Below are 72,089 nucleotides of genomic sequence, written 5' to 3' on the forward strand. Positions count from 1 at the left end.
TTTTCAAATTATTCTCCTTTCTTTAAAGGCCTGGAATCAATAAGCACCCACAGTCTTGCAGAGGTGCTCTATGTGGCCGTTGAGGCATACCCTCATCTCTGCCTTAGCCTTCCTCTCCTACCTGTGCAGAGTCTTAAGGTCAACCAGTGGTGAGAGCATAAGCCCTTCTTACATCATTCTAAGCACACGCAGAGCCTAGAGTGAATGCTCAGACCTAAGAATTTGCGTATCCCACAAGCTCCCCAGGAAGCTGCTGGAGCTTTTCACACTCTCTGTGGATACCTCATTACCCTGCTTTTCCTTCGAAGCTTCTTGATTTGCTTAAAAGTTTATTTGTTTTCCAATGCTTCAGGCACCATTTAAAGAAAACAATTTCTGACATACACCATTGGATAGGTAAAGGGATTTTTACACTTGAATATTCCTAGTTGATAACTTTTGAAAGAGTAAGTGTTATGAAACCTTCATTTTGTTAAAAGAAGTTTATTTTACCTCGTTTACCAAGAAAAATGTGTACAAGATTTATCACAATGTCAAGGTGATGATAAGATCAAATATATACCACCTTGGGGAATCCAATGGAAAAGCAAGATATAGGTAAAATGTTTTTAATTGATGACTGGAAGAGAGTAGGTATGCGGATACTTAGAACATAGAATGTGAGGATTGAGCATAAAATAGTGGATTGATACATGACAAAAATGTGCAGTGTATGTATAAAATATATCATTATATAGTTAGGATAATTTATTACATATTATTATTAAAATTTGGATAAATGTGTATCTGTATATTAGTATAGAAATTAAGATAAAATTACAGCAATGTAAACATTAAAAATGTACATTCAAAAACACCAGCTTTGCCTTAAGAAATAAAGAATGCTGTATTCCACTTATGATTGTGACTGCACTTAACTGTCCTTTTAAGCATGAAGAAAATTTATTACAATCAGTTATTTATCATTATAACAGGAAAAAACAAATTCTTTATACAGAACATACAGAACAACTGATTTTCAATAGTCAATTAAAAGTAAAATATCTTCTAATACTGGCATTTATCAGTATTTTGTGTCTAATTCAAAGAAAAAATCGAACATTAAGTAATAACATGAAATAGAGATATGTATGTAATTTCAAATATTTTAGCTAATAATACTATTTTTACAGGTATTTGCTTTTTAATTGTTTTTGAAGTAGGAAAAAATAGCTTGTATACATATTCAACTAATAGAAATCATACCAAAACAAAAATTACTTAAAATTTTGGAACCAGTTGAGAAACTACAAGTTTTCAAAAACAGGAAATCAGGATTATATAACATTTTAATGTGATCTACTCTTGGAAAACATAGTTAAACAAACCGTATATCTGTACAGGAAATACTCCAGCATAAATTTGTAATACATAGTGGTGAAGGCTTACATCTGCAGATTGTTCTCCTGCAATGCCCCACTGTTACAGTGGCTTACTGCATTGCATCAAGACTGCCTTTCTGTTTGGAACACCCTCTCAGTACAAACAAGGCTCTAAGTTCAGATTTTGTTTTCCCTTGGTATTAGAATATGGGAATTTAAGAGTCCTGGGAAATACTGTTTTAACCTTTAAAAGTAAATGTATCACATTCTTTAATTAGGATCTATGTTTGAGTATGTTTTTCAAAATCTTTAAATATGACCCTGTTATCTTACAAATTTCTCGATCTACAAATTTCAGGAAAATCCAGGTGTGAAATATGATGTCCTTCAAGATACTATTTCACAAAAAGACAAATAATATATCAATATTAAGAACTTCTTAGTCAAAAAACACTTACAGCAGGGGCAAATGTTCTAATTTATGGTTTCGTTTAAAGAGAATACAAACTCGAATTCAAAAGTGTGCTCTACTCTCAGCCCTTCCTAGTCAGTATTTAACTCATCTGTATGGAATAGTCAGATGTAGACTGTACACTGTAAAGAATGCTAACTAGGAATCAGGGAAGCTTAAATCTAATGTCCAATTAGTTGCACACTAATTTTTAACTTGAGTGGATTCAAAGACTCAATGTGTGCCTCACTCTTCTTACCAAAAAAACAAATCAGATGATGGAATAAGAAAACTCAAGCTCTTTAAAACTTTAAAGTGATAAAGATCGATAGATATATATATATTATACATATAATACATACACATTCTCAAACACATATATATATATTATACACACACACACACACACACACACACACACACACACACACACACACACACAGATATATTAGCTATGGAAAACACAGATCGACTCTCTCTACAAACAAAGTGGCAGACATGTTTACCTCCATTTCAAAAGATTCAGGTTCCCCAAATTTGGGGTTCTTTTCTTAGAGTGTATCTCACTGTGTGTTCCTGTTACTCGAAGGGAACCGAGGCTTGGGGAAATGGCACATGTGCAGACACTCTGTTGTCGTTAATACTCTGTCTTTCTTCTCTGATCCAGCATTCCCCTATTTTCTACCAGTGTCCATGACACTGTAGCATGCTAAGCAGTTCACTTGCAAATTGGGTAAACACTTCACAATTTTTGACACCTACACTTTATTTAGCATATATTTTACTATGTATCACATATATACAACACATACATCAGTGTATACGTAAAAGTGAGATTAATTAGCCAGCAAGTATACTTTAATTGTTCACCAAATATTTATTGTTTCTAGGGTATGGGCAAGGTCAGGATACAGCAGTCAACAAGGGAGAAACACGTGGTTCGTGACTTAATGGAACTGACAAATAACGAACACAGAGTTAAGTACCTGACGTTGCCAGACACGACTTAAATTGTGTTAAAACAATTGTTTAACACAACTATTCCGCATATTTCTAGTAAATTTGAATCCACCTTTTGAGTCCAAATTAATGTGGTTTAACTACTTACAAGTGGGAGGATTTATTTTCTCAATGTCTAGTAAATATAAATAAGAGGTGAAAAATCTCTCCTTGGAAAACGGTAAGTAACTGATTAAAGAAGCTGAAGATGATGGAAACAGATGAAGAGATATACCATATTCATGGACTGTAAGAATTAATATTTTTAAATGACCATCATATGCAAGAATACCTTCAGATTTAGTGTAACATCTATCAAATTACCAAGAGCAATATTCAGAACAAATAATTCTAAAATTTATATGGAAACAAAAGACCCTCAATAGACAAAACAGCCTTGAGAAAGAAGAAAAAATATGACGGTATCATGCACTCTGATTTCAAACTAAATCACAAAGCTATAGTTAACAAAACAGTATGGCACTGGCACAAACACCAATGCAGAGATCAATAGAACAGTACCCAAAGCCCAGATATAGGTACAGACTTTCGTGGGCAATAAATCTACAACAAAGTAGGCAAGAATATACAATGAGGAAAGAATAGCCTCTTCAATCAATGGTGCTGGGAACTTTGAGAAAACTGGACAGCTACATGCAAAAGAACCAAATTGGATTTTCTCACTCCGTTAAGAAAAATAAATTAAAAATGGATCAAAAACTGAAATGTAAGACCTGAAACCATACAACTTCTAGAAATAAACACAGGCGGTGAGCTCTTTTAGTTTCTTCTTAGTAATATTGTTGAGATATATTTACTTAGGCAAGGGAAACAATTTTAAAATTAAAAAATGGGACTGCATCAATGTTTCTGCACTGCAAAGGAAATGATCAGCCAAAAATTCCAGTTTCAGTTTCTTTAAAGTGGATTCTTAGAAAGAACTCTGAATGCAGAGAGTATTTTGATTATTACCATTTACCAAGTTACATAATTTCGCAAATTACTTCTCCTTGGCAGCCCATTCCTTTCAGCACTTTGAGTATGTTATCTCTCTGCCTTGGGTCTCCACCACTGCTGATGAGAAACCACCTGTTCATCTTATTTGCATCCCTTATGTATGATGAGTCGCTCCACTCTAGTTTCATTCAAGACTGTTTCTTGACTATTTCATGCAGAAATTTGAGTTTGGCATATGTGGAGTTCACTGAACTTCTTGGATGTGTAGACTAATACTTTTTAGTAAATTTGAGAATTGTTCAGCCATTAGTTTTTCAAATTATTCTCCTTTCTTTAAAAGCCTGGAATCAGTAAGCACCCACAGTCTTGCAGAGGTGCTCTATGTGGCCGTTGAGGCATACCCTCATCTCTGCCTTAGCCTTCCTCTCCTACCTGTGCAGAGTCTTAAGGTCAACCAGTGGTGAGAGCATAAGCCCTTCTTACATCATTCTAAGCACAAGCAGAGCCTGGGTTGAATGCTCAGACCTAAGAATTTGCGTATACCACAAGCTCCCCAGGAAGCTGCTGGAGCTTTTCACACTGTCTGTGGATACCTCATTACCCTGCTTTTCCTTCGAAGCTTCCTGTTTTGCTTAAAAGTTTATTTGTTTTCCAATGCTTCAGGCACCATTTAAAGAAAACAATTTCTGACATACACCAGTGGATAGTTAAAGGGATTTTTACACTTGAATATTCCTAGTTGATAACTCTTGAAAGAGTAACTGTTATGAAACCTTCATTTTGTTAAAAGAAATTTATTTTACCTCGTTTACCAAGTAAAAATGTGTACACCATTTATCACAATGTCAAGGTGATGATAAAATCAAATAAATTCCACCTTGTGGAATCCAATGGAAAACAAGTTATAGGTAAAAAGTTTTTAATTGATGACTGGAAGAGAGTAGGTATGCGGATACTTAGAACATAGAATGTGAGGATTGAGCATAAAATAGTGGATTGATACATGACAAAAATGTGCAGTGTATGTATAAAATATATCATTATATAGTTAGGATAATTTATTACATATTATTATTGAAATTTGGATAAATGTGTATCTGTATATTAGTATAGAAATTAATATAAAATTACAGCAATGTAAACATTAAAAATGTACATTCAAAACACCAGCTTTGCCTTAAGAAATAAAGAATGCTGTATTCCACTTATGATTGTGACTGCACTTAACTGTCCTTTTAAGCATGAAAAAAATTTATTACAATCAGTTATTTATCATTATAACAGGAAAAAACAAATTCTTTATACAGAACATACAGAACAACTGATTTTCAATAGTCAATTAAATGTAAAATATCTTCTAATAATGGCATTTATCAGTATTTTGTGTTTAATTCAATGAAAAAATCGAACATTAAGTAATAACATGAAATAGAGATATGTATGTAATTTCAAATATTTTAGCTAATAATACTATTTTTACAGGTATTTGCTTTTTAATTGTTTTTGAAGTAGGAAAAGAATAGATTCTATACATATTCAACTAATAGAAATCATACCAAAACAAAAATTACTTAAAATTTTGGAACCAGTTTAGAAACTACAAGTTTTCAAAAACAGGAAATCAGGATTATATAACATTTTAATGTGATCTACTCTTGGAAAACATAGTTAAACAAGCCGTATATCTGTACAGGAAATACTCCAGCATAAAGTTGTAATACATTGTGGTGAAGGCTTACATCTGCAGATTTTTCTCCTGCAATGCCCCACTGTTACTGTGGCTTACTGCATTGCATCAAGACTGCCTTTCTGTTTGGAAGACCCTCTCAGTACAAACTAGACTCTAAGTTCAGACTTTATTTTCCCTTGGTATTAGAATATGGGAATTTAAGAGTCCTGGGAAATACTGTTTTAGCCTTTAAAAGTAAATGTATCACATTATTTAATTAGGATCTATGTTTGAGTATGTTTTTCAAAATCTTAACATATGACCCAGTTATCTTACAAATTTCTCGAGCTACAAATTTTCAGGAAAATCCAGGTGTGTAATATGATGTCTTTCAAGATACTATTTCACAAAAAGACAAATAATATATCAATATTAAGAACTTCTTAGTCAAAAAACACTTACAGCAGGGGCAAATGGTCTAATTTATGGTTTCTTTTAAAGAGAATACAAACTCGAATTCAAAAGTGTGCTCTAGTCTCAGCCTTTCCTAATCACTATTTTACTCATCTGTATGAAATAGTCAGATGTAGACTGTACACTGTAAAGAACGCTAACTAGGAATCAGGGAAGCTTAAATCTAATGTCAAATTAGTTGCACACTAATTTTTAACTTGAGTGGATTCAAAGACTCAATGTGTGCCTCACTCTTCTTACCAAAAAAAGAAATCAGATGATCGAATAAGAACACTCAAGCTCTTTAAAACTTTAAAGTGATAAAGATAGATAAATAGATAGATATTATACATATAATACAAACACACTCACAAACACATATATATATATTATACACACACACACACACACACACAAACACACACAGATATATTAGCTATGGAAAACACAGATCGACTCTCTCTACAAACAAAGTGGCAGGTATGTTTACCTCCTTTTCAAAAGATTCAGGTTCCCCAAATTTGGGGTTCTTTTCTTAGAGTGTATCTCACTGTGTGTTCCTGATACTCGTAGGGAACCGAGGCTTGGGGAAATGGCACATGTGCAGACACTCTGTTGTCGGTCATACTCTGTCTTTCTTCTCTGATCCAGCATTCCCCTATTTTCTACCAGTGTCCATGACACTGTAGCAGGCTAAGCTGTTCACTTGCAAATTGGGTAAACACTTCACAATTTTTGACAACTACACTTTATCATATATTTTACTATGTATCACATATATACATCACATACATCAGTGTATATGTAAAAGTGAGATTAATTAGCCCAGCAAGTATACTTTATTTGTTCACCAAATATTTATTGTTTCTAGGGTAAGGGCAAGGTCAGGATACAGCAGTCAACAAGGGAGAAACACGTGGTTCGTGACTTAACGGAACTGACAAATAACGAACACAGAATTAAGTACCTGACGTTGCCAGACACGACTTAAATTGTGTTAAAACAATTGTTTAACACAACTATTCCGCATGTTTCTAGTAAATTTGAATCCATCTTTAGAGTCCAAATTAATGTGGTTTAACTACTTACAAGTGGGAGGAATTATTTTCTCAATGTCTAGTAAATATAAATAAGAGGTGAAAAATCTCTCCTTGGAAAACGGTAAGTAACTGATTAAAGAAACTGAAGATGATGGAAACAGATGAAGAGATGTACCTAATTCATGGAGTGTAAATATTAATATTTTTAAATGACCATCATATGCAAGAATACCTACATATTTAGTGTAATATCTATCAAATTACCAAGAGCATTATTCAGAACAAATAATTCTAAAATTTATATGGAAACAAAAGACCCTCAATAGCCAAAACAGTCTTGAGAGAGAAGAAAAAATAAGACGGTATCATGCACTCTGATTTCAAACTAAATCACATAGCTATAGTTAACCAAACAGTATGGCACTGGCACAAACACCAATGCAGAGATGAATAAAACTGTACCCAAAGCCCAGAAATATGTACAGACTTTCGTGGGCAATAAATCTACAACAATTTAGGCAAGAATATACAATGAGGAAAGAATAGCCTCTTCAATCAATGGTGCTGGGAACTTTGAGAAAACTGGACAGCTACATGCAAAAGAACCAAATTGGATTTTCTCACTCCGTTAAGAAAAATAAATTAAAAATGGATCAAAAACTGAAATGTAAGACCTGAAACCATACAACTTCTAGAAGTAAACATAGGCGGTGAGCTCTTTTAGTTTGTTCTTAGTAATATTTTTGAGATATGTTTACTTAGGCAAGGGAAACATATTAAAAATTAAAAAATGGGACTGCAACAATGTTTCTGCACTGCAAAGGAAATGATCAGCCAAAAATTCCAGTTTCAGTTTCTTTAAAGTGGATTCTTAGAAAGAACTCTGAATGCAGACAGTATTTTGATTCTTACCATTTACCAAGTTACATAATTTCGCAAATTACTTCTCTTCGGCAGGCCATTCCTTTCAGCACTTTGAATATGTTATCTCTCTGCCTTGGGTCTCCACCACTGCTGATGAGAAACCACCTGTTCATCTTATTGAGCATCCCTTATGTATGATGAGTCGCTCCACTCTAGTTTCATTCAAGACTGTTTCTTGACTATTTCATGCAGAAATTTGAGTTTTGCATATGTGGAGTTCACTGAACTTCTTGGATGTGTAGACTAATACTTTTTAGTAAATTTGAGAATTGTTGAGCCATTAGTTTTTCAAATTATTCTCCTTTCTTTAAAGGCCTGGAATCAATAAGCACCCACAGTCTTGCAGAGGTGCTCTATGTGGCCGTTGAGGCATACCCTCATCTCTGCCTTAGCCTTCCTCTCCTACCTGTGCAGAGTCTTAAGGTCAACCAGTGGTGAGAGCATAAGCCCTACTTACATTATTCTAAGCACACGCAGAGCCTGGAGTGAATGCTCAGACCTAAGAATTTGCGTATCCAACAAGCTCCCCAGGAAGCTGCTGGAGCTTTTCACACTGTCTGTGGATACCACATTACCCTGCTTTTCCTTCGAAGCTTCTTGATTTGCTTAAAAGTTTATTTGTTATCCAATGCTTCAGGCACCATTTAAAGAAAACAATTTCTGACATACACCAGTGGATAGGTAAAGGGATTTTTACACTTGAATATTCCTAGTTGATAACTTTTGAAAGAGTAACTGTTATGAAACCTTCATTTTGTTAAAAGAAATTTATTTTACCTCGTTTACCAAGTAAAAATGTGTACACCATTTATCAGAATGTCAAGGTGATGATAAGATCAAATATATTCCACCTTGGGGAATCCAATGGAAAAGCAAGATATAGGTAAAAAGTTTTTAATTGTTGACTGGAAGAGTGTAGGTATGCGGATACTTAGAACATAGAATGTGAGGATTGAGCATAAAATAGTGGAGTGATACATGACAAAAATGTGCAGTGTATGTATACAATATATCATTATATAGTTAGGATAATTTATTACATATTATTATTGAAATTTGGATAAATGTGTATCTGTATATTAATATACAAATTAAGATAAAATTACAGCAATGTAAACATTAAAAATGTACATTCAAAAACACCAGCTTTGCCTTAAGAAATAAAGAATGCTGTATTCCACTTATGATTGTGACTGCACTTAACTGTCCTTTTAAGCATGAAGAAAATTTATTACAATCAGTTATTTATCATTATAACAGGAAAAAACAAATTCTATATACAGAACATACAGAACAACTGATTTTCAATAGTCATTTAAAAGTTAAATATCTTCTAATAATGGCATTTATCAGTATTTTGTGTCTAATTCAAAGAAAAAATCGAACATTAAGTAATAACATGAAATAGAGATATGTATGTAATTTCAAATATTTTAGCTAATAATACTATTTTTACAGGTATTTGTTTTTAGTTGTTTTTGAAGAAGGAAAAGAATAGCTACTATACATATTCAAATAATAGAAATCATACCAAAACAAAAAATATTTAAAATTTTGGAACCAGTTGAGAAACTACAAGTTTTCAAAAACAGGAAATCAGGATTATATAACATTTTTATGTGATCTACTCTTGGAAAACATAGTTAAATAAGCCGTATATCTGTACAGGAAATACTGCAGGATAAAGTTTTAATACATTGTGGTGAAGGCTTACATCTGCAGATTTTTCTCCTGCAATGCCCCACTGTTACTGTGGCTTACTGCATTGCATCAAGACTGCCTTTCTGTTTGGAAGACCCTCTCAGTACAAACTAGACTCTAAGTTCAGACTTTATTTTCCCTTGGTATTAGAATATGGGAATTTAAGAGTCCTGGGAAATACTGTTTTAGCCTTTAAAAGTAAATGTATCACATTGTTTAATTAGGATCTATGTTTGAGTATGTTTTTCAAAATCTTAACATATGACCCAGTTATCTTACAAATTTCTCGAGCTACAAATTTTCAGGAAAATCCAGGTGTGTAATATGATGTCTTTCAAGATACTATTTCACAAAAAGACAAATAATATATCAATATTAAGAACTTCTTAGTCAAAAAACACTTACAGCAGGGGCAAATGTTCTAATTTATGGTTTCTTTTAAAGAGAATACAAACTCGAATTCAAAAGTGTGCTCTAGTCTCAGCCCTTCCTAGTCAGTATTATTCTTATCTGTATGGAATAGTCAGATGTAGACTGTACACTGTAAAGAACGCTAACTAGGAATCAGGGAAGCTTAAATCTAATGTCAAATTAGTTGCACACTAATTTTTAACTTGAGTGGATTCAAAGACTCAATGTGTGCCTCACTCTTCTTACCAAAAAAAGAAATCAGAAGATGGAATAAGAAAACTCAAGCTCTTTAAACTTTAAAGTGATAAAGATAGATATATAGATAGATATTATACATATAATACAAACACACTCACAAACACATATATATATATTATATACACACAGACACACACACACACACACACACACAGAAATATTAGCTATGGAATACACAGATCGACTCTCTCTACAAACAAAGTGGCAGGCATATTTACCTCCTTTTCAAAAGATTCAGGTTCCCCAAATTTGGGGTTCTTTTCTTAGAGTGTATCTCACTGTGTGTTTAAGTGTCACCTGGCTCTGTTCCTGTTACTCGAAGGGAACCGTGGCTTGGGGAAATAGCACATGTGCAGACACTCTGTTGTCGGTAATACTCTGTCTTTCTTCTCTGATCCAGCATTCCCCTATTTTGTACCAGTGTCCATTACACTTTAACAGGCTAACCTGTTCACTTGCAAATTGGGTAAACACTTCACAATTTTTGACACCTACACTTTATTTAGCATATATTTTACTATGTATCACATATAAACAACACATACATCAGTGTATATGTAAAAGTGAGATTAATTAGCCCAGCAACTATACTTTATTTGTTCACCAAATATTTATTGTTTCTAGGGTAAGGGCAAGGTCAGGATACAGCAGTCAACAAGGGAGAAACACGTGGTTCGTGACTTAATGGAACTGACAAATAACGAACACAGAGTTAAGTACCTGACGTTGCCAGACACGACTTAAATTGTGTTAAAACAATTGTTTAACACAACTATTCCGCATATTTCTAGTAAATTTGAATCCATCTTTAGAGTCCAAATTAATGTGGGTTAACTACTTACAAGTGGGAGGATTTATTTTCTCAATGTCTAGTAAATATAAATAAGAGGTGAAAAATCTCTCCTTGGAAAACGGTTAGTAACTGATTAAAGAAACTGAAGATGATGGAAACAGATGAAGAGATATACCATATTCATGGACTGTAAGAATTAATATTTTTAAATGACCATCATATGCAAGAATACCTAGAGATTTAGTGTAATATCTATCAAATTACCAAGAGCAATATTCAGAACAAATAATTCTAAAATTTATATGGAAACAAAAGACCCTCAATAGCCAAAACAGTCTTGAGAAAGAAGAAAAAATATGACGGTATCATGCACTCTGATTTCAAACTAAATCACAAAGCTATAGTTAACAAAACAGTATGGCACTGGCACAAACACCAATGCAGAGATCAATAGAACAGTACCCAAAGCCCAGAAATAGGTACAGACTTTCGTGGGCAATAAATCTACAACAAAGTAGGCAAGAATATACAATGAGGAAAGAATAGCCTCTTCAATCAATGGTGCTGGGAACTTTGAGAAAACTGGACAGCTACATGCAAAAGAACCAAATTGGATTTTCTCACTCCGTTAAGAAAAATAATTTAAAAATGGATCAAAAACTGAAATGTAAGACCTGAAACCATACAACTTCTAGAAGTAAACATAGGCGGTGAGCTCTTTTAGTTTCTTCTTAGTAATATTTTTGAGATATGTTTACTTAGGCAAGGGAAACAAATTAAAAATTAAAAAGTGGGACTGCATCAATGTTTCTGCACTGCAAAGTAAATGATCAGCCAAAAATTCCAGTTTCAGTTTCTTTAAAGTGGATTCTTAGAAAGAACTCTGAATGCAGACAGTATTTTGATTCTTACCATTTACCAAGTTACATAATTTGGCAAATTGCTTCTCGTTGGCAGCCCATTCCTTTCAGCACTTTGAATATGTTATCTCTCTGCCTTGGGTCTCCACCACTGCTGATGAGAAACCACCTGTTCATCTTATTGAGCATCCCTTATGTATGATGAGTCGCTGCACTCTAGTTTCATTCAAAACTGTTTCTTGAATATTTCATGCAGAATTTTGAGTTTTGCATATGTGGAGTTCACTGATCTTCTTGGATGTGTAGACTAATACTTTTTAGTAAATTTGAGAATTGTTGAGCCATTAGTTTTTCAAATTATTCTCCTTTCTTTAAAGGCCTGGAATCAGTAAGCACCCACAGTCTTGCAGAGGTGCTCTATGTGGCCGTTGAGGCATACCCTCATCTCTGCCTTAGCCTTCCTCTCCTACCTGTGCAGAGTCTTAAGGTCAACCAGTGGTGAGAGCATAAGCCCTACTTACATCATTCTAAGCACACGCAGTACCTGGAGTGAATGCTCAGACCTAAGAATTTGCGTATTCCACAAGCTCCCCAGGAAGCTGCTGGAGCTTTTCACACTGTCTGTGGATACCTCATTACCCTGCTTTTCCTTCGAAGCTTCTTGATTTGCTTAAAAGTTTATTTGTTATCCAATGCTTCAGGCACCATTTAAAGAAAACAATTTCTGACATACACCAGTGGATAGGTAAAGGGATTTTTACACTTGAATATTCCTAGTTGATAATTTTTGAAAGAGTAACTGTTATGAAACCTTCATTTTGTTAAAAGAAATTTATTTTACCTCGTTTACCAAGTAAAAATGTGTACACCATTTATCACAATGTCAAGGTGATGATCAGATCAAATATATTCCACCTTGGGGAATCCAATGGAAAAGCAAGATATAGGTAAAAAGTTTTTAATTGTTGACTGGAAGAGTGTAGGTATGCGGATACTTAGAACATAGAATGTGAGGATTGAGCATAAAATAGTGGAGTGATACATGACAAAAATATGCAGTGTATGTATACAATATATCATTATATAGTTAGGATAATTTATTACATATTATTATTGAAATTTGGATAAATGTGTATCTGTATATTAATATACAAATTAAGATAAAATTACAGCAATGTAAACATTAAAAATGTACATTCAAAAACACCAGCTTTGCCTTAAGAAATAAAGAATGCTGTATTCCACTTATGATTGTGACTGCACTTAACTGTCCTTTTAAGCATGAAGAAAATTTATTACAATCAGTTATTTATCATTATAACAGGAAAAAACAAATTCTTTATACAGAACATACAGAACAACTGATTTTCAATAGTCAATTAAAAGTAAAATATCTTCTAATAATGGCATTTATCAGTATTTTGTGTCTAATTCAAAGAAAAAATCGAACATTAAGTAATAACATGAAATAGAGATATGTATGTAATTTCAAATATTTTAGCTGATAATACTATTTTTACAGGTATTTGCTTTTTAGTTGTTTTTGAAGAAGGAAAAGAATAGCTACTATACATATTCAAATAATAGAAATCATACCAAAACAAAAAATATTTAAAATTTTGGAACCAGTTGAGAAACTACAAGTTTTCAAAAACAGGAAATCAGGATTATATAACATTTTAATGTGATCTACTCTTGGAAAACATAGTTAAACAAGCCGTATATCTGTACAGGAAATACTCCAGCATAAAGTTGTAATACATTGTGGTGAAGGCTTACATCTGCAGATTTTTCTCCTGCAATGCCCCACTGTTACTGTGGCTTACTGCATTGCATCAAGACTGCCTTTCTGTTTGGAAGACCCTCTCAGTACAAACAAGACTGTAAGTTCAGACTTTATTTTCCCTTGGTATTAGAATATGGGAATTTAAGAGTCCTGGGAAATACTGTTTTAGCGTTTAAAAGTAAATGTATCACATTCTTTAATTAGGATCTATGTTTGAGTATGTTTTTCAAAATCTTAACATATGACACAGTTATCTTACAAATTTCTCGAGCTACAAATTTTCAGGAAAATCCAGGTGTGTAATATGATGTCTTTCAAGATACTATTTCACAAAAGGACAAATAATATATCAATATTAAGAACTTCTTAGTCAAAAAACACTTACAGCAGGGGCAAATGGTCTAATTTATGGTTTCTTTTAAAGAGAATACAAACTCGAATTCAAAAGTGTGCTCTAGTCTCAGCCCTTCCTAGTCAGTATTATTCTCATCTGTATGGAATAGTCAGATGTAGACTGTACACTGTAAAGAACGCTAACTAGGAATCAGGGAAGCTTAAATCTAATGTCAAATTAGTTTCACACTAATTTTTAACTTGAGTGGATTCAAAGACTCAATGTGTGCCTCACTCTTCTTACCAAAAAAAGAAATCAGAAGATGGAATAAGAAAACTCAAGCTCTTTAAAACTTTAAAGTGATAAAGATAGATATATAGTTAGATATTATACATATAATACAAACACACTCACAAACACATATATATATATTATACACACACACACACACACACACACACACAAACACACACAGATATATTAGCTATGGAAAACACAGATCGACTCTCCCTACAAACAAAGAGGCAGTCATGTTTACCTCCTTTTCAAAAGATTCAGGTTCCCCAAATTTGGGGTTCTTTTCTTAGAGTGTATCTCACTGTGTGTTCCTGATACTCGAAGGGAACCGAGGCTTGTGGAAATGGCACATGTGCAGAAACTCTGTTGTCGGTAATACTCTGTCTTTCATCTCTGATCCAGCATTCCCCTATTTTCCACCAGTGTCCATAACACTGTAGCAGGCTAAACTGTTCACTTGCAAATTGGGTAAACACTTCACAATTTTTGACACCTACAATTTATTTAGCATATCTTTCACTATGTATCACATATATACATCACATACATCAGTGTATATGTAAAAGTGAGATTAATTAGCCCAGCAACTATACTTTATTTGTTCACCAAATATTTATGGTTTCTAGGGTAAGGGCAAGGTCAGGATACAGCAGTCAACAAGGGAGAAAGACGTGGTTCGTGACTTAACGGAACTGACAAATAACGAACACAGAGTTAAGTACCTGACGTTGCCAGACACGACTTAAATTGTGTTAAAACAATTGTTTAACACAACTATTCCGCATATTTCTAGTAAATTTGAATCCATCTTTAGAGTCCAAATTAATGTGGTTTAACTACTTACAAGTGGGAGGAATTATTTTCTCAATGTCTAGTAAATATAAATAAGAGGTGAAAAATCTCTCCTTGGAAAACGGTAAGTAACTGATTAAAGAAACTGAAGATGATGGAAACAGATAAAGAGATGTACCTAATTCATGGAGTGTAAATATTAATATTTTTAAATGACCATCATATGCAAGAATACCTAGAGATTTAGTGTAATATCTATCAAATTACCAAGAGCATTATTCAGAACAAATAATTCTAAAATTTATATGGAAACAAAAGACCCTCAATAGCCAAAACAGTCTTGAGAGAGAAGAAAAAATATGACGGTATCATGCACTCTGATTTCAAACTAAATCACATAGCTATAGTTAACCAAACAGTATGGCACTGGCACAAACACCAATGCAGAGATCAATAGAACAGTACTCAAAGCCCAGAAATAGGTACAGACTTTCGTGGGCAATAAATCTACAACAAAGTAGGCAAGAATATACAATGAGGAAAGAATAGCCTCTTCAATCAATGGTGCTGGGAACTTTGAGAAAACTGGACAGCTACATGCAAAAGAACCAAATTGGATTTTCTCACTCCGTTAAGAAAAATAAATTAAAAATGGATCAAAAACTGAAATGTAAGACCTGAAACCATACAACTTCTAGAAGTAAACACAGGCGGTGAGCTCTTTTAGTTTCTTCTTAGTAATATTGTTGAGATATATTTACTTAGGCAAGGGAAACAATTTTAAAATTAAAAAATGGGACTGCATCAATGTTTCTGCACTGCAAAGGAAATGATCAGCCAAAAATTCCAGTTTCAGTTTCTTTAAAGTGGATTCTTAGAAAGAACTCTGAATGCAGAGAGTATTTTGATTCTTACCATTTACCAAGTTACATAATTTGGCAAATTACTTCTCCTTGGCAGCCCATTCCTTTCAGCACTTTGAGTATGTTATCTCTCTGCCTTGGGTCTCCACCACTGCTGATGAGAAACCACCTGTTCATCTTATTTGCATCCCTTATGTATGATGAGTCGCTCCACTCTAGTTTCATTCAAGACTGTTTCTTGACTATTTCATGCAGAAATTTGAGTTTGGCATATGTGGAGTTCACTGAACTTCTTGGATGTGTAGACTAATACTTTTTAGTAAATTTGAGAATTGTTCAGCCATTAGTTTTTCAAATTATTCTCCTTTCTTTAAAAGCCTGGAATCAGTAAGCACCCACAGTCTTGCAGAGGTGCTCTATGTGGCCGTTGAGGCATACCCTCATCTCTGCCTTAGCCTTCCTCTCCTACCTGTGCAGAGTCTTAAGGTCAACCAGTGGTGAGAGCATAAGCCCTTCTTACATCATTCTAAGCACAAGCAGAGCCTGGGTTGAATGCTCAGACCTAAGAATTTGCGTATACCACAAGCTCCCCAGGAAGCTGCTGGAGCTTTTCACACTGTCTGTGGATACCTCATTACCCTGCTTTTCCTTCGAAGCTTCCTGTTTTGCTTAAAAGTTTATTTGTTTTCCAATGCTTCAGGCACCATTTAAAGAAAACAATTTCTGACATACACCAGTGGATAGTTAAAGGGATTTTTACACTTGAATATTCCTAGTTGATAACTCTTGAAAGAGTAACTGTTATGAAACCTTCATTTTGTTAAAAGAAATTTATTTTACCTCGTTTACCAAGTAAAAATGTGTACACCATTTATCACAATGTCAAGGTGATGATAAAATCAAATAAATTCCACCTTGTGGAATCCAATGGAAAACAAGTTGTAGGTAAAAAGTTTTTAATTGATGACTGGAAGAGAGTAGGTATGCGGATACTTAGAACATAGAATGTGAGGATTGAGCATAAAATAGTGGATTGATACATGACAAAAATGTGCAGTGTATGTATAAAATATATCATTATATAGTTAGGATAATTTATTACATATTATTATTGAAATTTGGATAAATGTGTATCTGTATATTAGTATAGAAATTAATATAAAATTACAGCAATGTAAACATTAAAAATGTACATTCAAAACACCAGCTTTGCCTTAAGAAATAAAGAATGCTGTATTCCACTTATGATTGTGACTGCACTTAACTGTCCTTTTAAGCATGAAGAAAATTTATTACAATCAGTTATTTATCATTATAACAGGAAAAAACAAATTCTTTATACAGAACATACAGAACAACTGATTTTCAATAGTCAATTAAAAGTAAAATATCTTGTAATAATGGCATTTATCAGTATTTTGTGTCTAATTCAAAGAAAAAATCGAACATTAAGTAATAACATGAAATAGAGATATGTATGTAATTTCAAATATTTTAGCTAATAATACTATTTTTACAGGTATTTGCTTTTTAATTGTTTTTGAAGTAGGAAAAGAATAGATTCTATACATATTCAACTAATAGAAATCATACCAAAACAAAAATTACTTAAAATTTTGGAACCAGTTTAGAAACTACAAGTTTTCAAAAACAGGAAATCAGGATTATATAACATTTTAATGTGATCTACTCTTGGAAAACATAGTTAAACAAGCCGTATATCTGTACAGGAAATACTCCAGCATAAAGTTGTAATACATTGTGGTGAAGGCTTACATCTGCAGATTTTTCTCCTGCAATGCCCCACTGTTACTGTGGCTTACTGCATTGCATCAAGACTGCCTTTCTGTTTGGAAGACCCTCTCAGTACAAACTAGACTCTAAGTTCAGACTTTATTTTCCCTTGGTATTAGAATATGGGAATTTAAGAGTCCTGGGAAATACTGTTTTAGCCTTTAAAAGTAAATGTATCACATTATTTAATTAGGATCTATGTTTGAGTATGTTTTTCAAAATCTTAACATATGACCCAGTTATCTTACAAATTTCTCGAGCTACAAATTTTCAGGAAAATCCAGGTGTGTAATATGATGTCTTTCAAGATACTATTTCACAAAAAGACAAATAATATATCAATATTAAGAACTTCTTATTCAAAAAACACTTACAGCAGGGGCAAATGGTCTAATTTATGGTTTCTTTTAAAGAGAATACAAACTCGAATTCAAAAGTGTGCTCTAGTCTCAGCCCTTCCTAGTCAGTATTATTCTTATCTGTATGGAATAGTCAGATGTAGACTGTACACTGTAAAGAACGCTAACTAGGAATCAGGGAAGCTTAAATCTAATGTCAAATTAGTTGCACACTAATTTTTAACTAGAGTGGATTCAAAGACTCAATGTGTGCCTCACTCTTCTTACCAAAAAAAGAAATCAGAAGATGGAATAAGAAAACTCAAGCTCTTTAAACTTTAAAGTGATAAAGATAGATATATAGATAGATATTATACATATAATACAAACACACTCACAAACACATATATATATATTATATACACACAGACACACACACACACACACACACACAGAAATATTAGCTATGGAATACACAGATCGACTCTCTCTACAAACAAAGTGGCAGGCATATTTACCTCCTTTTCAAAAGATTCAGGTTCCCCAAATTTGGGGTTCTTTTCTTAGAGTGTATCTCACTGTGTGTTTAAGTGTCACCTGGCTCTGTTCCTGTTACTCGAAGGGAACCGTGGCTTGGGGAAATAGCACATGTGCAGACACTCTGTTGTCGGTAATACTCTGTCTTTCTTCTCTGATCCAGCATTCCCCTATTTTGTACCAGTGTCCATTACACTTTAACAGGCTAACCTGTTCACTTGCAAATTGGGTAAACACTTCACAATTTTTGACACCTACACTTTATTTAGCATATATTTTACTATGTATCACATATAAACAACACATACATCAGTGTATATGTAAAAGTGAGATTAATTAGCCCAGCAACTATACTTTATTTGTTCACCAAATATTTATTGTTTCTAGGGTAAGGGCAAGGTCAGGATACAGCAGTCAACAAGGGAGAAACACGTGGTTCGTGACTTAATGGAACTGACAAATAACGAACACAGAGTTAAGTACCTGACGTTGCCAGACACGACTTAAATTGTGTTAAAACAATTGTTTAACACAACTATTCCGCATATTTCTAGTAAATTTGAATCCACCTTTAGAGTCCAAATTAATGTGGTTTAACTACTTACAAGTGGGAGGATTTATTTTCTCAATGTCTAGTAAATATAAATAAGAGGTGAAAAATCTCTCCTTGGAAAACGGTAAGTAACTGATTAAAGAAACTGAAGATGATGGAAACAGATGAAGAGATATACCATATTCATGGACTGTAAGAATTAATATTTTTAAATGACCATCATATGCAAGAATACCTTCAGATTTAGTGTAATATCTATCAAATTACCAAGAGCAATATACAGAACAAATAATTCTAAAATTTATATGGAAACAAAAGCCCCTCAATAGCCAAAACAGTCTTGAGAAAGAAGAAAAAATATGACGGTATCATGCACTCTGATTTCAAACTAAACCACAAAGCTATAGTTAACAAAACAGTATGGCACTGGCACAAACACCAATGCAGAGATCAATAGAACAGTACCCAAAGTCCAGATATAGGTACAGACTTTCGTGGGCAATAAGTCTACAACAAAGTAGGCAAGAATATACAATGAGGAAAGAATAGCCTCTTCAATCAATGGTGCTGGGAACTTTGAGAAAACTGGACAGCAACATGCAAAAGAACCAAATTGGATTTTCTCACTCCGTTAAGAAAAATAAATTAAAAATGGATCAAAAACTGAAATGTAAGACCTGAAACCATACAACTTCTAGAAGTAAACACAGGCGGTGAGCTCTTTTAGTTTCTTCTTAGTAATATTTTTGAGATATATTTACTTAGGCAAGGGAAACCATTTAAAAATTAAAAAATGGGACTGCATCAATGTTTCTGCACTGCAAAGGAAATGATCAGCCAAAAATTCCAGTTTCAGTTTCTTTAAAGTGGATTCTTAGAAAGAACTCTGAATGCAAAGAGTATTTTGATTCTTACCATTTACCAAGTTACATAATTTGGCAAATTACTACTCGTTGGCAGCGCATTCCTTTCAGCACTTTGAATATGTTATCTCTCTGCCTTGGGTCTCCACCACTGCTGATGAGAAACCACCTGTCCATCTTATTGAGCATCCCTTATGTATGATGAGTCGCTCCACTCTAGTTTCATTCAAGACTGTTTCTTGACTATTTCATGCAGAAATTTGAGTTTGGCATATGTGGAGTTCACTGAACTTCTTGGATGTGTAGACTAATACTTTTTAGTAAATTTGAGAATTGTTCAGCCATTAGTTTTTCAAATTATTCTCCTTTCTTTAAAGGCCTGGAATCAATAAGCACCCACAGTCTTGCAGAGGTGCTCTATGTGGCCGTTGAGGCATACCCTCATCTCTGCCTTAGCCTTCCTCTCCTACCTGTGCAGAGTCTTAAGGTCAACCAGTGGTGAGAGCATAAGCCCTTCTTACATCATTCTAAGAACACGCAGAGCCTGTGGTGAATGCTCAGACCTAAGAATTTGCGTATCCCACAAGCTCCCCAGGTAGCTGCTGGAGCTTTTCACACTGTCTGTGGATACCTCATTACTCTGCTTTTCCTTCGAAGCTTCTTGATTTGCTTAAAAGTTTATTTGTTATCCAATGCTTCAGGCACCATTTAAAGAAAACAATTTCTGACAGACACCAGTGGATAGATAAAGGGATTTTTACACTTGAATATTCCTAGTTGATAACTTTTGAAAGAGTAACTGTTATGAAACCTTCATTTTGTTAAAAGAAATTTATTTTACCTCGTTTACCTAGTAAAAATGTGTACAACATTTATCACAATGTCAAGGTGATTATAAGATCAAATATATTCCACCTTGGGGAATCCAATGGAAAAACAAGATATAAGTAAAAATTTTTAATTGATGACTGGAAGAGTGTAGGTATGCGGATACTTAGAACATAGAATGTGAGGATTGAGCATAAAATAGTGGAGTGATACATGACAAAAATGTGCAGTGTATGTATACAATATATCATTATATAATTAGGATAATTTATTACATATTATTATTGAAATTTGGATAAATGTGTATCTGTATATTAATATACAAATTAAGATAAAATTACAGCAATGTAAACATTAAAAATGTACATTCAAAAACACCAGCTTTGCCTTAAGAAATAAAGAATGCTGTATTCCACTTATGATTGTGACTGCACTTAACTGTCCTTTTAAGCATGGAGAAAATTTATTACAATCAGTTATTTATCATTATAACAGGAAAAAACAAATTCTATATACAGAACATACAGAACAACTGATTTTCAATAGTCAATTAAAAGTAAAATATCTTCTAATAATGGCATTTATCAGTATTTTGTGTCTAATTCAAAGAAAAAATCGAACATTAAGTAATAACATGAAATAGAGATATGTATGTAATTTCAAATATTTTAGCTAATAATACTATTTTTACAGGTATTTGCTTTTTAGTTGTTTTTGAAGAAGGGAAAGAATAGCTACTATACATATTCAACTAATAGAAATCATACCAAAACAAAAAATATTTAAAATTTTGGAACCAGTTGAGAAACTACAAGATTTCACAAACAGGAAATCAGGATTATATAACATTTTAATGTGATCTACTCTTGGAAAACATAGTTAAACAAGCCGTATATCTGTACAGGAAATACTCCAGCATAAAGTTGTAATACATTGTGGTGAAGGCTTACATCTGCAGATTTTTCTCCTGCAATGCCCCACTGTTACTGTGGCTTACTGCATTGCATCAAGACTGCCTTTCTGTTTGGAAGACCCTCTCAGTACAAACTAGACTCTAAGTTCAGACTTTATTTTCCCTTGGTATTAGAATATGGGAATTTAAGAGTCCTGGGAAATACTGTTTTAGCCTTTAAAAGTAAATGTATCACATTATTTAATTAGGATCTATGTTTGAGTATGTTTTTCAAAATCTTAACATATGACCCAGTTATCTTACAAATTTCTCGAGCTACAAATTTTCAGGAAAATCCAGGTGTGTAATATGATGTCTTTCAAGATACTATTTCACAAAAAGACAAATAATATATCAATATTAAGAACTTCTTATTCAAAAAACACTTACAGCAGGGGCAAATGGTCTAATTTATGGTTTCTTTTAAAGAGAATACAAACTCGAATTCAAAAGTGTGCTCTAGTCTCAGCCCTTCCTAGTCAGTATTATTCTTATCTGTATGGAATAGTCAGATGTAGACTGTACACTGTAAAGAACGCTAACTAGGAATCAGGGAAGCTTAAATCTAATGTCAAATTAGTTGCACACTAATTTTTAACTAGAGTGGATTCAAAGACTCAATGTGTGCCTCACTCTTCTTACCAAAAAAAGAAATCAGAAGATGGAATAAGAAAACTCAAGCTCTTTAAACTTTAAAGTGATAAAGATAGATATATAGATAGATATTATACATATAATACAAACACACTCACAAACACATATATATATATTATATACACACAGACACACACACACACACACACACACAGAAATATTAGCTATGGAATACACAGATCGACTCTCTCTACAAACAAAGTGGCAGGCATATTTACCTCCTTTTCAAAAGATTCAGGTTCCCCAAATTTGGGGTTCTTTTCTTAGAGTGTATCTCACTGTGTGTTTAAGTGTCACCTGGCTCTGTTCCTGTTACTCGAAGGGAACCGTGGCTTGGGGAAATAGCACATGTGCAGACACTCTGTTGTCGGTAATACTCTGTCTTTCTTCTCTGATCCAGCATTCCCCTATTTTGTACCAGTGTCCATTACACTTTAACAGGCTAACCTGTTCACTTGCAAATTGGGTAAACACTTCACAATTTTTGACACCTACACTTTATTTAGCATATATTTTACTATGTATCACATATAAACAACACATACATCAGTGTATATGTAAAAGTGAGATTAATTAGCCCAGCAACTATACTTTATTTGTTCACCAAATATTTATTGTTTCTAGGGTAAGGGCAAGGTCAGGATACAGCAGTCAACAAGGGAGAAACACGTGGTTCGTGACTTAATGGAACTGACAAATAACGAACACAGAGTTAAGTACCTGACGTTGCCAGACACGACTTAAATTGTGTTAAAACAATTGTTTAACACAACTATTCCGCATATTTCTAGTAAATTTGAATCCACCTTTAGAGTCCAAATTAATGTGGTTTAACTACTTACAAGTGGGAGGATTTATTTTCTCAATGTCTAGTAAATATAAATAAGAGGTGAAAAATCTCTCCTTGGAAAACGGTAAGTAACTGATTAAAGAAACTGAAGATGATGGAAACAGATGAAGAGATATACCATATTCATGGACTGTAAGAATTAATATTTTTAAATGACCATCATATGCAAGAATACCTTCAGATTTAGTGTAATATCTATCAAATTACCAAGAGCAATATACAGAACAAATAATTCTAAAATTTATATGGAAACAAAAGCCCCTCAATAGCCAAAACAGTCTTGAGAAAGAAGAAAAAATATGACGGTATCATGCACTCTGATTTCAAACTAAACCACAAAGCTATAGTTAACAAAACAGTATGGCACTGGCACAAACACCAATGCAGAGATCAATAGAACAGTACCCAAAGTCCAGATATAGGTACAGACTTTCGTGGGCAATAAGTCTACAACAAAGTAGGCAAGAATATACAATGAGGAAAGAATAGCCTCTTCAATCAATGGTGCTGGGAACTTTGAGAAAACTGGACAGCAACATGCAAAAGAACCAAATTGGATTTTCTCACTCCGTTAAGAAAAATAAATTAAAAATGGATCAAAAACTGAAATGTAAGACCTGAAACCATACAACTTCTAGAAGTAAACACAGGCGGTGAGCTCTTTTAGTTTCTTCTTAGTAATATTTTTGAGATATATTTACTTAGGCAAGGGAAACCATTTAAAAATTAAAAAATGGGACTGCATCAATGTTTCTGCACTGCAAAGGAAATGATCAGCCAAAAATTCCAGTTTCAGTTTCTTTAAAGTGGATTCTTAGAAAGAACTCTGAATGCAAAGAGTATTTTGATTCTTACCATTTACCAAGTTACATAATTTGGCAAATTACTACTCGTTGGCAGCGCATTCCTTTCAGCACTTTGAATATGTTATCTCTCTGCCTTGGGTCTCCACCACTGCTGATGAGAAACCACCTGTCCATCTTATTGAGCATCCCTTATGTATGATGAGTCGCTCCACTCTAGTTTCATTCAAGACTGTTTCTTGACTATTTCATGCAGAAATTTGAGTTTGGCATATGTGGAGTTCACTGAACTTCTTGGATGTGTAGACTAATAATTTTTAGTAAATTTGAGAATTGTTCAGCCATTAGTTTTTCAAATTATTCTCCTTTCTTTAAAGGCCTGGAATCAATAAGCACCCACAGTCTTGCAGAGGTGCTCTATGTGGCCGTTGAGGCATACCCTCATCTCTGCCTTAGCCTTCCTCTCCTACCTGTGCAGAGTCTTAAGGTCAACCAGTGGTGAGAGCATAAGCCCTTCTTACATCATTCTAAGAACACGCAGAGCCTGTGGTGAATGCTCAGACCTAAGAATTTGCGTATCCCACAAGCTCCCCAGGTAGCTGCTGGAGCTTTTCACACTGTCTGTGGATACCTCATTACTCTGCTTTTCCTTCGAAGCTTCTTGATTTGCTTAAAAGTTTATTTGTTATCCAATGCTTCAGGCACCATTTAAAGAAAACAATTTCTGACAGACACCAGTGGATAGATAAAGGGATTTTTACACTTGAATATTCCTAGTTGATAACTTTTGAAAGAGTAACTGTTATGAAACCTTCATTTTGTTAAAAGAAATTTATTTTACCTCGTTTACCTAGTAAAAATGTGTACAACATTTATCACAATGTCAAGGTGATTATAAGATCAAATATATTCCACCTTGGGGAATCCAATGGAAAAACAAGATATAAGTAAAAATTTTTAATTGATGACTGGAAGAGTGTAGGTATGCGGATACTTAGAACATAGAATGTGAGGATTGAGCATAAAATAGTGGAGTGATACATGACAAAAATGTGCAGTGTATGTATACAATATATCATTATATAATTAGGATAATTTATTACATATTATTATTGAAATTTGGATAAATGTGTATCTGTATATTAATATACAAATTAAGATAAAATTACAGCAATGTAAACATTAAAAATGTACATTCAAAAACACCAGCTTTGCCTTAAGAAATAAAGAATGCTGTATTCCACTTATGATTGTGACTGCACTTAACTGTCCTTTTAAGCATGGAGAAAATTTATTACAATCAGTTATTTATCATTATAACAGGAAAAAACAAATTCTATATACAGAACATACAGAACAACTGATTTTCAATAGTCAATTAAAAGTAAAATATCTTCTAATAATGGCATTTATCAGTATTTTGTGTCTAATTCAAAGAAAAAATCGAACATTAAGTAATAACATGAAATAGAGATATGTATGTAATTTCAAATATTTTAGCTAATAATACTATTTTTACAGGTATTTGCTTTTTAGTTGTTTTTGAAGAAGGGAAAGAATAGCTACTATACATATTCAACTAATAGAAATCATACCAAAACAAAAAATATTTAAAATTTTGGAACCAGTTGAGAAACTACAAGATTTCACAAACAGGAAATCAGGATTATATAACATTTTAATGTGATCTACTCTTGGAAAACATAGTTAAACAAGCCGTATATCTGTACAGGAAATACTCCAGCATAAAGTTGTAATACATTGTGGTGAAGGCTTACATCTGCAGATTTTTCTCCTGCAATGCCCCACTGTTACTGTGGCTTACTGCATTGCATCAAGACTGCCTTTCTGTTTGGAAGACCCTCTCAGTACAAACTAGACTCTAAGTTCAGACTTTATTTTCCCTTGGTATTAGAATATGGGAATTTAAGAGTCCTGGGAAATACTGTTTTAGCCTTTAAAAGTAAATGTATCACATTATTTAATTAGGATCTATGTTTGAGTATGTTTTTCAAAATCTTAACATATGACCCAGTTATCTTACAAATTTCTCGAGCTACAAATTTTCAGGAAAATCCAGGTGTGTAATATGATGTCTTTCAAGATACTATTTCACAAAAAGACAAATAATATATCAATATTAAGAACTTCTTATTCAAAAAACACTTACAGCAGGGGCAAATGGTCTAATTTATGGTTTCTTTTAAAGAGAATACAAACTCGAATTCAAAAGTGTGCTCTAGTCTCAGCCCTTCCTAGTCAGTATTATTCTTATCTGTATGGAATAGTCAGATGTAGACTGTACACTGTAAAGAACGCTAACTAGGAATCAGGGAAGCTTAAATCTAATGTCAAATTAGTTGCACACTAATTTTTAACTAGAGTGGATTCAAAGACTCAATGTGTGCCTCACTCTTCTTACCAAAAAAAGAAATCAGAAGATGGAATAAGAAAACTCAAGCTCTTTAAACTTTAAAGTGATAAAGATAGATATATAGATAGATATTATACATATAATACAAACACACTCACAAACACATATATATATATTATATACACACAGACACACACACACACACACACACACAGAAATATTAGCTATGGAATACACAGATCGACTCTCTCTACAAACAAAGTGGCAGGCATATTTACCTCCTTTTCAAAAGATTCAGGTTCCCCAAATTTGGGGTTCTTTTCTTAGAGTGTATCTCACTGTGTGTTTAAGTGTCACCTGGCTCTGTTCCTGTTACTCGAAGGGAACCGAGGCTTGGTGAAAAGGCACATGTGCAGACACTCTGTTGTCGGTAATATTCTGTCTGTCCTCTCTGATCCAGCATTCTCGTATTTTGTACCAGTGTCCATGACACTGTAGCAGGCTAAGTTGTTCACTTGCAATTTGGGTAAACACTTCACAATTTTTGACACCTACACTTTATTTAGCATATATTTTACTATGTATCACATATATACAACACATACATCAGTGTATATGTAAAAGTGAGATTAATTAGCACAGCAAGTATACTTTATTTGTTCACCAAATATTTATTGTTTCTAGGGTAAGGGCAAGGTCAGGATACAGCAGTCAACAAGGGAGAAACACGTGGTTCGTGACTTAATGGAACTGACAAATAACGAACACAGAGTTAAGTACCTGACGTTTCCAGACACGACTTAAATTGTGTTAAAACAATTGTTTAACACAACTATTCCGCATATTTCTAGTAAATTTGAATCCATCTTTAGAGGCCAAATTAATGTGGGTTAACTACTTACAAGTGGGAGGATTTATTTTCTCAATGTCTAGTAAATATAAATAAGAGGTGAAAAATCTCTCCTTGGAAAACGGTAAGTAACTGATTAAAGAAACTGAAGATGATGGAAACAGATGAAGAGATATACCATATTTATGGACTGTAAGAATTAATATTTTTAAATGACCATCATATGCAAGAATACCTAGAGATTTAGTGTAATATCTATCAAATTACCAAGAGCAATATTCAGAACAAATAATTCTAAAATTTATATGGAAACAAAAGACCCTCAATAGCCAAAACAGTCTTGAGAAAGAAGAAAAAATATGACGGTATCATGCACTCTGATTTCAAACTAAATCACAAAGCTATAGTTAACAAAACAGTATGGCACTGGCACAAACACCAATGCAGAGATCAATAGAACAGTACCCAAAGCCCAGAAATAGGTACAGACTTTCGTGGGCAATAAATCTACAACAAAGTAGGCAAGAATATACAATGAGGAAAGAATAGCCTCTTCAATCAATGGTGCTGGGGACTTTGAGAAAACTGGACAGCAACATGCAAAAGAACCAAATTGGATTTTCTCACTCCGTTAAGAAAAATAATTTAAAAATGGATCAAAAACTGAAATGTAAGACCTGAAACCATACAACTTCTAGAAGTAAACATAGGCGGTGAGCTCTTTTAGTTTGTTCTTAGTAATATTTTTGAGATATGTTTACTTAGGCAAGGGAAACAAATTAAAAATTAAAAAATGGGACTGCATCAATGTTTCTGCACTGCAAAGGAAATGATCAGCCAAAAATTCCAGTTTCAGTTTCTTTAAAGTGGATTCTTAGAAAGAACTCTGAATGCAGACAGTATTTTGATTCTTACCATTTACCAAGTTACATAATTTGGCAAATTGCTTCTCGTTGGCTGCCCATTCCTTTCAGCACTTTGAATATGTTATCTCTCTGCCTTGGGTCTCCACCACTGCTGATGAGAAACCACCTGTTCATCTTATTGAGCATCCCTTATGTATGATGAGTCGCTACCCTGTAGTTTCAGTCTAGACAGTTTCTTGACTATTTCATGCAGAAATTTGAGTTTTGCATATGTGGAGTTCACTGAACTTCTTGGATGTGTAGACTAATACTTTTTAGTAAATTTGAGAATTGTTCAGCCATTAGTTTTTCAAATTATTCTCCTTTCTTGAAAGGCCTGGTATCAATAAGCACCCACAGTCTTGCAGAGGTGCTCTATGTGGCCGTTGAGGCATACCCTCATCTCTGCCTTAGCCTTCCTCTCCTACCTGTGCAGAGTCTTAAGGTCAACCAGTGGTGAGAGCATAAGCCCTTCTTACATCATTCTAAGCACACGCAGAGCCTGGGGTGAATGCTCAGACCTAAGAATTTGCGTATCCCACAAGCTCCCCAGGAAGCTGCTGGAGCTTTTCACACTGTCTGTGGATACCTCATTACCCTGCTTTTCCTTCGAAGCTTCTTGTTTTGCTTAAAAGTTTATTTGTTATCCAATGCTTCAGGCACCATTTAAAGAAAACAATTTCTGACATACACCACTGGATAGGTAAAGGGATTTTTACACTTGAATATTCCTGGTTGATAACTTTTGAAAGAGTAACTGTTATGAAACCTTCATTTTGTTAAAAGAAATTTATTTTACCTCGTTTACCAAGTAAAAATGTGTACAACATTTATCACAATGTCAAGGTGATGATAAGATCAAATATATTCCACCTAGGGGAATCCAATTGTAAAGCAAGATATAGGTAAAAAGTTTTTAATTGATGACTGGAAGAGAGTAGGTATGCAGATACTTAGAACATAGAATGTGAGGATTGAGCATAAAATAGTGGATTGATACATGACAAAAATGTGCAGTGTATGTATACAATATATCATTATATAGTTAGGATAATTTATTACACATTATTATTGAAATTTGGATAAATGTGTATCTGTATATTAATATACAAATTAAGATAAAATTACAGCAATGTAAACATTAAAAATGTACATTCAAAAACACCAGCTTTGCCTTAAGAAATAAAGAATGCTGTATTCCACTTATGATTGTGACTGCACTTAACTGTCCTTTTAAGCATGAAGAAAATTTATTACAATCAATTATTTATCATTATAACAGGAAAAAACAAATTCTATATACAGAACATACAGAACAACTGATTTTCAATAGTCAATTAAAAGTAAAATATCTTCTAATAATGGCATTTATCAGTATTTTGTGTCTAATTCAAAGAAAAAATCGAACATTAAGTAATAACATGAAATAGAGATATGTATGTAATTTCAAATATTTTAGCTAATAATACTATTTTTACAGGTATTTGCTTTTTAGTTGTTTTTGAAGAAGGGAAAGAATAGCTACTATACATATTCAACTAATAGAAATCATACCAAAACAAAAAATATTTAAAATTTTGGAACCAGTTGAGAAACTACAAGATTTCACAAACAGGAAATCAGGATTATATAACATTTTAATGTGATCTACTCTTGGAAAACATAGTTAAACAAGCCGTATATCTGTACAGGAAATACTCCAGCATAAAGTTGTAATACATTGTGGTGAAGGCTTACATCTGCAGATTTTTCTCCTGCAATGCCCCACTGTTACTGTGGCTTACTGCATTGCATCAAGACTGCCTTTCTGTTTGGAAGACCCTCTCAGTACAAACAAGACTCTAAGTTCAGATTTTGTTTTCCCTTGGAATTAGAATATGGGAATTTAAGAGTCCTGGGAAATACTGTTTTAGCCTTTAAAAGTAAATGTATCACATTGTTTAATTAGGATCTATGTTTGAGTATGTTTTTCAAAATCTTAACATATGACCCAGTTATCTTACAAATTTCTCGAGCTACAAATTTCAGGAAAATCCAGGTGTGAAATATGATGTCTGTCAAGATACTATTTCACAAAGAGACAAATAATATATCAATATTTAGAACTTCTTAGTCAAAAAACACTTACAGTAGGGGCAAATAGTCTAATTTATGGTTTCTTTTAAAGAGATTACAAACTCGAATTCAAAAGTGTGCTCTACTCTCAGCCCTTCCAAGTCAGTATTTCACTCATCTGTATGGAATAGTCAGATGTAGACTGTACACTCTAAAGAACGCTAACTAGGAATCAGGGAAGCTTAAATCTAATGTCCAATTAGTTGCACACTAATTTTTAACTTGAGTGGATTCAAAGACTCAATGTGTGCCTCACTCTTCTTACCAAAAAAACAAATCAGATGATGGAATAATAAAACTCAAGCTCTTTAAAACTTTAAAGTGATAAAGATATATATATATATATATATATATATATATATATATATATATATATATATATATATATATTATACATATAATAAATACACACTCACAAACACATATATATATATTATATACACACAGACACACACACACACACACACACACACAGAAATATTAGCTATGGAAAACACAGATCGACTCTCTCTACAAACAATGTGGCAGGCATATTTACCTCCTTTTCAAAAGATTCAGGTTCCCCAAATTTGGGGTTCTTTTCTTAGAGTGTATCTCACTGTGTGTTTAAGTGTCACCTGGCTCTGTTCCTGTTACTCGAAGGGAACCGAGGCTTGGTGAAAAGGCACATGTGCAGACACTCTGTTGTCGGTAATATTCTGTCTGTCCTCTCTGATCCAGCATTCTCGTATTTTGTACCAGTGTCCATGACACTGTAGCAGGCTAAGTTGTTCACTTGCAATTTGGGTAAACACTTCACAATTTTTGACACCTACACTTTATTTAGCATATATTTTACTATGTATCACATATATACAACACATACATCAGTGTATATGTAAAAGTGAGATTAATTAGCCCAGCAAGTATACTTTATTTGTTCACCAAATATTTATTGTTTCTAGGGTAAGGGCAAGGTCAGGATACAGCAGTCAACAAGGGAGAAACACGTGGTTCGTGACTTAATGGAACTGACAAATAACGAACACAGAGTTAAGTACCTGACGTTTCCAGACACGACTTAAATTGTGTTAAAACAATTGTTTAACACAACTATTCCGCATATTTCTAGTAAATTTGAATCCATCTTTAGAGGCCAAATTAATGTGGGTTAACTACTTACAAGTGGGAGGATTTATTTTCTCAATGTCTAGTAAATATAAATAAGAGGTGAAAAATCTCTCCTTGGAAAACGGTAAGTAACTGATTAAAGAAACTGAAGATGATGGAAACAGATGAAGAGATATACCATATTTATGGACTGTAAGAATTAATATTTTTAAATGACCATCATATGCAAGAATACCTAGAGATTTAGTGTAATATCTATCAAATTACCAAGAGCAATATTCAGAACAAATAATTCTAAAATTTATATGGAAACAAAAGACCCTCAATAGCCAAAACAGTCTTGAGAAAGAAGAAAAAATATGACGGTATCATGCACTCTGATTTCAAACTAAATCACAAAGCTATAGTTAACAAAACAGTATGGCACTGGCACAAACACCAATGCAGAGATCAATAGAACAGTACCCAAAGCCCAGAAATAGGTACAGACTTTCGTGGGCAATAAATCTACAACAAAGTAGGCAAGAATATACAATGAGGAAAGAATAGCCTCTTCAATCAATGGTGCTGGGGACTTTGAGAAAACTGGACAGCAACATGCAAAAGAACCAAATTGGATTTTCTCACTCCGTTAAGAAAAATAATTTAAAAATGGATCAAAAACTGAAATGTAAGACCTGAAACCATACAACTTCTAGAAGTAAACATAGGCGGTGAGCTCTTTTAGTTTGTTCTTAGTAATATTTTTGAGATATGTTTACTTAGGCAAGGGAAACAAATTAAAAATTAAAAAATGGGACTGCATCAATGTTTCTGCACTGCAAAGGAAATGATCAGCCAAAAATTCCAGTTTCAGTTTCTTTAAAGTGGATTCTTAGAAAGAACTCTGAATGCAGACAGTATTTTGATTCTTACCATTTACCAAGTTACATAATTTGGCAAATTGCTTCTCGTTGGCTGCCCATTCCTTTCAGCACTTTGAATATGTTATCTCTCTGCCTTGGGTCTCCACCACTGCTGATGAGAAACCACCTGTTCATCTTATTGAGCATCCCTTATGTATGATGAGTCGCTACCCTGTAGTTTCAGTCTAGACAGTTTCTTGACTATTTCATGCAGAAATTTGAGTTTTGCATATGTGGAGTTCACTGAACTTCTTGGATGTGTAGACTAATAATTTTTAGTAAATTTGAGAATTGTTCAGCCATTAGTTTTTCAAATTATTCTCCTTTCTTTAAAGGCCTGGTATCAATAAGCACCCACAGTCTTGCAGAGGTGCTCTATGTGGCCGTTGAGGCATACCCTCATCTCTGCCTTAGCCTTCCTCTCCTACCTGTGCAGAGTCTTAAGGTCAACCAGTGGTGAGAGCATAAGCCCTTCTTACATCATTCTAAGCACACGCAGAGCCTGGGGTGAATGCTCAGACCTAAGAATTTGCGTATCCCACAAGCTCCCCAGGAAGCTGCTGGAGCTTTTCACACTGTCTGTGGATACCTCATTACCCTGCTTTTCCTTCGAAGCTTCTTGTTTTGCTTAAAAGTTTATTTGTTATCCAATGCTTCAGGCACCATTTAAAGAAAACAATTTCTGACATACACCACTGGATAGGTAAAGGGATTTTTACACTTGAATATTCCTGGTTGATAACTTTTGAAAGAGTAACTGTTATGAAACCTTCATTTTGTTAAAAGAAATTTATTTTACCTCGTTTACCAAGTAAAAATGTGTACAACATTTATCACAATGTCAAGGTGATGATAAGATCAAATATATTCCACCTAGGGGAATCCAATTGTAAAGCAAGATATAGGTAAAAAGTTTTTAATTGATGACTGGAAGAGAGTAGGTATGCAGATACTTAGAACATAGAATGTGAGGATTGAGCATAAAATAGTGGATTGATACATGACAAAAATGTGCAGTGTATGTATACAATATATCATTATATAGTTAGGATAATTTATTACACATTATTATTGAAATTTGGATAAATGTGTATCTGTATATTAATATACAAATTAAGATAAAATTACAGCAATGTAAACATTAAAAATGTACATTCAAAAACACCAGCTTTGCCTTAAGAAATAAAGAATGCTGTATTCCACTTATGATTGTGACTGCACTTAACTGTCCTTTTAAGCATGAAGAAAATTTATTACAATCAATTATTTATCATTATAACAGGAAAAAACAAATTCTATATACAGAACATACAGAACAACTGATTTTCAATAGTCAATTAAAAGTAAAATATCTTCTAATAATGGCATTTATCAGTATTTTGTGTCTAATTCAAAGAAAAAATCGAACATTAAGTAATAACATGAAATAGAGATATGTATGTAATTTCAAATATTTTAGCTAATAATACTATTTTTACAGGTATTTGCTTTTTAGTTGTTTTTGAAGAAGGGAAAGAATAGCTACTATACATATTCAACTAATAGAAATCATACCAAAACAAAAAATATTTAAAATTTTGGAACCAGTTGAGAAACTACAAGATTTCACAAACAGGAAATCAGGATTATATAACATTTTAATGTGATCTACTCTTGGAAAACATAGTTAAACAAACCGTATATCTGTACAGGAAATACTCCAGCATAAAGTTGTAATACATTGTGGTGAAGGCTTACATCTGCAGATTTTTCTCCTGCAATGCCCCACTGTTACTGTGGCTTACTGCATTGCATCAAGACTGCCTTTCTGTTTGGAAGACCCTCTCAGTACAAACAAGACTCTAAGTTCAGATTTTGTTTTCCCTTGGAATTAGAATATGGGAATTTAAGAGTCCTGGGAAATACTGTTTTAGCCTTTAAAAGTAAATGTATCACATTGTTTAATTAGGATCTATGTTTGAGTATGTTTTTCAAAATCTTAACATATGACCCAGTTATCTTACAAATTTCTCGAGCTACAAATTTCAGGAAAATCCAGGTGTGAAATATGATGTCTGTCAAGATACTATTTCACAAAGAGACAAATAATATATCAATATTTAGAACTTCTTAGTCAAAAAACACTTACAGTAGGGGCAAATAGTCTAATTTATGGTTTCTTTTAAAGAGATTACAAACTCGAATTCAAAAGTGTGCTCTACTCTCAGCCCTTCCAAGTCAGTATTTCACTCATCTGTATGGAATAGTCAGATGTAGACTGTACACTCTAAAGAACGCTAACTAGGAATCAGGGAAGCTTAAATCTAATGTCCAATTAGTTGCACACTAATTTTTAACTTGAGTGGATTCAAAGACTCAATGTGTGCCTCACTCTTCTTACCAAAAAAACAAATCAGATGATGGAATAATAAAACTCAAGCTCTTTAAAACTTTAAAGTAATAAAGATATATATATATATATATATATTATACATATAATAAATACACACTCACAAACACATATATATATATTATATACACACAGACACACACACACACACACACACACACAGAAATATTAGCTATGGAAAACACAGATCGACTCTCTCTACAAACAAAGTGGCAGGCATATTTACCTCCTTTTCAAAAGATTCAGGTTCCCCAAATTTGGGGTTCTTTTCTTAGAGTGTATCTCACTGTGTGTTTAAGTGTCACCTGGCTCTGTTCCTGTTACTCGAAGGGAACCGAGGCTTGGTGAAAAGGCACATGTGCAGACACTCTGTTGTCGGTAATATTCTGTCTGTCCTCTCTGATCCAGCATTCTCGTATTTTGTACCAGTGTCCATGACACTGTAGCAGGCTAAGTTGTTCACTTGCAATTTGGGTAAACACTTCACAATTTTTGACACCTACACTTTATTTAGCATATATTTTACTATGTATCACATATATACAACACATACATCAGTGTATATGTAAAAGTGAGATTAATTAGCACAGCAAGTATACTTTATTTGTTCACCAAATATTTATTGTTTCTAGGGTAAGGGCAAGGTCAGGATACAGCAGTCAACAAGGGAGAAACACGTGGTTCGTGACTTAATGGAACTGACAAATAACGAACACAGAGTTAAGTACCTGACGTTTCCAGACACGACTTAAATTGTGTTAAAACAATTGTTTAACACAACTATTCCGCATATTTCTAGTAAATTTGAATCCATCTTTAGAGGCCAAATTAATGTGGGTTAACTACTTACAAGTGGGAGGATTTATTTTCTCAATGTCTAGTAAATATAAATAAGAGGTGAAAAATCTCTCCTTGGAAAACGGTAAGTAACTGATTAAAGAAACTGAAGATGATGGAAACAGATGAAGAGATATACCATATTTATGGACTGTAAGAATTAATATTTTTAAATGACCATCATATGCAAGAATACCTAGAGATTTAGTGTAATATCTATCAAATTACCAAGAGCAATATTCAGAACAAATAATTCTAAAATTTATATGGAAACAAAAGACCCTCAATAGCCAAAACAGTCTTGAGAAAGAAGAAAAAATATGACGGTATCATGCACTCTGATTTCAAACTAAATCACAAAGCTATAGTTAACAAAACAGTATGGCACTGGCACAAACACCAATGCAGAGATCAATAGAACAGTACCCAAAGCCCAGAAATAGGTACAGACTTTCGTGGGCAATAAATCTACAACAAAGTAGGCAAGAATATACAATGAGGAAAGAATAGCCTCTTCAATCAATGGTGCTGGGGACTTTGAGAAAACTGGACAGCAACATGCAAAAGAACCAAATTGGATTTTCTCACTCCGTTAAGAAAAATAATTTAAAAATGGATCAAAAACTGAAATGTAAGACCTGAAACCATACAACTTCTAGAAGTAAACATAGGCGGTGAGCTCTTTTAGTTTGTTCTTAGTAATATTTTTGAGATATGTTTACTTAGGCAAGGGAAACAAATTAAAAATTAAAAAATGGGACTGCATCAATGTTTCTGCACTGCAAAGGAAATGATCAGCCAAAAATTCCAGTTTCAGTTTCTTTAAAGTGGATTCTTAGAAAGAACTCTGAATGCAGACAGTATTTTGATTCTTACCATTTACCAAGTTACATAATTTGGCAAATTGCTTCTCGTTGGCTGCCCATTCCTTTCAGCACTTTGAATATGTTATCTCTCTGCCTTGGGTCTCCACCACTGCTGATGAGAAACCACCTGTTCATCTTATTGAGCATCCCTTATGTATGATGAGTCGCTACCCTGTAGTTTCAGTCTAGACAGTTTCTTGACTATTTCATGCAGAAATTTGAGTTTTGCATATGTGGAGTTCACTGAACTTCTTGGATGTGTAGACTAATACTTTTTAGTAAATTTGAGAATTGTTCAGCCATTAGTTTTTCAAATTATTCTCCTTTCTTTAAAGGCCTGGTATCAATAAGCACCCACAGTCTTGCAGAGGTGCTCTATGTGGCCGTTGAGGCATACCCTCATCTCTGCCTTAGCCTTCCTCTCCTACCTGTGCAGAGTCTTAAGGTCAACCAGTGGTGAGAGCATAAGCCCTTCTTACATCATTCTAAGCACACGCAGAGCCTGGGGTGAATGCTCAGACCTAAGAATTTGCGTATCCCACAAGCTCCCCAGGAAGCTGCTGGAGCTTTTCACACTGTCTGTGGATACCTCATTACCCTGCTTTTCCTTCGAAGCTTCTTGTTTTGCTTAAAAGTTTATTTGTTATCCAATGCTTCAGGCACCATTTAAAGAAAACAATTTCTGACATACACCACTGGATAGGTAAAGGGATTTTTACACTTGAATATTCCTGGTTGATAACTTTTGAAAGAGTAACTGTTATGAAACCTTCATTTTGTTAAAAGAAATTTATTTTACCTCGTTTACCAAGTAAAAATGTGTACAACATTTATCACAATGTCAAGGTGATGATAAGATCAAATATATTCCACCTAGGGGAATCCAATTGTAAAGCAAGATATAGGTAAAAAGTTTTTAATTGATGACTGGAAGAGAGTAGGTATGCAGATACTTAGAACATAGAATGTGAGGATTGAGCATAAAATAGTGGATTGATACATGACAAAAATGTGCAGTGTATGTATACAATATATCATTATATAGTTAGGATAATTTATTACACATTATTATTGAAATTTGGATAAATGTGTATCTGTATATTAATATACAAATTAAGATAAAATTACAGCAATGTAAACATTAAAAATGTACATTCAAAAACACCAGCTTTGCCTTAAGAAATAAAGAATGCTGTATTCCACTTATGATTGTGACTGCACTTAACTGTCCTTTTAAGCATGAAGAAAATTTATTACAATCAATTATTTATCATTATAACAGGAAAAAACAAATTCTATATACAGAACATACAGAACAACTGATTTTCAATAGTCAATTAAAAGTAAAATATCTTCTAATAATGGCATTTATCAGTATTTTGTGTCTAATTCAAAGAAAAAATCGAACATTAAGTAATAACATGAAATAGAGATATGTATGTAATTTCAAATATTTTAGCTAATAATACTATTTTTACAGGTATTTGCTTTTTAGTTGTTTTTGAAGAAGGGAAAGAATAGCTACTATACATATTCAACTAATAGAAATCATACCAAAACAAAAAATATTTAAAATTTTGGAACCAGTTGAGAAACTACAAGATTTCACAAACAGGAAATCAGGATTATATAACATTTTAATGTGATCTACTCTTGGAAAACATAGTTAAACAAGCCGTATATCTGTACAGGAAATACTCCAGCATAAAGTTGTAATACATTGTGGTGAAGGCTTACATCTGCAGATTTTTCTCCTGCAATGCCCCACTGTTACTGTGGCTTACTGCATTGCATCAAGACTGCCTTTCTGTTTGGAAGACCCTCTCAGTACAAACAAGACTCTAAGTTCAGATTTTGTTTTCCCTTGGAATTAGAATATGGGAATTTAAGAGTCCTGGGAAATACTGTTTTAGCCTTTAAAAGTAAATGTATCACATTGTTTAATTAGGATCTATGTTTGAGTATGTTTTTCAAAATCTTAACATATGACCCAGTTATCTTACAAATTTCTCGAGCTACAAATTTCAGGAAAATCCAGGTGTGAAATATGATGTCTGTCAAGATACTATTTCACAAAGAGACAAATAATATATCAATATTTAGAACTTCTTAGTCAAAAAACACTTACAGTAGGGGCAAATAGTCTAATTTATGGTTTCTTTTAAAGAGATTACAAACTCGAATTCAAAAGTGTGCTCTACTCTCAGCCCTTCCAAGTCAGTATTTCACTCATCTGTATGGAATAGTCAGATGTAGACTGTACACTGTAAAGAACGCTAACTAGGAATCAGGGAAGCTTAAATCTAATGTCCAATTAGTTGCACACTAATTTTTAACTTGAGTGGATTCAAAGACTCAATGTGTGCCTCACTCTTCTTACCAAAAAAACAAATCAGATGATGGAATAATAAAACTCAAGCTCTTTAAAACTTTAAAGTGATAAAGATATATATATATATATATATTATACATATAATAAATACACACTCACAAACACATATATATATATTATATACACACAGACACACACACACACACACACACACACAGAAATATTAGCTATGGAAAACACAGATCGACTCTCTCTACAAACAAAGTGGCAGGCATATTTACCTCCTTTTCAAAAGATTCAGGTTCCCCAAATTTGGGGTTCTTTTCTTAGAGTGTATCTCACTGTGTGTTTAAGTGTCACCTGGCTCTGTTCCTGTTACTCGAAGGGAACCGAGGCTTGGTGAAAAGGCACATGTGCAGACACTCTGTTGTCGGTAATATTCTGTCTGTCCTCTCTGATCCAGCATTCTCGTATTTTGTACCAGTGTCCATGACACTGTAGCAGGCTAAGTTGTTCACTTGCAATTTGGGTAAACACTTCACAATTTTTGACACCTACACTTTATTTAGCATATATTTTACTATGTATCACATATATACAACACATACATCAGTGTATATGTAAAAGTGAGATTAATTAGCACAGCAAGTATACTTTATTTGTTCACCAAATATTTATTGTTTCTAGGGTAAGGGCAAGGTCAGGATACAGCAGTCAACAAGGGAGAAACACGTGGTTCGTGACTTAATGGAACTGACAAATAACGAACACAGAGTTAAGTACCTGACGTTGCCAGACACGACTTAAATTGTGTTAAAACAATTGTTTAACACAACTATTCCGCATATTTCTAGTAAATTTGAATCCATCTTTAGAGGCCAAATTAATGTGGGTTAACTACTTACAAGTGGGAGGATTTATTTTCTCAATGTCTAGTAAATATAAATAAGAGGTGAAAAATCTCTCCTTGGAAAACGGTAAGTAACTGATTAAAGAAACTGAAGATGATGGAAACAGATGAAGAGATATACCATATTTATGGACTGTAAGAATTAATATTTTTAAATGACCATCATATGCAAGAATACCTAGAGATTTAGTGTAATATCTATCAAATTACCAAGAGCAATATTCAGAACAAATAATTCTAAAATTTATATGGAAACAAAAGACCCTCAATAGCCAAAACAGTCTTGAGAAAGAAGAAAAAATATGACGGTATCATGCACTCTGATTTCAAACTAAATCACAAAGCTATAGTTAACAAAACAGTATGGCACTGGCACAAACACCAATGCAGAGATCAATAGAACAGTACCCAAAGCCCAGAAATAGGTACAGACTTTCGTGGGCAATAAATCTACAACAAAGTAGGCAAGAATATACAATGAGGAAAGAATAGCCTCTTCAATCAATGGTGCTGGGGACTTTGAGAAAACTGGACAGCAACATGCAAAAGAACCAAATTGGATTTTCTCACTCCGTTAAGAAAAATAATTTAAAAATGGATCAAAAACTGAAATGTAAGACCTGAAACCATACAACTTCTAGAAGTAAACATAGGCGGTGAGCTCTTTTAGTTTGTTCTTAGTAATATTTTTGAGATATGTTTACTTAGGCAAGGGAAACAAATTAAAAATTAAAAAATGGGACTGCATCAATGTTTCTGCACTGCAAAGGAAATGATCAGCCAAAAATTCCAGTTTCAGTTTCTTTAAAGTGGATTCTTAGAAAGAACTCTGAATGCAGACAGTATTTTGATTCTTACCATTTACCAAGTTACATAATTTGGCAAATTGCTTCTCGTTGGCTGCCCATTCCTTTCAGCACTTTGAATATGTTATCTCTCTGCCTTGGGTCTCCACCACTGCTGATGAGAAACCACCTGTTCATCTTATTGAGCATCCCTTATGTATGATGAGTCGCTACCCTGTAGTTTCAGTCTAGACAGTTTCTTGACTATTTCATGCAGAAATTTGAGTTTTGCATATGTGGAGTTCACTGAACTTCTTGGATGTGTAGACTAATACTTTTTAGTAAATTTGAGAATTGTTCAGCCATTAGTTTTTCAAATTATTCTCCTTTCTTTAAAGGCCTGGTATCAATAAGCACCCACAGTCTTGCAGAGGTGCTCTATGTGGCCGTTGAGGCATACCCTCATCTCTGCCTTAGCCTTCCTCTCCTACCTGTGCAGAGTCTTAAGGTCAACCAGTGGTGAGAGCATAAGCCCTTCTTACATCATTCTAAGCACACGCAGAGCCTGGGGTGAATGCTCAGACCTAAGAATTTGCGTATCCCACAAGCTCCCCAGGAAGCTGCTGGAGCTTTTCACACTGTCTGTGGATACCTCATTACCCTGCTTTTCCTTCGAAGCTTCTTGTTTTGCTTAAAAGTTTATTTGTTATCCAATGCTTCAGGCACCATTTAAAGAAAACAATTTCTGACATACACCACTGGATAGGTAAAGGGATTTTTACACTTGAATATTCCTGGTTGATAACTTTTGAAAGAGTAACTGTTATGAAACCTTCATTTTGTTAAAAGAAATTTATTTTACCTCGTTTACCAAGTAAAAATGTGTACAACATTTATCACAATGTCAAGGTGATGATAAGATCAAATATATTCCACCTAGGGGAATCCAATTGTAAAGCAAGATATAGGTAAAAAGTTTTTAATTGATGACTGGAAGAGAGTAGGTATGCAGATACTTAGAACATAGAATGTGAGGATTGAGCATAAAATAGTGGATTGATACATGACAAAAATGTGCAGTGTATGTATACAATATATCATTATATAGTTAGGATAATTTATTACACATTATTATTGAAATTTGGATAAATGTGTATCTGTATATTAATATACAAATTAAGATAAAATTACAGCAATGTAAACATTAAAAATGTACATTCAAAAACACCAGCTTTGCCTTAAGAAATAAAGAATGCTGTATTCCACTTATGATTGTGACTGCACTTAACTGTCCTTTTAAGCATGAAGAAAATTTATTACAATCAATTATTTATCATTATAACAGGAAAAAACAAATTCTATATACAGAACATACAGAACAACTGATTTTCAATAGTCAATTAAAAGTAAAATATCTTCTAATAATGGCATTTATCAGTATTTTGTGTCTAATTCAAAGAAAAAATCGAACATTAAGTAATAACATGAAATAGAGATATGTATGTAATTTCAAATATTTTAGCTAATAATACTATTTTTACAGGTATTTGCTTTTTAGTTGTTTTTGAAGAAGGGAAAGAATAGCTACTATACATATTCAACTAATAGAAATCATACCAAAACAAAAAATATTTAAAATTTTGGAACCAGTTGAGAAACTACAAGATTTCACAAACAGGAAATCAGGATTATATAACATTTTAATGTGATCTACTCTTGGAAAACATAGTTAAACAAACCGTATATCTGTACAGGAAATACTCCAGCATAAAGTTGTAATACATTGTGGTGAAGGCTTACATCTGCAGATTTTTCTCCTGCAATGCCCCACTGTTACTGTGGCTTACTGCATTGCATCAAGACTGCCTTTCTGTTTGGAAGACCCTCTCAGTACAAACAAGACTCTAAGTTCAGATTTTGTTTTCCCTTGGAATTAGAATATGGGAATTTAAGAGTCCTGGGAAATACTGTTTTAGCCTTTAAAAGTAAATGTATCACATTGTTTAATTAGGATCTATGTTTGAGTATGTTTTTCAAAATCTTAACATATGACCCAGTTATCTTACAAATTTCTCGAGCTACAAATTTCAGGAAAATCCAGGTGTGAAATATGATGTCTGTCAAGATACTATTTCACAAAGAGACAAATAATATATCAATATTTAGAACTTCTTAGTCAAAAAACACTTACAGTAGGGGCAAATAGTCTAATTTATGGTTTCTTTTAAAGAGATTACAAACTCGAATTCAAAAGTGTGCTCTACTCTCAGCCCTTCCAAGTCAGTATTTCACTCATCTGTATGGAATAGTCAGATGTAGACTGTACACTGTAAAGAACGCTAACTAGGAATCAGGGAAGCTTAAATCTAATGTCCAATTAGTTGCACACTAATTTTTAACTTGAGTGGATTCAAAGACTCAATGTGTGCCTCACTCTTCTTACCAAAAAAACAAATCAGATGATGGAATAATAAAACTCAAGCTCTTTAAAACTTTAAAGTGATAAAGATATATATATATATATATATTATACATATAATAAATACACACTCACAAACACATATATATATATTATATACACACAGACACACACACACACACACACACACACACAGAAATATTAGCTATGGAAAACACAGATCGACTCTCTCTACAAACAAAGTGGCAGGCATATTTACCTCCTTTTCAAAAGATTCAGGTTCCCCAAATTTGGGGTTCTTTTCTTAGAGTGTATCTCACTGTGTGTTTAAGTGTCACCTGGCTCTGTTCCTGTTACTCGAAGGGAACCGAGGCTTGGTGAAAAGGCACATGTGCAGACACTCTGTTGTCGGTAATATTCTGTCTGTCCTCTCTGATCCAGCATTCTCGTATTTTGTACCAGTGTCCATGACACTGTAGCAGGCTAAGTTGTTCACTTGCAATTTGGGTAAACACTTCACAATTTTTGACACCTACACTTTATTTAGCATATATTTTACTATGTATCACATATATACAACACATACATCAGTGTATATGTAAAAGTGAGATTAATTAGCACAGCAAGTATACTTTATTTGTTCACCAAATATTTATTGTTTCTAGGGTAAGGGCAAGGTCAGGATACAGCAGTCAACAAGGGAGAAACACGTGGTTCGTGACTTAATGGAACTGACAAATAACGAACACAGAGTTAAGTACCTGACGTTGCCAGACACGACTTAAATTGTGTTAAAACAATTGTTTAACACAACTATTCCGCATATTTCTAGTAAATTTGAATCCATCTTTAGAGGCCAAATTAATGTGGGTTAACTACTTACAAGTGGGAGGATTTATTTTCTCAATGTCTAGTAAATATAAATAAGAGGTGAAAAATCTCTCCTTGGAAAACGGTAAGTAACTGATTAAAGAAACTGAAGATGATGGAAACAGATGAAGAGATATACCATATTTATGGACTGTAAGAATTAATATTTTTAAATGACCATCATATGCAAGAATACCTAGAGATTTAGTGTAATATCTATCAAATTACCAAGAGCAATATTCAGAACAAATAATTCTAAAATTTATATGGAAACAAAAGACCCTCAATAGCCAAAACAGTCTTGAGAAAGAAGAAAAAATATGACGGTATCATGCACTCTGATTTCAAACTAAATCACAAAGCTATAGTTAACAAAACAGTATGGCACTGGCACAAACACCAATGCAGAGATCAATAGAACAGTACCCAAAGCCCAGAAATAGGTACAGACTTTCGTGGGCAATAAATCTACAACAAAGTAGGCAAGAATATACAATGAGGAAAGAATAGCCTCTTCAATCAATGGTGCTGGGGACTTTGAGAAAACTGGACAGCAACATGCAAAAGAACCAAATTGGATTTTCTCACTCCGTTAAGAAAAATAATTTAAAAATGGATCAAAAACTGAAATGTAAGACCTGAAACCATACAACTTCTAGAAGTAAACATAGGCGGTGAGCTCTTTTAGTTTGTTCTTAGTAATATTTTTGAGATATGTTTACTTAGGCAAGGGAAACAAATTAAAAATTAAAAAATGGGACTGCATCAATGTTTCTGCACTGCAAAGGAAATGATCAGCCAAAAATTCCAGTTTCAGTTTCTTTAAAGTGGATTCTTAGAAAGAACTCTGAATGCAGACAGTATTTTGATTCTTACCATTTACCAAGTTACATAATTTGGCAAATTGCTTCTCGTTGGCTGCCCATTCCTTTCAGCACTTTGAATATGTTATCTCTCTGCCTTGGGTCTCCACCACTGCTGATGAGAAACCACCTGTTCATCTTAATGAGCATCCCTTATGTATGATGAGTCGCTACCCTGTAGTTTCAGTCTAGACAGTTTCTTGACTATTTCATGCAGAAATTTGAGTTTTGCATATGTGGAGTTCACTGAACTTCTTGGATGTGTAGACTAATACTTTTTAGTAAATTTGAGAATTGTTCAGCCATTAGTTTTTCAAATTATTCTCCTTTCTTTAAAGGCCTGGTATCAATAAGCACCCACAGTCTTGCAGAGGTGCTCTATGTGGCCGTTGAGGCATACCCTCATCTCTGCCTTAGCCTTCCTCTCCTACCTGTGCAGAGTCTTAAGGTCAACCAGTGGTGAGAGCATAAGCCCTTCTTACATCATTCTAAGCACACGCAGAGCCTGGGGTGAATGCTCAGACCTAAGAATTTGCGTATCCCACAAGCTCCCCAGGAAGCTGCTGGAGCTTTTCACACTGTCTGTGGATACCTCATTACCCTGCTTTTCCTTCGAAGCTTCTTGTTTTGCTTAAAAGTTTATTTGTTATCCAATGCTTCAGGCACCATTTAAAGAAAACAATTTCTGACATACACCACTGGATAGGTAAAGGGATTTTTACACTTGAATATTCCTGGTTGATAACTTTTGAAAGAGTAACTGTTATGAAACCTTCATTTTGTTAAAAGAAATTTATTTTACCTCGTTTACCAAGTAAAAATGTGTACAACATTTATCACAATGTCAAGGTGATGATAAGATCAAATATATTCCACCTAGGGGAATCCAATTGTAAAGCAAGATATAGGTAAAAAGTTTTTAATTGATGACTGGAAGAGAGTAGGTATGCAGATACTTAGAACATAGAATGTGAGGATTGAGCATAAAATAGTGGATTGATACATGACAAAAATGTGCAGTGTATGTATACAATATATCATTATAGTTAGGATAATTTATTACACATTATTATTGAAATTTGGATAAATGTGTATCTGTATATTAATATACAAATTAAGATAAAATTACAGCAATGTAAACATTAAAAATGTACATTCAAATACACCAGCTTTGCCTTAAGAAATAAAGAATGCTGTATTCCACTTATGATTGTGACTGCACTTAACTGTTCTTTTAAGCATGAAGAAAATTTATTACATTCAGTTATTTATCATTATAACAGGAAAAAACAAATTCTTTATACAGAACATACAGAACAACTGATTTTCAATAGTCAATTAAAAGTAAAATATCTTCTAATAATGGCATTTATCAGTATTTTGTGTCTAATTCAAAGAAAAAATCGAACATTAAGTAATAACATGAAATAGAGATATGTATGTAATTTCAAATATTTTAGCTAATAATACTATTTTTACAGGTATTTGCTTCTTAGTTGTTTTTGAAGTAGGAAAAGAATAGCTTCTATACATATTCAACTAATAGACATCATACCAAAACAAAAAAATACTTAAAATATTGGAACCAGTTGAGAAACTACAAGTTTTTTAAAACAGGAAATCAGGGTTATATAACATTTTAATGTGATCTACTCTTGGAAAACATAGTTATACAAGCCGTATATCTGTACAGGAAATACTCCAGCATAAAGTTGTAATACATTGTGGTAAAGGCTTACATCTGCAGATTTTTCTCCTGCAATGCCCCACTGTTACTGTGGCTTACTGCATTGCATCAAGACTGCCTTTCTGTTTGGAAGACCCTCTCAGTACAAACAAGACTATAAGTTGAAATTTTATTTTCCCTTGGTATTAGAATATGGGAATTTAAGAGTCCTGGGAAATACTGTTTTAGCCTTTAAAAGAAAATGTATCACATTCTTTAATTAGGATCTATGTTTGAGTATGTTTTTCAAAATCTTAACATATGACCCAGTTATCTTACAAATTTCTCGAGCTACAATTTTTCAGGAAAATCCAGGTGTATTATATGATGTCTTTCAAGATACTATTACACAAAAAGACAAATAATATATCAATATTAAGAACTTCTTAGTCAAAAAACACTTACAGCAGGGGCAAATGGTCTAATTTATGGTTTCTTTTAAAGAGAATACAAACTCGAATTCAAAAGTGTGCTCTAGTCTCAGCCCTTCCTATTCAGTATTTTACTCATCTGTATGGAATAGTCAGATGTAGACTGTACACTGTAAAGAACGCTATCTAGGAATCAGGGAAGCTTAAATCTAATGTCAAATTAGTTGCACACTAATTTTTAACTTGAGTGGATTCAAAGACTCAATGTGTGCCTCACTCTTCTTACCAAAAAAACAAATCAGATGATGGAATAAGAAAACTCAAGTTCTTTAGATCATTAAAGTGATAAAGATAGATAGATATATATATATTATACATATAATACATACACACTCACAAACACATATATATATTTTATACACACACACACACACACACACACACAGATATATTAGCTATGGAAAACACAGAACGACTCTCTCTACAAACAAAGTGGCAGGCATGTTTACCTCCTTTTCAAAAGATTCAGGTTCCCCAAATTTGGGGTTCTTTTCTTAGAGTGTATCTCACTGTGTGTTTAAGTGTAAACTGGCTCTGTTCCTGTTACTCGAAGGGAACCGAGGCTTGGGGAAATGGCACATGGGCAGACACTCTGTTGTCGGTAATACTCTGTCTTTCTTCTCTGATCCAGCATGCCCCTATTTTCTACCAGTGTCCATGACACTGTAGCAGGCTAAGCTGTTCACTTGCAAATTGGGTAAACACTTCACAATTTTTGAGACCTACACTTTATTTAGCATATATTTTACTATGTATCACATATATACAACACATACAACAGTGTATATTTAAAAATGAGTTTAATTAACCCAGCAAGTATACTTTATTTGTTCACCAAATATTTATTGTTTCTAGGGTAAGGGCAAGGTCAGGATACAGCAGTCAACAAGGGAGAAACACGTGGTTCGTGACTTAATGGAACTGACAGATAACGAACACAGAGTTAAGTACCTGACGTTGCCAGACACGACTTAAATTGTGTTAAAACAATTGTTTAACACAACTATTCCGCATATTTCTAGTAAATTTGAATCCATCTTTAGAGTTCAAATTAATGTGTGTTAACTACTTCCAAGTGGGAGGATTTAGTTTCTCAATGTCTAGTAAATATAAATAAGAGGTGAAAAATCTCTCCTTGGAAAACGGTAAGTAACTGATTAAAGAAACTGAAGAGGATGGAAACAGATGAAGAGATATACCATATTCATGGACTGAAAGAATTAATATTTTTAAATGACCATCATATGCAAGAATACCTACAGTTTTAGTGTAATATCTATCAAATTACCAAGAGCAATATTCAGAACAAATAATTCTAAAATTTATATGGAAACAAAAGACCCTTAATTGCCAAAACAGTCTTGAGAAAGAAGAAAAAGTATGACGGTATCATGCACTCTGATTTCAAACTAAACCACAAAGCTATAGTTAACAAAACAGTATGGCACTGGCACAAACACCAATGCAGAGATCAATAAAACAGTACCCAAAGCCCACAAATAGGTACAGACTTTCGTGGGCAACAAATCTACAACAAAGTAGGCAAGAATATACAATGAGGAAAGAATAGCCTCTTCAATCAATGGTGCTGGGAACTTTGAGAAAACTGGACAGCTACATGCAAAAGAACCAAATTGGATTTTCTCACTCCGTTAAGAAAAATAAATTAAAAATGGATCAAAAACTGAAATGTAAGACCTGAAACCATACAACTTCTAGAAGTAAACATAGGCGGTGAGCTCTTTTAGTTTGTTCTTAGTAATATATTTGAGTTATATTTACTTAGGAAAGGGAAACAATTTAAAAATTAAAAAATGGGACTGCATCAATGTTTCTGCACTGCAAAGGAAATGATCAGCCAAAAATTCAAGTTTCAGTTTCTTTAAAGTGGATTCTTAGAAAGAACTCTGAATGCAGACAGTATTTTGATTCTTACCATTTACCAAGTTACGTAATTTGGCAAATTACTTCTCGTTGGCAGCCCATTCCTTTCAGCAATTTGAATATGTTATCTCTCTGCCTTGGGTCTCCACCACTGCTGTTGAGAAACCACCTGTTTATCTTATTGAGCATCCCTTATGTATGATGAGTCGGTACTCTCTAATTTCAGTCAAGACTGTTTCTTGACGATTTCATGCAGAAATTTGAGTTTTGCATATGTGGAGTTCACTGAACTTCTTGGATGTGTAGACTAATACTTTTTAGTAAATCTGAGAATTGTTCAGCCATTAGTTTTTCAAATTATTCTCCTTTCTTTAAAGGCCTGGAATCAGTAAGCACCCACAGTCTTGCAGAGGTGCTCTATGTGGCCTTTGAGGCATACCCTCATCTCTGCCTTAGCCTTCCTCTCCTACCTGTGCAGAGTCTTAAGGTCAACCAGTGGTGAGTGCATAAGCCGTTCTTACATCATTCTAAGCACACGCACAGCCTGGGGTGAATGCTCAGACCTAAGAATTTGCGTATCCCACAAGCTCCCCAGGAAGCTGCTGGAGCTTTTCACACTGTCTGTGGATACCTCATTACCCTGCTTTTCCTTCGAAGCTTCTTGTTTTGCTTAAAATTTTATTTGTTATCCAATGCTTCAGGCACCATTTAAACTAAACAATTTCTGACAGACACCAGTGGATAGGTAAAGGGATTTTTACATTTGAATATTCCTATTTGATTACTTTTGAAAGAGTAACTGTTATGAAACCTTCATTTTGTTAAAAGAGATTTATTTTACCTCGTTTAGGAAGTAAAAATTTGTACAACATTTATCACAATGTCAAGGTGATGATAAGATCAAATATATTCCACCTTGGGTAATCCAATGGAAAAGCAAGATATAGGTAAAAAGTTTTTAATTGATGACTGGAAGAGAGTAGATATGCGGATACTTAGAACATAGAATGTGAGGATTGAGCAAAAAATAGTGGATTGATACATCACAAAAATGTGCAGTGTATGTATAAAATATATCATTATATATTTAGGATATTTTATTACATATTATTATTGAAATTTGGATAAATGTGTATCTGTATATTAAAATACAAATTAAGATAAAATTACAGCAATGTAAACATTAAAAGTGTACATTCAAAACACCAGCTTTGCCTTAAGAAATAAAGAATGCTGTATTCCACTTATGATTGTGACAGCACTTAACTGTCCTTTTAAGCATGAAGAAAATTTATTACAATCAGTTATTTATCATTATAACAGGAAGAAACAAATTCTATATACAGAACATAGAGTACAACTGATTATCAATAGTCAATTAAAAGTAAAATATCTTATAATAATGGCATTTATCAGTATTTTGTGTTTAATTCAAAGAAAAAATCGAATATTAAGTAATAACATGAAATAGAGATATGTATGTAATTTCAAATATTTTAGCTAATAATACTATTTTTACAGGTATTTGCTTTTTAGTTGTTTTTGAAGAAGGAAAAGAATAGCTTCTATACATATTCAAATAACAGAAATCATACCAAAACAAAAAATACTTAAAATTTTGGAACTAGTTGAGAAACTAAAAGTTTTCAAAAACAGGAAATCAGGATTATATAACATTTTAATGTGATCTACTCTTGGAAAACATAGTTAAACAAACCGTATATCTGTACAAGAAACACTCCAGCATAAAGTTGTAATTCATTGTGGTGAAGGCTTACATCTGCAGATTTTTCTCCTGCAATGCCCCACTGTTACTGTGGCTTACTGCATTGCATCAAGACTGCCTTTCTGTTTGGAAGACCCTCTCAGTACAAACAAGACTCTAAGTTCAGATTTTATTTTCCCTTGGTATTAGAATATGGGAATTTAAGAGTCCTGGGAAATACTGTTTTAGCCTTTAAAAGTAAATATATCACATTCTTTAATTAGGATCTATGTTTGAGTATGTTTTTCAAAATCTTAACATAAGACCCAGTTATCTTACAAATTTCTCGAGCTACAAATTTTCAGGAAAATCCAGGTGTGTAATATGATGTCTTTCAAGATACTATTTCACAAAAAGACAAATAATATATCAATATTAAGAACTTCTTAGTCAAAAAACACTTACAGCAGGGGCAAATGGTCTAATTTATGGTTTCTTTTAAAGAGAATACAAACTCGGATTCAAAAGTTTGCTCTAGTCTCAGCCCTTCCTAGTCAGTATTTTACTCATCTGTATGGAATAGTCAGATGTAGACTGTACACTGTAAAGAACGCTAACTAGGAATCAGGGAAGCTTAAATCTAATGTCCAATTAGTTGCACACTAATTTTTAACTTGAGTGGATTCAAAGACTCAATGTGTGCCTCACTGTTCTTAACAAAAATAGAAATCAGATGATGGAATAAGAAAACTCAAGCTCTTAAAACTTTAAAGTGATAAAGATAGGTATATATATATATATTCTACATATAATACATACACACTCACAAACACATATATATATATTATACACACACACACACACACACACACACACACACAGATATATTAGCTATGGAAAACACAGATCGACTCTCTCTACATACAAAGTGACAGGCATGTTTACCTCCTTTCAAAAGATTCAGGTTCCCCAAATTTGGGGTTCTTTTCTAAGAGTGTATCTCACTGTGTGTTTAAGTGTCACATGGCTCTGTTCCTGTTACTCGAAGGGAACCGAGGCTTGGGGAAATGGCACATGTGCAGACACTGTGTTGTCGATAATACTCTGTCTTCCTTTTATGATCCAGCATTCCCCTATTTTCTACCAGTGTCCATGACACTGTAGCAGGCTAAGCTGTTCACTTGCAAATTGGGTAAACACTTCACAATTTTTGACACCTACATTTTATTTAGCATATATTTTTCTATGTATCACATATATACAACACATACATCAGTGTATATGTAAAAGTGAGATTAATTAGCCCAGCAACTCTACTTTACTTGTTCACCAAATATTTATTGTTTCTAGGGTAAGGGCAAGGTCAGGATACAGCAGTCAACAAGGGAGAAACAAGTGGTTCGTGACTTAATGGAACTGACAAATAACGCACCCAGAGTTAAGTACCTGAAGTTGCCAGACACGAGTTAAATTGTGTTAAAACAATTGTTTAACACAACTATTCCGCATATTTCTAGTAAATTTGAATCCATCTTTAGAGTCCAAGTTAATGTGGTTTAACTACCTACAAGTGGGATGATTTATTTTCTCAATGTCTAGTAAATATACATAAGAGGTGAAAAATCTCTCCTTGGAAAATGGTAAGTAACTGATTAAAGAAACTGAAGATGATGGAAAGAGATGAAGAGATATACCATATTCATGGACTGTAAGATTTAATATTTTTAAATGACCATCATATGCAAGAATACCTACAGATTTAGTGTAATATCTATCAAATTACCAAGAGCATTATTCAGAACAAATAATTCTAAAATTTATATGGAAACAAAAGACCCTCAATAGCCAAAACAGTCTTGAGAAAGAAGAAAAAATATGACGGTATCATGCACTCTGATTTCAAACTAAATCACAAAGCTATAGTTAACAAAACAGTATGGCACTGGCACAAACACCAATGCAGAGATCAATAGAACAGTACCCAAAGCCCAGAAATAGGTACAGACTTTCGTGGGCAATAAATCTACAACAAAGTAGGCAAGAATATACAATGAGGAAAGAATAGCCTCTTCAATCAATGGTGCTGGGAACTTTGAGAAAACTGGACAGCTACATGCAAAAGAACCAAATTGGATTTTCTCAATCCGTGTAGAAAAATAAATTAAAAGTGGATCAAAAACTGAAATGTAAGACCTGAAACCATACAACTTCTAGAAGTAAACATAGGCAGTGAGCTCTTTTAGTTTGTTCTTAGTAATATTTTTGAGATATGTTTACTTAGGCAAGGGAAACAAATTAAAAATTAAAAAATGGGACTGCATCAATGTTTCTGCACTGCAAAGGAAATGATCAGCCAAAAATTCCAGTTTCAGTTTCTTTAAAGTGGATTCTTAGAAAGAACTCTGAATGCAGACAGTATTTTGATTCTTACCATTTACCAAGTTACATAATTTGGCAAATTACTTCTCGTTGGCAGGCCATTCCTTTCAGCACTTTGAATATGTTATCTCTCTGCCTTTGGTCTCCACCACTGCTGATGAGAAACCACCTGTTCATCTTATTGAGCATTCCTTATGTATGATGAGTCGCTACCCTCTAGTTTCAGTCAAAACTGTTCCTTGACTATTTCATGCAGAAATTTGAGTTTTGCATATGTGGAGTTCACTGAACTCCTTGAATGTGTAGACTAATAGTTTTTAGTAAATTTGAGAATTGTTCAGCCATTAGTTTTTCAAATTATTCTCCTTTCTTTAAAGGCCTGGAATCAGTAAGCACCCACACTCTTGCAGAGGTGCTCTATGTGGCTTTTGAGGCATGCCCTCATCTCTGCCTTAGCCTTCCTCTCCTACCTGTGCAGAGTCTTAAGGTCAACCAGTGGTGAGAGCATAAGCCCTTCTTACATCATTCTAAGAACACGCAGAGCCTGTGGTGAATGCTCAGACCTAAGAATTTGCGTATTCCACGAGCTTACGAGGAAGCTGCTGGAGCTTTTCACACTGTCTGTGGATACCTCATTACCCTGCTTTTCTTTCGAAGCTTCTTGTTTTGCTTAAAAGTTTATTTGTTATCCAATGCTTCAGGCAGCATTTAAAGAAAACAATTTCTGACAGACACCAGTGGATAGGTAAAGGGATTTTTACACTTGAATATTCCTAGTTGATAACTTTTGAAAGAGTAACTGTTATGAAATCTTCATTTTGTTAAAAGAAATTTATTTTACCTCGTTTACCAAGTAAAAATGTGTACAACATTTATCACAATGTCAAGTTGATGATAAGATCAAATATATTCCACCTTGGGTAATCCAATTGAATAGCAAGTTATAGGTAAAAAGTTTTTAATTGATGACTGGAAGAGAGTAGGTATGCGGATACTTAGAACATAGAATGTGAGGATTCAGCATAAAGTATTTGATTGATACATGAGAAAAATGTGCAGTGTATGTATAAAATATATCATTATATAATTAGGATAATTTATTACATATTATTATTGAAATTTGGATAAATGTGTATCTGTATATTAATATACAAATTAAGATAAAATTACAGCAATACAAACATTAAAAATGTACATTCAAAAACACCAGCTTTGCCTTAAGAAATAAAGAATGCTGTATTCCACTTATGATTGTGACAGCACTTAACTGTCCTTTTAAGCATGAAGAAAATTTATTACAATCAGTTATTTATCATTATAACAGGAAAAAACAAATTCTTTATACAGAACATACAGAACAACGGATTTTCAATAGTCAATTAAAAGTAAAATATCTTCTAATAATGGCATTTATCAGTATATTGTGTCTAATTCAAAGAAAAAATCGAACATTAAGTAATAACATGAAATAGAGGTATGTATGTAATTTCAAATATTTTAGCTAATAATATTATTTTTACAGGTATTTGCTTTTTAGTTGTTTTTGAAGAAGGAAAAGAATAGCTTCTATACATATTCAACTAATAGAAATCATACCAAAACAAAAAATACTTAAAATTTTGGAACCAGTTGAGAAAATACAAGTTTTCAAAAACAGGAAATCAGGATTATATAACATTTTAATGTGATCTACTCTTGGAAAACATAGTTAAACAAACCGTATATCTGTACAGGAAACACTCCAGCATAAAATTGTAATACATTGTGGTGACGGCTTACATCTGCAGATTTTTCTCCTGCAACGCCCCACTGTTACTGTGGCTTACTGCATTGCATCAAGACTGCCTTTCTGTTTGGAAGACCCTCTCAGTACAAACAAGACTCTAAGTTCAGATTTTATTTTCCCTTGGTATTAGAATATGGGAATTTAAGAGTCCTGGGAAATACAGTTTTAGCCTTTAAAAGTAAATGTATCACATTCTTTAATTAGGATCTATGTTTGAGTATGTTTCTCAAAATCTTAACATATGACCCAGTTATCTTACAAATTTCTCGAGCTACAAATTTTCAGGAAAATCCAGGTGTGTTATATGATGTCTTTCAAGATACTATTTCACCAAAAGACATATAATATATCAATATTAAGAACTTCTTAGTCAAAAAACACTTACAGCAGGGGCAAATGGTCTAATTTATGGTTTCTTCTAAAGAGAATACAAACTCGAATTCAAAAGTTTGCTCTAGTCTCAGCCCTTCCTAGTCAGTATTTTACTCATCTGTATGGAATAGTCAGATGTAGACTGTACACTGTAAAGAACGCTAACTAGGAATCAGGGAAGCTTAAATCTAATGTCAAATTAGTTGCACACTAATTTTTAACTTGAGTGGATTCAAAGACTCAATGTGTGCCTCACTCTTCTTACCAAAAAGACAAATCAGTTGATGGAATAAGAAAACTCAAGCTCTTTAAAACTTTAAAGTGATAAAGATAGATAGATATTTATATATATTATACATATAGTACATACACACTCACAAATACATATATATATATTATAAACACACACACACACACACACACACACACACACACACACACACACAGAGATATATTAGCTATGGAAAACACAGATCGACTCTCTCTACAAACAAAGTGGCAGGCATGTTTACCTCCTTTTCAAAATATTCAGGTTCCCCAAATTTGCGGTTCTTTACTTAGAGTGTATCTCACTGTGTGTTTAAGTGTCACCTGGCTCTGTTCCTGTTACTCGAAGGGAACCGAGGCTTGGGGAATTGGCACATGTGCAGACACTCTGTTGTCGGTAATACTCTGTCTTACTTCTCTGATCCAGCATTCCCCTATTTTCTACCAGTGTCCATGACACTGTAGCCGGCTAAGCTGTTCACTTGAAAATTGGGTAAACACTTCACAATTTTTGACACCTACACTTTATTTAGCATATATTTTACTATGTATCTCATATATACAACACATACATCAGTGTATATGTAAAAGTGAGATTAATTAGCCCAGCAAGTATACTTTATTTGTTCACCAAATATTTATTGTCTCTACGGTAAGGGCAAGGATAGGATACAGCAGTCAACAAGGGAGAAACACGTGGTTCGTGACTTAATGGAAATGAGAAATTACGAACACAGAGTTAAGTACCTGACGTTGCCAGACACGACTTAAATTGTGTTAAAACAATTGTTTAACACAACTATTTCGCATATTTCTAGTAAATAAGAATCCATCTTTAGAGTCCAAATTAATGTGGGTTAACTACTTACAAGTGGGAGGATTTATTTTCTCAATGTCTAGTAAATATAAATAAGAGGTGAAAAATCTCTCCTTGGAAAACGGTAAGTAACTGATTAAAGAAACTGAAGATGATGGAAACAGATGAAGAGATATACCATATTCATGGACTGTAAGAATTAATATTTTTAAATGACCATCATATGCAAGAATACCTACAGATTTAGTGTAATATCTATCAAATTACCAAGAGCAATATTCAGAACAAATAATTCTAAAATTTATATGGAAACAAAAGACCCTCAATAGCCAAAACAGTCTTGAGAAAGAAGAAAAAATATGACGGTATCATGCACTCTGATTTCAAACTAAATCACAAAGCTATAGTTAACAAAACAGTATGGCACTGGCACAAACACCAATGCAGAGATCAATAGAACAGTACCCAAAGCCCAGAAATAGGTACAGACTTTCGTGGGCAATAAATCTACAACAAAGTAGGCAAGAATATACAATGAGGAAAGAATAGCCTCTTCATCAATGGTGTTGGGAACTTTGAGAAAACTGGACAGCTACATGCAAAAGAACCAAATTGGATTTTCTCACTCCGTTAAGAAAAATAAATTAAAAATGGATCAAAAACTGAAATGTAAGACCTGAAACCATACAACTTCTAGAAGTAAACATAGGCGGTGAGCTCTTTTAGTTTCTTCTTAGTAATATTTTTGAGATATGTTTACTTAGGCAAGGGAAAAAAGTTAAAAATTAAAAAATGGGACTGCATCAATGTTTTTGCACTGCAAGGAAATGATCAGCCAAAAATTCCCGTTTCAGTTTCTTTAAAGTGGATTCTTAGAAAGAAATCTGAATGCAGACAGTATTTTGATTCTTACCATTTACCAAGTTACATAATTTGGCAAATTACTTCTCCTTGGCAGCCCATTCCTTTCAGCACTTTGAATATGTTATCTCTCTGCCTTTGGACTCCACCACTGCTGATGAGAAACCACCTGTTCATCTTATTGAGCATCCCTTATGTATGATGAGTCGCTACCCTCTAGTTTCAGTCAAGACTGTTTCTTGACTATTACATGCAGAAATTTGAGATTTGCATATGTGGAGTTCACTGAACTTCTTGGATGTGTAGACTAATAGTTTTTAGTAAATTTGAGAATTGTTCAGCCATTAGTTTTTCAAATTATTCTCCTTTCTTTAAAGGCCTGGAATCAGTAAGCACCCACAGTCTTGCAGAGGTGCTCTATGTGGCCGTTGAGGCATACCCTCATCTCTGCCTTAGCCTTCTTCTCCTACCTGTGCAGAGTCTTAAGGTCAACCAGTGGTGAGAGCATAAGCCCTTCTTACATCATTCTAAGCACACGCAGAGCCTGGAGTGAATGCTCAGACCTAAGAATTTGCGTATCCCACAAACTCTCCAGGAAGCTGCTGGAGCTTTTCACACTGTCTGTGGATACCTCATTAAACTGCTTTTCCTTCGAAGCTTCTTGTTTTGCTTAAAAGTTTATTTGTTATCCAATGCTTCAGGCACCATTTAAAGAAAACAATTTCTGACATACACCAGTGGATAGGTAAAGGGATTTTTACACTTGAATATTCCTATTTGATGACTTTTGAAAGAGTAACTGTTATGAAACCTTCATTTTGTTAAAAGAGATTTATTTTACCTCGTTTAGGAAGTAAAAATGTGTACAACATTTATCACAATGTCAAGGTGATGATAAGATCAAATATATTCCACCTTGGGGAATCCAATGGAAAAGCAAGATATAGGTAAAAAGTTTTTAATTGATGACTGGAAGAGAGTAGATATGCGGATACTTAGAACATAGAATGTGAGGATTGAGCAAAAAATAGTGGATTGATACATCACAAAAATGTGCAGTGTATGTATAAAATATATCATTATATATTTAGGATATTTTATTACATATTATTATTGAAATTTGGATAAATGTGTATCTGTATATTAAAATACAAATTAAGATAAAATTACAGCAATGTAAACATTAAAAGTGTACATTCAAAACACCAGCTTTGCCTTAAGAAATAAAGAATGCTGTATTCCACTTATGATTGTGACAGCACTTAACTGTCCTTTTAAGCATGAAGAAAATTTATTACAATCAGTTATTTATCATTATAACAGGAAGAAACAAATTCTATATACAGAACATAGAGTACAACTGATTATCAATAGTCAATTAAAAGTAAAATATCTTATAATAATGGCATTTATCAGTATTTTGTGTTTAATTCAAAGAAAAAATCGAATATTAAGTAATAACATGAAATAGAGATATGTATGTAATTTCAAATATTTTAGCTAATAATACTATTTTTACAGGTATTTGCTTTTTAGTTGTTTTTGAAGAAGGAAAAGAATAGCTTCTATACATATTCAAATAACAGAAATCATACCAAAACAAAAAATACTTAAAATTTTGGAACTAGTTGAGAAACTAAAAGTTTTCAAAAACAGGAAATCAGGATTATATAACATTTTAATGTGATCTACTCTTGGAAAACATAGTTAAACAAACCGTATATCTGTACAAGAAACACTCCAGCATAAAGTTGTAATTCATTGTGGTGAAGGCTTACATCTGCAGATTTTTCTCCTGCAATGCCCCACTGTTACTGTGGCTTACTGCATTGCATCAAGACTGCCTTTCTGTTTGTAAGACCCTCTCAGTACAAACAAGACTCTAAGTTCAGATTTTATTTTCCCTTGGTATTAGAATATGGGAATTTAAGAGTCCTGGGAAATACTGTTTTAGCCTTTAAAAGTAAATATATCACATTCTTTAATTAGGATCTATGTTTGAGTATGTTTTTCAAAATCTTAACATAAGACCCAGTTATCTTACAAATTTCTCGAGCTACAAATTTTCAGGAAAATCCAGGTGTGTAATATGATGTCTTTCAAGATACTATTTCACAAAAAGACAAATAATATATCAATATTAAGAACTTCTTAGTCAAAAAACACTTACAGCAGGGGCAAATGGTCTAATTTATGGTTTCTTTTAAAGAGAATACAAACTCGGATTCAAAAGTTTGCTCTAGTCTCAGCCCTTCCTAGTCAGTATTTTACTCATCTGTATGGAATAGTCAGATGTAGACTGTACACTGTAAAGAACGCTAACTAGGAATCAGGGAAGCTTAAATCTAATGTCCAATTAGTTGCACACTAATTTTTAACTTGAGTGGATTCAAAGACTCAATGTGTGCCTCACTGTTCTTAACAAAAATAGAAATCAGATGATGGAATAAGAAAACTCAAGCTCTTAAAACTTTAAAGTGATAAAGATAGGTATATATATATATATTCTACATATAATACATACACACTCACAAACACATATATATATATTATACACACACACACACACACACACACACACACACAGATATATTAGCTATGGAAAACACAGATCGACTCTCTCTACATACAAAGTGACAGGCATGTTTACCTCCTTTCAAAAGATTCAGGTTCCCCAAATTTGGGGTTCTTTTCTAAGAGTGTATCTCACTGTGTGTTTAAGTGTCACATGGCTCTGTTCCTGTTACTCGAAGGGAACCGAGGCTTGGGGAAATGGCACATGTGCAGACACTGTGTTGTCGATAATACTCTGTCTTCCTTTTATGATCCAGCATTCCCCTATTTTCTACCAGTGTCCATGACACTGTAGCAGGCTAAGCTGTTCACTTGCAAATTGGGTAAACACTTCACAATTTTTGACACCTACATTTTATTTAGCATATATTTTTCTATGTATCACATATATACAACACATACATCAGTGTATATGTAAAAGTGAGATTAATTAGCCCAGCAACTCTACTTTACTTGTTCACCAAATATTTATTGTTTCTAGGGTAAGGGCAAGGTCAGGATACAGCAGTCAACAAGGGAGAAACAAGTGGTTCGTGACTTAATGGAACTGACAAATAACGCACCCAGAGTTAAGTACCTGAAGTTGCCAGACACGAGTTAAATTGTGTTAAAACAATTGTTGAACACAACTATTCCGCATATTTCTAGTAAATTTGAATCCATCTTTAGAGTCCAAGTTAATGTGGTTTAACTACCTACAAGTGGGATGATTTATTTTCTCAATGTCTAGTAAATATACATAAGAGGTGAAAAATCTCTCCTTGGAAAATGGTAAGTAACTGATTAAAGAAACTGAAGATGATGGAAAGAGATGAAGAGATATACCATATTCATGGACTGTAAGATTTAATATTTTTAAATGACCATCATATGCAAGAATACCTACAGATTTAGTGTAATATCTATCAAATTACCAAGAGCATTATTCAGAACAAATAATTCTAAAATTTATATGGAAACAAAAGACCCTCAATAGCCAAAACAGTCTTGAGAAAGAAGAAAAAATATGACGGTATCATGCACTCTGATTTCAAACTAAATCACAAAGCTATAGTTAACAAAACAGTATGGCACTGGCACAAACACCAATGCAGAGATCAATAGAACAGTACCCAAAGCCCAGAAATAGGTACAGACTTTCGTGGGCAATAAATCTACAACAAAGTAGGCAAGAATATACAATGAGGAAAGAATAGCCTCTTCAATCAATGGTGCTGGGAACTTTGAGAAAACTGGACAGCTACATGCAAAAGAACCAAATTGGATTTTCTCAATCCGTGTAGAAAAATAAATTAAAAGTGGATCAAAAACTGAAATGTAAGACCTGAAACCATACAACTTCTAGAAGTAAACATAGGCAGTGAGCTCTTTTAGTTTGTTCTTAGTAATATTTTTGAGATATGTTTACTTAGGCAAGGGAAACAAATTAAAAATTAAAAAATGGGACTGCATCAATGTTTCTGCACTGCAAAGGAAATGATCAGCCAAAAATTCCAGTTTCAGTTTCTTTAAAGTGGATTCTTAGAAAGAACTCTGAATGCAGACAGTATTTTGATTCTTACCATTTACCAAGTTACATAATTTGGCAAATTACTTCTCGTTGGCAGGCCATTCCTTTCAGCACTTTGAATATGTTATCTCTCTGCCTTTGGTCTCCACCACTGCTGATGAGAAACCACCTGTTCATCTTATTGAGCATTCCTTATGTATGATGAGTCGCTACCCTCTAGTTTCAGTCAAAACTGTTCCTTGACTATTTCATGCAGAAATTTGAGTTTTGCATATGTGGAGTTCACTGAACTCCTTGAATGTGTAGACTAATAGTTTTTAGTAAATTTGAGAATTGTTCAGCCATTAGTTTTTCAAATTATTCTCCTTTCTTTAAAGGCCTGGAATCAGTAAGCACCCACACTCTTGCAGAGGTGCTCTATGTGGCTTTTGAGGCATGCCCTCATCTCTGCCTTAGCCTTCCTCTCCTACCTGTGCAGAGTCTTAAGGTCAACCAGTGGTGAGAGCATAAGCCCTTCTTACATCATTCTAAGAACACGCAGAGCCTGTGGTGAATGCTCAGACCTAAGAATTTGCGTATTCCACGAGCTTACGAGGAAGCTGCTGGAGCTTTTCACACTGTCTGTGGATACCTCATTACCCTGCTTTTCTTTCGAAGCTTCTTGTTTTGCTTAAAAGTTTATTTGTTATCCAATGCTTCAGGCAGCATTTAAAGAAAACAATTTCTGACAGACACCAGTGGATAGGTAAAGGGATTTTTACACTTGAATATTCCTAGTTGATAACTTTTGAAAGAGTAACTGTTATGAAATCTTCATTTTGTTAAAAGAAATTTATTTTACCTCGTTTACCAAGTAAAAATGTGTACAACATTTATCACAATGTCAAGTTGATGATAAGATCAAATATATTCCACCTTGGGTAATCCAATTGAATAGCAAGTTATAGGTAAAAAGTTTTTAATTGATGACTGGAAGAGAGTAGGTATGCGGATACTTAGAACATAGAATGTGAGGATTCAGCATAAAGTATTTGATTGATACATGAGAAAAATGTGCAGTGTATGTATAAAATATATCATTATATAATTAGGATAATTTATTACATATTATTATTGAAATTTGGATAAATGTGTATCTGTATATTAATATACAAATTAAGATAAAATTACAGCAATACAAACATTAAAAATGTACATTCAAAAACACCAGCTTTGCCTTAAGAAATAAAGAATGCTGTATTCCACTTATGATTGTGACAGCACTTAACTGTCCTTTTAAGCATGAAGAAAATTTATTACAATCAGTTATTTATCATTATAACAGGAAAAAACAAATTCTTTATACAGAACATACAGAACAACGGATTTTCAATAGTCAATTAAAAGTAAAATATCTTCTAATAATGGCATTTATCAGTATATTGTGTCTAATTCAAAGAAAAAATCGAACATTAAGTAATAACATGAAATAGAGGTATGTATGTAATTTCAAATATTTTAGCTAATAATATTATTTTTACAGGTATTTGCTTTTTAGTTGTTTTTGAAGAAGGAAAAGAATAGCTTCTATACATATTCAACTAATAGAAATCATACCAAAACAAAAAATACTTAAAATTTTGGAACCAGTTGAGAAAATACAAGTTTTCAAAAACAGGAAATCAGGATTATATAACATTTTAATGTGATCTACTCTTGGAAAACATAGTTAAACAAACCGTATATCTGTACAGGAAACACTCCAGCATAAAATTGTAATACATTGTGGTGACGGCTTACATCTGCAGATTTTTCTCCTGCAACGCCCCACTGTTACTGTGGCTTACTGCATTGCATCAAGACTGCCTTTCTGTTTGGAAGACCCTCTCAGTACAAACAAGACTCTAAGTTCAGATTTTATTTTCCCTTGGTATTAGAATATGGGAATTTAAGAGTCCTGGGAAATACAGTTTTAGCCTTTAAAAGTAAATGTATCACATTCTTTAATTAGGATCTATGTTTGAGTATGTTTCTCAAAATCTTAACATATGACCCAGTTATCTTACAAATTTCTCGAGCTACAAATTTTCAGGAAAATCCAGGTGTGTTATATGATGTCTTTCAAGATACTATTTCACCAAAAGACATATAATATATCAATATTAAGAACTTCTTAGTCAAAAAACACTTACAGCAGGGGCAAATGGTCTAATTTATGGTTTCTTCTAAAGAGAATACAAACTCGAATTCAAAAGTTTGCTCTAGTCTCAGCCCTTCCTAGTCAGTATTTTACTCATCTGTATGGAATAGTCAGATGTAGACTGTACACTGTAAAGAACGCTAACTAGGAATCAGGGAAGCTTAAATCTAATGTCAAATTAGTTGCACACTAATTTTTAACTTGAGTGGATTCAAAGACTCAATGTGTGCCTCACTCTTCTTACCAAAAAGACAAATCAGTTGATGGAATAAGAAAACTCAAGCTCTTTAAAACTTTAAAGTGATAAAGATAGATAGATATTTATATATATTATACATATAGTACATACACACTCACAAATACATATATATATATTATAAACACACACACACACACACACACACACACACACACACACACACACAGAGATATATTAGCTATGGAAAACACAGATCGACTCTCTCTACAAACAAAGTGGCAGGCATGTTTACCTCCTTTTCAAAATATTCAGGTTCCCCAAATTTGCGGTTCTTTACTTAGAGTGTATCTCACTGTGTGTTTAAGTGTCACCTGGCTCTGTTCCTGTTACTCGAAGGGAACCGAGGCTTGGGGAATTGGCACATGTGCAGACACTCTGTTGTCGGTAATACTCTGTCTTACTTCTCTGATCCAGCATTCCCCTATTTTCTACCAGTGTCCATGACACTGTAGCCGGCTAAGCTGTTCACTTGAAAATTGGGTAAACACTTCACAATTTTTGACACCTACACTTTATTTAGCATATATTTTACTATGTATCTCATATATACAACACATACATCAGTGTATATGTAAAAGTGAGATTAATTAGCCCAGCAAGTATACTTTATTTGTTCACCAAATATTTATTGTCTCTACGGTAAGGGCAAGGATAGGATACAGCAGTCAACAAGGGAGAAACACGTGGTTCGTGACTTAATGGAAATGAGAAATTACGAACACAGAGTTAAGTACCTGACGTTGCCAGACACGACTTAAATTGTGTTAAAACAATTGTTTAACACAACTATTTCGCATATTTCTAGTAAATAAGAATCCATCTTTAGAGTCCAAATTAATGTGGGTTAACTACTTACAAGTGGGAGGATTTATTTTCTCAATGTCTAGTAAATATAAATAAGAGGTGAAAAATCTCTCCTTGGAAAACGGTAAGTAACTGATTAAAGAAACTGAAGATGATGGAAACAGATGAAGAGATATACCATATTCATGGACTGTAAGAATTAATATTTTTAAATGACCATCATATGCAAGAATACCTACAGATTTAGTGTAATATCTATCAAATTACCAAGAGCAATATTCAGAACAAATAATTCTAAAATTTATATGGAAACAAAAGACCCTCAATAGCCAAAACAGTCTTGAGAAAGAAGAAAAAATATGACGGTATCATGCACTCTGATTTCAAACTAAATCACAAAGCTATAGTTAACAAAACAGTATGGCACTGGCACAAACACCAATGCAGAGATCAATAGAACAGTACCCAAAGCCCAGAAATAGGTACAGACTTTCGTGGGCAATAAATCTACAACAAAGTAGGCAAGAATATACAATGAGGAAAGAATAGCCTCTTCATCAATGGTGTTGGGAACTTTGAGAAAACTGGACAGCTACATGCAAAAGAACCAAATTGGATTTTCTCACTCCGTTAAGAAAAATAAATTAAAAATGGATCAAAAACTGAAATGTAAGACCTGAAACCATACAACTTCTAGAAGTAAACATAGGCGGTGAGCTCTTTTAGTTTCTTCTTAGTAATATTTTTGAGATATGTTTACTTAGGCAAGGGAAAAAAGTTAAAAATTAAAAAATGGGACTGCATCAATGTTTTTGCACTGCAAGGAAATGATCAGCCAAAAATTCCCGTTTCAGTTTCTTTAAAGTGGATTCTTAGAAAGAAATCTGAATGCAGACAGTATTTTGATTCTTACCATTTACCAAGTTACATAATTTGGCAAATTACTTCTCCTTGGCAGCCCATTCCTTTCAGCACTTTGAATATGTTATCTCTCTGCCTTTGGACTCCACCACTGCTGATGAGAAACCACCTGTTCATCTTATTGAGCATCCCTTATGTATGATGAGTCGCTACCCTCTAGTTTCAGTCAAGACTGTTTCTTGACTATTACATGCAGAAATTTGAGATTTGCATATGTGGAGTTCACTGAACTTCTTGGATGTGTAGACTAATAGTTTTTAGTAAATTTGAGAATTGTTCAGCCATTAGTTTTTCAAATTATTCTCCTTTCTTTAAAGGCCTGGAATCAGTAAGCACCCACAGTCTTGCAGAGGTGCTCTATGTGGCCGTTGAGGCATACCCTCATCTCTGCCTTAGCCTTCTTCTCCTACCTGTGCAGAGTCTTAAGGTCAACCAGTGGTGAGAGCATAAGCCCTTCTTACATCATTCTAAGCACACGCAGAGCCTGGAGTGAATGCTCAGACCTAAGAATTTGCGTATCCCACAAACTCTCCAGGAAGCTGCTGGAGCTTTTCACACTGTCTGTGGATACCTCATTAAACTGCTTTTCCTTCGAAGCTTCTTGTTTTGCTTAAAAGTTTATTTGTTATCCAATGCTTCAGGCACCATTTAAAGAAAACAATTTCTGACATACACCAGTGGATAGGTAAAGGGATTTTTACACTTGAATATTCCTATTTGATGACTTTTGAAAGAGTAACTGTTATGAAACCTTCATTTTGTTAAATGAAATTTTTTTACCTCGTTTACCAATTAAAAATGTGTACAACATTTATCACAATGTCAAGGTGATGATAAGATCAAATATATTCCACCTTGGGGAATCCAATGGAAAAGCAAGATATAGGTAAAAAGTTTTTAATTGATGACTGGAAGAGAGTAGGTATGCGGATACTTAGAACATAGAATGTGAGGATTGAGCATAAAATATTCGATTGATACATGAGAAAAATGTGCAGGGAATGTATAAAATATATCATTATATATTTAGGATAATTTATTACATATTATTATTGAAATTTGTATAAATGTGTATCTGTATATTAATATACAAATTAAGATAAAATTACAGCAAAGTAAACATTAAAAATGTACATTCAAAAACACCAGCTTTGCCTTAAGAAATAAAGAATGCTGTATTCCACTTATGATTGTGACTGCACTTAACTGTCCTTTTAAGCATGAAGAAAATTTATTACAATCAGTTATTTATCATTATAACAGGAAAAAACAAATTCTTTATACAGAACATACAGAACAACTGATTTTCAATAGTGAATTAAAAGTAAAATATCTTTTAATAATGGCATTTATCAGTATATTGTGTCTAATTCAAAGAAAAAATCGAACATTAAGTAATAACATGAAATAGAGATATGTAAGTAATTTCAAATATTGTAGCTAATAATACTATTTTTACAGGTATTTGCTTTTTAGTTGTTTTTGAAGAAGGAAAAGAATAGCTTCTATACATATTCAACTAATAGAAATCATACCATAACAAAAAATACTTAAAATTTTGGAACCAGTTGAGAAACTACAAGTTTTCAAAAAGAGAAAATCAGGATTATATAAGATTTTAATGTGATCTACTCTTGGAAAACATAGTTAAACAAACCTTATATCTGTACAGGAATCACTCCAGCATAAAGTTGTAATACATTGTGGTGAAGGCTTACATCTGCAGATTTTTCTCCTGCAATGCCCCACTGTTACTGTGGCTTACTGCATTGCATCAAGACTGCCTTTCTGTTTGGAAGACCCTCTCAGTACAAACAAGACTCAAAGTTCAGATTTTATTTTCCCTTGGTATTAGAATATGGGAATTTAAGAGTCCTGGGAAATACTGTTTTAGCCTTTAAAAGTAAATGTATCACATTCTTTAATTAGGAACTATGTTTGAGTATGTTTCTCAAAATCTTAACATATGACCCAGTTATCTTACAAATTTCTCGAGCTACAAATTTTCAGGAAAATCCAGGTGTGAATTATGATGTCTTTCAAGATACTATTTCACAAAAAGACAAATAATATATCAATATTAAGAACTTCTTAGTCAAAAAACACTTACAGCAGGGGCAAATGGTCTAATTTATGGTTTATTTTAAAGGGAATACAAACTCGAATTCAAAAGTTTGCTCTAGTCTCAGCCCTTCCTAGTCAGTATTTTACTCATCTGTATGGAATAGTCAGATGTAGACTGTACACTGTAAAGAACGCTAACTAGGAATCAGGGAAGCTTAAATCTAATGTCCAATTAGTTGCACACTAATTTTTAACTTGAGTGGATTCAAAGACTCAATGTGTGCCTCACTCTTCTTAACAAAAAAACAAATCAGATGATGGAATAAGAAAACTCAAGCTCTTTAAAACTTTAAAGTGACAAAGATAGGTATATATATATATATATTCTACATATAATACATACACACTCACAAACACATATATATATATTATACACACACACACACACACACACACACAGATATATTAGCTATGGAAAACACAGATCGACTCTCTCTACAAACAAAGTGGCAGGCATGTTTACCTCCTTTTCAAAAGATTCAGGTTTTCCAAATTTGGGGTTCTTTTCTTAGAGTGTATCTCACTGTGTGTTTAAGTGTCACATGGCTCTGTTCCTGTTACTCGAAGGGAACCGAGGCTTGGGGAAATGGCACATGTGCAGACACTCTGTTGTCGATAATACTCTGTCTTCCTTTTATGATCCAGCATTCCCCTATTTTCTAACAGTGTCCATGACACTGTAGCAGGCTAAGCTGTTCACTTGCAAATTGGGTAAACACTTCACAATTTTTGACACCTACACTTTATTTAGCATATATTTTACTATGTATCACATATATACAACACATACATCAGTGTATATGTAAAAGTGAGATTAATTAGCCCAGCAACTATACTTTATTTGTTCACGAAATATTTATTGTTTCTAGGGTAAGGGCAAGGTCAGGATACAGCAGTCAACAAGGGAGAAACACGTGGTCCGTGACTTAATGGAACTGACAAATAACGCACCCAGAGTTAAGTACCTGACGTTGTCAGACACGACTTAAATTGTGTTAAAACAATTGTTTAACACAACAATTCCGCATATTTCTAGTAAATTTGAATCCATCTTTAGAGTCCAAGTTAATGTGGTTTAACTACCTACAAGTGGGAGGATTTATTTTCTCAATATCTAGTAAATATAAATAAGAGGTGAAAAATCTCTCCTTGGAAAACGGTAAGTAACTGATTAAAGAAACTGAAGATGATGGAAACAGACGAAGAGATATAACATATTCACGGACTGTAAGAATTAATATTTTTAAATGACCATCATATGCAAGAATACCTACAGATTTAGTGTAATATCTATCAAATTACCAAGACCAATATTCAGAACAAATAATTCTAAAATTTATATGGAAACAAAAGACCCTCAATAGCCAAAACAGTCTTGAGAAAGAAGAAAAAATATGACGGTATCATGCACTCTGATTTCAAACTAAATCACAAAGCTATAGTTAACAAAACAGTATGGCACTGGCACAAACACCAATGCAGAGATCAATAGAACAGTACCCAAAGCCCAGAAATAGGTACAGACTTTCGTGGGCCATAAATCTACAACAAAGTAGGCAAGAATATACAATGAGGAAAGAATAGCCTCTTCAATCAATGGTGCTGGGAACTTTGAGAAAACTGGACAGCTACATGCAAAAGAACCAAATTGGATTTTCTCACTCCGTTAAGAAAAATAAATTAAAAATGGATCAAAAACTGAAATGTAAGACCTGAAACCATACAACTTCTAGAAGTAAACATAGGCGGTGAGCTCTTTTAGTTTGTTCTTAGTAATATTTTTGAGATATGTTTACTTAGGCAAGGGAAAAAAGTTAAAAATTAAAAAATGGGACTGCATCAATGTTTTTGCACTGCAAGGAAATGATCAGCCAAAAATTTCAGTTTCAGTTTCTTTAAAGTGGATTCTTAGAAAGAACTCTGAATGCAGACAGTATTTTGATTCTTACCATTTACCAAGTTACATAATTTGGCAAATTACTTCTCGTTGGCAGCCCATGCGTTTCAGCACTTTGAATATGTTATCTCGCTGCCTTAGGACTCCACCACTGCTGATGAGAAACCACCTGTTCATCTTATTGAGCATCCCTTATGTATGATGAGTCGCTACTCTCTAGTTTCAGTCAAGACTGTTTCTTGACTATTACATGCAGAAATTTGAGATTTGCATATGTGGAGTTCACTGAACTTCTTGGATGTGTAGACTAATACTTTTTAGTAAATTTGAGAATTGTTCAGCCATTAGTTTTTCAAATTATTCTCCTTTCTTAAAAGGCCTGGAATCAGTAAGCCCCCACAGTCTTGCAGAGGTGCTCTATGTGGCCGTTGAGGCATACCCTCATCTCTGCCTTAGCCTTCCTCTCCTACCTGTGCAGAGTCTTAAGGTCAACCAGTGGTGAGAGCATAAGCCCTCCTTACATCATTCTAAGCACACGCAGAGCGTGGGGTGAATGCTCAGACCGAAGAAATTGCGTATCCCACAAGCTCCCCAGGAAGCTGCTGGAGCTTTTCACACTGTCTGTGGATACCTCATTACCCTGCTTTTACTTCGAAGCTCTTGTTTTGCTTTAAAGTTTATTTGTTATCCAATGCTTCAGGCACCATTTAAAGAAAACAATTTCTGAGAGACACCAGTGAATAGGTAAATGGAATTTTACACTTGAATATTCCTAGTTGATAACTTTTGAAAGAGTAACTGTTATGAAACCTTCAATTTGTAAAATGAAATTTATTTTACCTCGTTTACCAAGTAAAAATGTGTACAACATTTATCACAATGTCAAGTTGATGATAAGATCAAATATATTCCACCTTGGGGAATCCAATGGAAAAGCAAGATATAGGTAAAAAGTTTTTAATTGATGACTGGAAGAGAGTAGGTATGCGGATACTTAGAACATAGAATGTGAGGATTGAGCATAAAATAGTGGATTGATACATGACAAAAATGTGCAGTGTTTGTATACAATATATCATTATATAATTAGGATAATTTATTACATATTATTATTGAAATTTGGATAAATGTGTATCTGTATATTAATATACAAATTTAGATAAAATTACAGCAATGTAAATATTAAAAATGTACATTCAAATACACCAGCTTTGCCTTAAGAAATAAAGAATGCTGTATTCCACTTATGATTGTGACTGCACTTAACTGTCCTTTTAAGCATGAAGAAAATTTATTACAATCAGTTATTTATCATTATAACAGTAAAAAACAAATTCTTTATACAGAACATACAGAACAACTGATTTTCAATAGTCAATTAAAAGTAAAAAAACTTCTAATAATGGCATTTATCAGTATTTTGTGTCTAATTCAAAGAAAAAATCGAACATTATGTAATAACTTGAAATAGAGATATGTATGTAATTTAAAATATTTTAGCTAGTAGTACTATTTTTACTGGTATTTTCTTTTTAGTTGTTTTTGAAGAAGGAAAAGAATAGCTTCTATACATATTCAACTAATAGAAATCATACCAAAACAAAAAATACTTAAAATTTTGGAACCAGTTGAGAAACTACAAGTTTTCAAAAAGAGAAAATCAGGATTATATAACATTTTAATGTGGTCTACTCTTGGAAAACATAGTTAAACAAACCTTATATCTGTACAGGAATCACTCCAGCATAAAGTTGTAATACATTTTGTTGAAGGCTTACATCTGCAGATTTTTCTCCTGCAATGCCCCACTGTTACTGTGGCTTACTGCATTGCATCAAGACTGCCTTTCTGTTTGGAAGACCCTCTCAGTACAAACAAGACTCTAAGTTCAGATTTTATTTTCCGTTGGTATTAGAATATGGGAATTTAAGAGTCCTGGGAAATACTGTTTTAGCCTTTAAAAGTAAATGTATCACATTCCTTAATTAGGATCTATGTTTGAGTATGTTTCTCAAAATCTTAACATATGACCCAGTTATCTTACAAATTTCTCGAGCTACAAATTTTCAGGAAAATCCAGGTGTGAATTATGATGTCTTTCAAGATACTATTTCACAAAAAGACAAATAATATATCAATATTAAGAACTTCTTAGTCAAAAAACACTTACAGCAGGGGCAAATGGTCTAATTTATGGTTTATTTTAAAGAGAATACAAACTCGAATTCAAAAGTGTGCTCTAGTCTCAGCCCTTCCTAGCCAGTATTTTACTCATCTGTATGGAATAGTCAGATGTAGACTGTACACTGTAAAGAACGCTAACTAGGAATCAGGGAAGCTTAAATCTAATGTCCAATTAGTTGCACACTAATTTTTAACTTGAGTGGATTCAAAGACTCAATGTGTGCCTCACTCTTCTTAACAAAAAAACAAATCAGATGATGGAATAAGAAAACTCAAGCTCTTTAAAACTTTAAAGTGACAAAGATAGGTATATATATATATATATTCTACATATAATACATACACACTCACAAACACATATATATATATTATACACACACACACACACACACACACACAGATATATTAGCTATGGAAAACACAGATCGACTCTCTCTACAAACAAAGTGGCAGGCATGTTTACCTCCTTTTCAAAAGATTCAGGTTTTCCAAATTTGGGGTTCTTTTCTTAGAGTGTATCTCACTGTGTGTTTAAGTGTCACATGGCTCTGTTCCTGTTACTCGAAGGGAACCGAGGCTTGGGGAAATGGCACATGTGCAGACACTCTGTTGTCGATAATACTCTGTCTTCCTTTTATGATCCAGCATTCCCCTATTTTCTACCAGTGTCCATGACACTGTAGCAGGCTAAGCTGTTCACTTGCAAATTGGGTAAACACTTCACAATTTTTGACACCTACACTTTATTTAGCATATAT

The sequence above is a fragment of the Camelus bactrianus genome, chromosome 24 (assembly GCF_048773025.1).
Source record: "Camelus bactrianus isolate YW-2024 breed Bactrian camel chromosome 24, ASM4877302v1, whole genome shotgun sequence".
NCBI lineage: Eukaryota > Metazoa > Chordata > Mammalia > Artiodactyla > Camelidae > Camelus > Camelus bactrianus.